Consider the following 72089-nt stretch of genomic DNA (forward strand, 5'->3'; position numbering starts at 1 on the left):
GGTGCTAGTTATAATCATGCAGCCTTTAAACATTAAATATGCGACTGAAGCCTGGGCTTTGATGAAGACTCGACGTAAGAGACTGAAACATTCAAACACTGACACTGCACACAGAATTGTCAAGTAAAGATGAGTAGGTGCACACCCCCACCCAAACCAACAGCACCCCCTTTATAAAAAAAAAAAAGATGGTGTTTTGTTTTTTCTCCACGTTTCATGGAAACCACCCTACACCATATAACACTATGTAACAAATTTTTATTTTTGTTTTGTTCCTGGGAACACAGTGTGTTTTCCTAACCTGTTATGCCTTAAATAAATAGAAAATAGCTGTTATTCCACAGAAACTTTGCTTCTGTGATCAGGACGATATTTTGAAATTTGTCTGTTTTCAATAATATTCTCGATTCGCCTTCACTACTACTGAGTAGTCTTCTAGAATATTCTTTAACTGCTAGAACTGTCCAGAATTTTCTAGAAGTTTCCAGAATTATCTAGAAATTTCAAGAAACTTTTAGAACTTTCTAGAACGTTAAAAAAAAAATTTAAATCAAAGTTTGTGCTGAATGTAGTCATTTTTCCATAGACTTTAGACATAAGCAGTTGAAATATAACACTTAGAAGCCAGGAACAAAAATTGTGTTACATAGTGTAATTTAACAGTTTCTCTGTTTTTTAAATGTTCTTTTGACAATCCAGAAGAGACACAGTCGAAAACAAAACCTGCATGTTGGAGGGAAATAAAATGGAGCAGACAGGTGAGCGCAGAAAAAGACGTATTCTGTCTTTGCATTCAGTTATTATGGCACATCATCATTAAAATAAAAACCATAAAAACATTCTCAAAAGGACAGATAATATAGAGTTTATATGTATTTACATCATCAAACGGGCTCCTGTAATACAAATAGAAACTTTTAAAAACCCTGACACTCCAGCTGCTTCAGTCCAAACATTCAGACAGTTTGTCTCTTTAGTGTCACAGTTTATGGTTCGTTCAGGACCAGAGACAGACGCCCAAACCGATCCTGGTGTGCACGTCACCACCTGGTACGCAAGGTTGGGCAGCATTACTTTGAAAGAATACATGTGGATTACATGTATGTATGTACATACAGTTGGATTACTTGTAATCTGATTACTTTTGGATTACATTTCAAAGTAATCCTACCCAACATTGCGTGGTATGGGTGCAAGTTGAAATAATTTGGGAGAAGTGTTTTTGTGAAATCATGAACAGATATGTTTGATGACACCGATTCAGTTTTGCCTTGTAAGGCTGTTTATCCCCCTGAATCTGTGGTGGCGGTACTACAGTTTTACAGAGTAACAGTGATACGATGTTTCACTGAAAACTGTGACTCTCGAGAGGAAGGAGAGAGTCAGGGTTTGGATTTTTGTTTCTTGTTATAACTTTGTTGCTCTGTTTAGTTATTGTGTTTGTTAGTTTTTCTGTTTGTTAGTTATCTTGCTGGTCTTTTTCTGCTTGGGTTTTCTCTGTCCCTTTCTCTCTTGTCTTTTCCTTTGGTGCTTGGTGATGGGCGTTTCACTCTGTCCGGGCACACACCTGTTCCTAATGTGTAGCTCACCACCTGGGTGTATTTAAAGTTTACAGGTTTCACTAGTCACTTGCCAGATCGATGCGCCTTGTGCCTTCTTTCCAGCTCTGCTCCGTGTGTATTTCCTAGTCCTGTTTGCCTCACTGTTTTTTGATCACCTGCCTGTGTACCCGACTCCACCTTTGCCTGATGTACTGCTGTTTGTTTTGGACTGCCTTTACGTGTACCGACCTCTGCCTGAAAGGACACTAAACCTTTTTGAACCACAGAGCTGCTTGTCTGAGTTTTGCATTTGCGTTCAGACGTCTTTAGCCACCAAGCCTGATAAAAAGAGAGCGAGAGAGAGCTACATACCTGATGGATTTTCATACAACGAAACAGATCAAATGTAGGCTTTATCTCCAGTTGCCTTCTGGCAAACTGTACCTGAAATTTCACGTCTTCTTTTTAAGAAAATCCTTCTTTCATCATGAAGCTGTGTAACTCACACTGCACAGTTTCTCCAATCAGCTAAGAATCCAGGAGGCCTATTACTCGGAGTGTCTTGCAGACTTCCCTCATGAGTTTTCCTTCTTTTTGAGAAGTGCCTCCTCCAGACAGATTTACCACACATTCTAATCAAATTACATTTGTTCCGCAAATTTGACTAGTTAATCGTGTGAAATTTCCGGCCACAAAATATCACGTCGACGGTGGCAAAATATTCGACCGTTTCACATTTGATGCATTACTCCGCGCCCTGACCGCGTTGCTACGCAGATGTCAATAATGGCGCTGTCAGCTGAGAGCGAGAGAAACTAGTGCAGCAACGATGATGCCGAAATGGGTGAATTTAATCTATCATACAAAAGCATTGTGGATTCTGATACAGAATTACTCGATGTTGAGGAGATGGAGAAATCTGTGGATCTGCTCACAGAATTTCCAGTTTGGCATAAAGACACTGTTGATACTGTAAGATTCGCCAACCGAATTAATTCCAGAAAAATAAACCGTGCAAACGATGAAATTGGATTAGAATAGGAACAACCCCGTTGTGTCTGAAGGTTTGCGGACATTAATGCTGGATTATGATCGCAAATATGTTTTACTGTAAAACCCAATTTGCGACTGTAAAATCCAGCATTAACGTCCGCAAATCAGACACAACGGGGTTATTCCCTAAGTACCATACTGTCTGTATTTCTTAATAATTTGTGTCGCTGAAGCCCAAGACTGTCTGTGACTTGGAAATGGAAATGTTTGTGTAACCATTCCCTAACCTGTTTCAAGAAAAAATGGCTGTAAAAGTGATTATTTATTCCTTATATTTTGAACGATGTTAGTTGTCCAATCACCTATGGCCACAGAAATTGGAGAGACTGCATAAAAATGTCTAATTCTTTTATGGTTAATGCAATAGGTTGTGTGTGTGTGTGTGTGTGTGTGTGTGTGGTTAGGGATTATGAAGCACCAGTGTGATGCCTTTCATTTCTGAAGGGTTGTTCTTGTCATAAATCCAAAGACGTTTATTGTGTTCCTTTCAAGTATTCTCGGTGTTCGTCCTTTAAACGTATGCTAGCTTTCCAGACAAGGCACGCCGGCGCCGCACAATCACGAAAAAAAAACCTTCATACCAAGGATACGTTGTACTGGGTCCTCTAATAAACCTAAAGTGAATGAATGAATTTATTCAGCACGCACAGATCCAAAAACAACAAGAAACTTACAAAGAAAGAAAAGAAAATAATCCATGTATGTATGTTTTTAACTTAATTTAAAGCATGCAATATTAGGGTGTGGACAGAGTAGAGTAACTGCAAAGAAATAATAAAAAATATAAGTGGACTACTTGGGAAAGCCCTTCTTTTGTGTTGGGTTTGACTCAGCACTATAAATGTTAGACGTCAGGGTAGAACTCAGTATTGACATCAACACTGTGCAAAACAGACTTTTGATCAGCAGTTGACATTCGACTTAATACCTCAGCTGAGAGGGAATAACTGCTTCCAGACTTCTCTTCAAACCAGCTATCCAATGCTCGCTTCCCGTCAAAGTTGGCGATTGGTGGTCCATTAACCTTCACGGTCAGAAGGTCGTTCATCTGTTCAAGGGTCAACCGGGAATGACTGTTTTTACACATCCTCTGCAGAGATCCTCTGCCTTTATCACAGCATGCCGTGGAACTGGGCAGAACCCTGACAACCTGCACAATATAATTCAGCAAAGGAAAACGTTGTTTGTACCTACAGATGTGACTGACAACCTCTCTAAATCCGCTGATACTGTGATAATCCGCTTTCAGATCCTTCCACTCTCCACCACCAGGCTCCCCCTGGCTTCAGTTTTACCCTGGGAAGCCTCCAGGCCTGCACAGGGAATAGACTCCAAATGGTTGAATATCATCTGAATTTCCTCCTCCCCATAGGCCTGCAGGTCTTCTTGGTTATGAGGCCCCAGTTGGACAGGTCTAGGACCTTGCAAGCTTTGATAAATGATCGGGCTCTGCAGGTCCCAACCTTTGAGAGAGTATGGCCTGGCTCTTGCTTGCAGATCTTTTCCTCGGATCGACTGAAACTTTGACTCAGCAACACGAAGGTTCTTCAGGGCAATGCCATTGAAACTTTCACGGAAATTTTCCTCAAACTCTTGCAAATACTCTCCAGGACAATCCGCCAACTGGCCAATCTCTTGAATGCATCCTCTATTCTGGCTTCCACCCGTGATACCAGCAAGTACTCAGCCTGGAAAGTCAAAGCTAAGCGTGAGAGAACAGCAATGATGTCTAGAAGGAAGTAGATGAGCTTTACTGACTGGTAGTCCATGAGAAACTGCACGAGGTGTGAGAGCAATGGCAGCAGCATCAGCCCTCTGTGTCTGGTGCTGATCTCCTTCAGATGGACGATTACCTCCTGATAATCTTTGATCAGCGCATTGAGAACATTGGTTCTCCTATGATCCATCGTATGGCTCTGATGTCTCCCAAGAACCTCCGTCTCCCTCTGAACAGTGTTGGAGCTGTGGACCGCAGCTCCCCCATCATGCGAGGTGAGTAACGATAGAAACTAAGCAGCTGCTTTAAATTGTTTTCAAGGTTCTCAAGGCAGGACAACTCCTTCCCACTAATGGCATCCAGCAGTTCTAAATGAGGCCGATGGATCATGATGGGAAGGCACAGAATCCAAGGAAAAGTCTTTTGGACAGAACTGTACAGATTTGCTCTCATTCCTAAAGAAATGGTTGGTACCCATCCACCCCAAGACCCACCACCAATAAGTCCTGAAAGCTGAGGCCCAAGACACCAAAGGCACGATCCATAGCCTGTAGATATCCATCCAAACTGGTCATAGCTCAGTCTCTGCATGGATAGGAACTCTGTCGTGGGTGAACCTTCGTTGGTCAGGAATTGAACATAGACTGCCACCATGTCTGAGAAAAGCTCATCATTTTGGCCATCTACAATGATGCTTAGAAAGGGTGACAGGCGCATCTTCTCTGCCAGGTCTTCTTTTAAAGCCCGACCAATGTGATGGATGAGAATCTGACAGTCTCCTTCATTCATGTACTGGTCTACTACTTTGAGCTCACACTTCTTTAAAAGCTCTGCTAGCGGACGGAGATCAGAAAAAGGACGACCCTCCAGGGCCAAGTGGTATGCAGCATTGAAAAGCAGCATCATGTTCTTGCACATCTCCTCAGTCTCTCTGGATGCATGCGAAGCTTATACAATTGCAAACACTTTTATGAAGATTGCTTTGGCTGTGGAGCTTGATGGTATGGATCTTAAAACCTGCTTGGAGCCAATGATGAAGGCTGAAGTGCGGGATGACTGGACTGTGTACTGTCGGCAGACATGGCAACCACATCTCATTGAGGGTTGGTGAGTAGCGAAGGAACCAGAACTTTTTCAGCCACTCTTGCTTGAAGCGACGAATGCGCCTGCCTCCTCCAGAAGAAAGCTTTGATGAGTCTTCTGGAGAAATCACGAGATCTGCAGCAATTGATTCATCAGCTGAGTCCACATCCTGGTCATCTTCATCCAGAACTACCTGAGTAGGGGTCAGAGGCTCCATCCCATGCAAACCCAAATACATTCAACATCAGGCAGCAGCTCATAGCACTTTGCAAAAATACCCATTTGTATGTAAGTCAAACTAATTTCACATCATAATTTGCTCAAGAATTCTGACAAAGAATAAATGAAATCAGGAGTCTCAGAAATCCAGTAGATTCAAGTAAAACAGTGGATCCTTCATTTAATAACTTACCTTGAAAGTCTTCAATTGGTCCTTGCTCAGGGTTGGGTGGAGCTTGATCCTGTTGAGGTGGGGGATGTTCTGACATTGGCCTGTTGACTGGATCTCCCTGTTCTCCTTTAAGGCGTGACAGTTCGTCCTCCAGCTCCAGAATTCCTCTTCTTTAGTTTGATACAGTTGGGGCAGAAAGAGGTCGAGGGTTCCTTGGTGGTCTGGGTCTCTGCTTCTGTGTCCTCAACCTTAAGGTTAGGAATGTTAACTTTGCTTTCAGCTAAATAAGATCCTTGCCAGTTTTGCCTGCCGTTTTACATTCCTGGGAAGATTGTTTCATTGGATGGAACCTGTTTGGAGTCACCCAGAGAGGACTCTGTAACATTTTTGAAGATGAAGTCAAGCTTCTTCTTCTTAGCAGGAGGCTGGTCATCAGCCTCTTCACTGGGTTGTTTATTTGGACTGAACTTGCCCTGCAAAACTGACTTCAGACAAGTAGGTTTCAGGTCCTTCTGAAAGCTGGTCAGGATTTCTGTTTGGTCTTATCTGGAAGAAAACAGTGATAAAAAGATGAAAGAACAATGGCAACCAGTGTGGCCACCGACCCAGAGAGTTATAAAGAATATTGCTGTGACTGAGCAAGTTGTTGGTAGTTTGATCCTGAATCCCTACACTGGTCTTGACACTTTACTCTATGTAGCTAGATAGTCATCTAACAAAGAGACCAAACACGACTCCATGGAGCTACACTTTAATCAGCACTGGAACTGAAAGGATTTGAACTGGAAGTAAGGGGGATGAACTCACGCTGTATTATTTCTGGAGTGAAGTTCGGTCGACATCGGAACTTTGAACTCAAAAAGTTGCATTGCGGGATGTGGGGGCATTTTGTTGGGAGATTGGAGATGCATCAGCTTTGGAGTGGGATAAGGGTAAAGTTCTATTTCACTGACTGATTTGGATTCAACAGCCTGACTCATCAGTGCAGTCTATTTTACAGACTCCAACCTTCACTTCCAGGCTGTCTTTTCAATCATCTAGTTAGTGCAAAACCAGGTTCTATATCATCAGGTTCATACGTCTGTGCACCACCACAATGGAGCTGAAATTAAACAATAAGTGACTTTAGCGTCTCAGCCCGCGCTCTGCATTAAGGGATGATAAAATTTTGGCTACCAAACTAACATGAGTGAACAATTACAACCAAATTAATCAGAATTTAAGTTTTTGGATGGGAGGCATTTGTAACTTATCATCTACTGTAACTAAACATGTTATCATGTAGTGGGTAACATTGGACTCACTTTTTTTTTTTTTTTTTTTTTTTAATGCAAGTTCGTCTGTTAATAAGCAGTGATCAAATTACAACACTACAACTACAATTGACAAACTTACTATTTTAATCAATCTCTTGCTTCCTTCAGGGTTTTTCTTCTCTGTGGGAAAGTTGTGGAAAGCCAAAGGTGCATTCTAGATCTTTGTGCTCAGTTACTACCATAAAAAGACTCAATTAAAAGTCAGTTTGTATTGAGAAATCTATTCAAGTTTAGAAAGTACCTCGTTAATAAATGATCAAAGTACAAGTTAACCCCACAAGTACAAGTTCAACCCTAGACCTGGGTCATCTTTTCAAGGTCCTCTCTTGAGGCCCCAGCTCCCCCGCTGTCACCTGTGGAAGCGTGGGGTCATGCATGTTGACAAACGCTTACATGCACCTCAATGAGATGCATGTGCACATGTGTTTAAGTTACACTTGAAGGCCCGATATGCTGCAGTAATGCACGTTGTACTTGCGTCAGAATAATTATGGTTTCTGGCTGAACTTTGTTGCACTGCTGGATATGCTGAGTCTTAAAACAGAGGAAAACATTACACACACCTGCTCTTAGCATGTGCAGGCATATTTTCATTTTACAGTGCATCCAGAAAGTAATTCACAGCACTTTATTTTTCCACGTTATGTTACAACCTTATTCCAAAATGGAGTAAATTCATTTTTCCCCTCACAAAACCCCATAATGACAACATGATTTTGACGACAGGTGGTGATCAACTGATGATTCCACTGGTGAGGCACCCAATTCCATCAAGTGTGTATGATTCAATTTACACCCTTTGCTCAATGCTTGGTGCACCTGTCTTTGGGCAGTTTGTCCATTCCTCTTTGCTGCACCTCTCAAGATCCATCAGGTTGGATGGGGACTGTCGGTGCACAGCCATTTTCAGATCTGTCCAGAGATGATCAATCAGATTCAACTCTGGGCTCTGGCTGGGCCGCTCAAGGACATTTCGAGTTGTCCTGAAGCCACTCCTTGATATGGTGGTTGTGTGCTTAACAGGACTGTGAAATGAAAACTGTGACATCAGAGGAAAATTTGTGGGGGGGTCTGGGTGGAGCAGCAGGGGTCACAGAAACCAAATTCATTTTGTATCTAATGATACAATACAATGATACAATGATCTTTTCTGGATGCCCCTGGACGCCTCGCTGGAGAGGTGTTCCGGGCACGTCCCACTGGGAGGAGGCCCCGGGAAGACCCAGGACACGCTGGAGGGACTACATCTCTCGGCTGGCTTGGGAACGCCTTGGGGTTCCCCCGGAGGACCTGGGGGAGGTGTGCGTGGATCGGGAGGTCTGGGCGGCTTTGCTTGAGCTGCTGCCCCCGCGACCCGACTCCGGATAAGCGGAAGACAATGGATGGATGGATGATGGATACATTTTCAGCATCTCCTGGAGGAAAAAATCTCAAAAGAAGTGCATATTTAAATGAACCTACAAGTATATTCAACCTGTCATTTGAAATGTAATGATAATGTTGAAAATACAGAATATGACATGGAAGTAGGACCTGGAATGATTTTCCTTTTAATTGTAAATCAAATTATGCATTAGCTCACGACAATTAAACTACATGAAATTCATGAAGACTGTTAAATCAGACATAAAAGACTGTGATTTGGCACTTTTCTGTTTTTAATCCTTCGTCTCCGATCATATTATATAACTCGCATGCTGATAAATGGATCAGAAAAGTCTGTACATTTACAACACAAAATAGGTAAAGAGGAAATTGTACAGTTTACCTTTGATTTGGAGGTGATGACTGAAGAAAGAAAAGCTTGTTGAGGGTCAAATTAGTCCAGAAAAAAAATTATCCAGAGACGGAGAACTTTAAAACTGTCACACACGTCATTGCACGACACGGTGTTACAGAGCAGCAGCAGCATAAATCAGGCTTTAAATTAATTAAATAAATCATCATAAATTGTAAATTTATGTAAATTTGATAGCTTAACTTTTTATATTTATTTTGATAGTACCTGTACCTGGATGTGTTGCTGTATGGGGTTAAATGATTTTAAAAAAATGTTGAAAACATTAAAAGGTTCATTCAGTAGTTCCAACCCAAAATGGCGCTATGTTCTGAGTTGACACTACTTGCCAATAAAGGCAATCTACTAACCCCCCCCCCCCCCCCCATGATGAAATCCACAGAATTCCTTAGATCTGGAGTTTTCACAACCCTGGTCATTGTCCTGCTTAAAGATGAACCGTCCCCCAGTCTGAGGTCAAGAGTGCTCTGGAGCAGGTTTTCATCCAAGATGTCTCTGTACATTGCTGCATTCATCTTTCTCTCAATCCTGACTAGTCTCCCAGTTCCTCTGGCTGAAAAACATCCCCACAGCATGATGCTGCCACCACCATGCTTCACTGTAGGGATGGTGCCTGGTTTCCTCCAAACAAAGAGTTCAATCTTTGTCTCATCAGACCAGAGAATTTTGTTTCTCATTGTCTGAGAAGCCTTCAGGTACCTTTTGGCAAACTCCGTGGGCTGCCATGTGCCTTTTACAGCGGAGTGGCTTCCGTCTGGCCACTCTACCATACAGGTGACCATCGGGTTCTTGGTCCCCCCTGACTAAGGCGCTTCTCTCTTGATTGCTCGGCTTAGAAGGGCAACCAGCTCTAGGAAGAGTCCTGATGGATTGTAACTTCTCCCACCTTCAAAGCAGCAGAAATGTTTCTGTACCCTTCCCCAGATTTGTGCCTCGAGATAATCCTGTCTCAGAGGTCTACAGACAGTTCCTTTGACTTCATCTTTGTTTTGTGCTCTGACATCTATCAACTGTGGGACCTTATACGAGGGCTGTCAATAAAGTAACGGTCCTTTTTATTTTTTTCAAAAACTATATGGATTTCATTCATATGTTTTTACGTCAGACATGCTTGAACCCTCGTGCGCATGCGTGAGTTTTTCCACGCCTGTCGGTCACGTCATTCGCCTGTGAGCACTCCTTGTGGGAGGAGTCGTCCAGCCCCTCGTCGGAATTCCTTTGTCTGAGAAGTTGCTGAGAGACTGGCGCGTTGTTTGATCAAAATTTTTTCTAAACCTGTGAGACACATCGAAGTGGACACGGTTCGAAAAATTAAGCTGGTTTTCAGTGAAAATTTTAAGGCTGATGAGAGATTTGAGGTGATTCTGTCGCTTTAAGGACTTCCCACGGTGCGAGACGTCGCTCAGCGCTCTCAGCGCCGTCGTCAGCCTGTTCAAGCTGAAAACCTCCACATTTCAGGTTCTATTGATCCAGGACATCGTGAGAGAACAGAGAAGTTTCAGAAGAAGTCGGTTTCAGCATTTTATCCGGATATTCCACTGTTAAAGGAGATTTTTTTAATGAAAGACGTGCGGACGGGTCCGCGCGTCGGGACGCAGCCGCCGCGACGCTCCGCCACAGGAAAAACACCTCTGTTGAAAGCCTTAAGGACAAGTTGGAACATGTCCTGCCTGTTAAACAATTTCTCATATACTCACTCCACTGAAAGCCATCAAAAGCCGCCTGGATTTTACAAATGATTATCAACACGGAGGTGTTTTTCCTGTGCCGCCGCACCGCGTCAGTCTCTCAGCAACTTCTCAGACAAAGGAATTCCGACGAGGGGCTGGACGACTCCTCCCACAAGGAGTGCTCACAGGCGAATGACGTCACCGACAGGCGTGGAAAAACTCACGCATGCGCACGAGGGTTCAAGCATGTCTGACGTAAAAACATATGAATGAAATCCATATAGTTTTTGAAAAAAATAAAAAGGACCTTACTTTATTGACAGCCCTCGTATGTTTATATAAGGTATATAAGGTTTATATATCCTTCCCACTGTAGCCAAGTGAAGGAGAAAGACTGTTGTGTGAAATTTAGGGAGCAGGTGAGAGAAGCACTGGTTGGAGGGGAAGCAATTTTGGACAACTGGAAAAGTACTGCAGATGTGGTGAGGGAGACAGCTAGGACAGTATTGGGTATGGCATCTGGACAGTGGAAGGAAGACAAGAAGACTTGGTGGTGGAATGAAGCGGTCCAGGAAAGCATAAGGAGAAAGAGGTTGGTGAAAAAGTTTTAGGATAGTCGGAGAGATGAAGAAAGTAGACAAGAGTACAAGGAGATGCGGCATAAGGCGAAAAGAGAAGTGGCAAAAGCGATGGAAAAGGCATATTGCGAGCTGTACAAGAAGTTGAATAGTAAAGCCCCGTTTACACATAGACGGTAAACTCTCCGAAAGCATCCGGCAGAGATTTTGCCTCCTCCGGGCTGTTTTAGGGATCAAACGCCGTAGTTAACGCCGGCGCACGGGGGCGTGGTTTGGTTCCGGCTTCACTGGGAATCGTCGAAAAAATTATTCAACATATCGAATAATTCCAGGAGCGCTCCCGGAGAAGTGGCCTGACGACGGAAACAACGCGAACAACGGCGTTTGATACTTTTTAATCGCCGTGTCATCCCGCCCTTCCTGTAGTGCCGCAGCTTACACCACGTAATTGGCGGCCGGCATTGTATCCCTAACCAACGGCGTGTAAAACAGCGATAGAGCCCACATTGGCGTCCTCAAAGGTGTTTTAACTGGCGACAGAGGCAGACAAAACGGCGGCGCTAACGGACAGTACGCTGTTCTAAACGCCACCTCCCAGTTAACAGCGTTCCAAACGGCCGATAGGCAGCGGTCAGTATAAAAACGCTAGCGCGCTGCATGCAGGCCTCTCACTCGTGGCCAGCTCCAGATATTTTGCAGAGAAGCTCCAGTATGCCTCCTAAAGTAAAACTGGCAGCGGCAAGGACTTACCAAGAGGTCTGGTTCAGAAGCAGAGGGTAGCCCTGTGGTGAAGACAAGCAACACGTTGAGGAGGGGAAACAGGAGAGAAAAGAAAAGGCTGAGAGATGATCTCCCTCCCCTGCAGTGAGCTGCTTCAGCCTATTATACTCTGGGCGGCGGTGCCTATATGCAAAAGTTCCTGGAGGAACACAGGATTTACCTGGAGAAATCCAGCGGAACACAGGGCATTATCGGTGGCAGCAGAACACCGCCATTCTCACGCGCATCTTAACCTGCGATTGTTAAGGATAGAACTGGGTATTAACCCCCATTGCCTGACGTGTGCCGGATGCTACGGCGTCAAAACTCCACTTTATTCGGCGGATTTAGCAGCATTTTATCCACGTATTTGCGGCTAGTACGGTGCACAAAATGCCGGCGAAATGCTCCGCCCCTTTCCACAGCGAAAACAGCCGGAACTACCGCGAACTTCGGTCTACGTAACCCGCCGACAAAACCGTCTATGTGTAACCTGGGCTTAAGGAAGGAGAAAAGGACTTGTACCGATTGGCCAGACAAAGGGACAGAGCTGGAAAGATGTGCAGCAGGTTACGGTGGTAAAGATGCACATGGTAATGTGCTGACAAGTGAGGAGTGTGTGCTGAGAAGGTGGAGGGAATATTTGAAGAGCTAATGAATGAAGAAAATTAGAGGGAAAAGGCTGGATGAAGTGGTGAGAGTAACTCAGGAAGTACAAGAGGTTAGTAAGGAAGAAGTGAGGGCTGCTATGAAGAGAATGAAGAGTGGAAAGGCAGTAGGTCCAGATGACATTCCAGTGGAGGCATGGAAATGTCTAGTTAGAGATGGCAGTAGTGTTTCTAACCACATTGTTTAATAAAATCTTGGAAAGTGAGAGGATGCCTGAGGAGTGGAGACAAAGTGTGCTGGTTCCTTTTCAAGAACAAGGGGGATGTGCAGAGCTGCAGTAACTACAGAGGCATAAAGTTGATCAGCCACAGCATGAAGTTATGGGAAAGAGTAGTAGAAGCTAGGCTTAAAAAATAAGTGAAGATCTGTGAGCAGCAGTATGGTTTCATGCCGAGAAAGAGCACTACAGATGCAATGTTTGCTCTGAGAATACTGTTGAAGTACAGAGAAGGCCAGAGTTACATTGAGTGTTTGTGGACTTAGAAAAAGCTTATGATAGTGTGCCAAGAGAAGAGCTGTGGTATTGTATGAGGAAGTCTGGAGTGGCAGAGAAGTATGTTAGGTAGTGCAGGACACGTACAAGAATAGTGTGACAGCGGTGAGATGCGCAGTCGGAATGACAGACTCATTCAAGGTGGAGGTGGGATTACACCAAGGATCATCAGCTCTGAGTCCTTTCTTGTTTGCAGTGGTGATGGACAGGCTGACAGATGAGATCAGACAGGAGTCCCCATGAACTATGATGTTTGCAGATGACATTGTGATGTGGTGAGAGTAGAGAGCAAGTTTGTCTAGTCTGGAGAGGTGGAGATATGCTTGCTGTGTGTGTTCTCCAGGTAACACTGGAGTTGCATCAGGAAGGGCATCCGGCGTAAAACTTGTGCCAAATATCAATGTGGATCTGGTTGTATCTGCTGTGGCGACCCCGAACACAAAACGGGAGCAGCCGAATGGACAACAACAGTGAGACCAGCTATGTTGTACGGCTTAGAAACAGTGGCACTAACAAAAAGACAGGAGGCAGAGCTGAAGATGTTGAGATAATCTTGGGAGTGACGAGAATGGACAAGATTAGGAATGAACATATCAGGGGACAGCTCAGCTGGGACAGTTTGGTGACAAAATCAGAGAGGCGAGATTGAGATTGTTTGGACATGTGCAGAGGAGGGACCCCGGTTATATAGGGAAAAGGATGCTGAGGATGGTGCCACCAGGCAGGAGGAGAAGATGGAGGCTAAAGAGGAGGTTTATGGATGTGCAGGGAGGACATGCAGGTGGTTGGTGTGACAGAGGAAGATACAGAGGACAGGGTGAGATGGAAATAATTGATCTGCTGTGGCGACCCCTAACGGGAACAGCCGAAAGACAAAGAAGAAGAAACCAAGTACGAGGTCTGTCCATAAAGTATAGGTCGTTTTTATTTTTTTCAAAAACTATATGGATTTCATTCATATGTTTTTACGTCAGACATGCTTGAACCCTCGTGCACATGCGTGAGTTTTCCACGCCTGTCGGTGACGTCATTCGTCTCTGAGCACTCCTTGTGGGAGGAGTCGTCCAGCCCTTGTCGGAATTCCTTTGTCTGAGAAGTTGCTGAGAGACTGGCGCTTTGTTGATCAAAATTTTTTCTAAACCTGTGAGACACATCGAAGTGGACACGGTTTGAAAAATTAAGCTGGTTTTCGGTTAAAATTTTAACAGCTGATGAGAGATTTTGAGGTGATTCTGTCGCTTTAAGGACTTTTCACGGTGCGAGACGTCGCGCAGCGCTCTCAGGCAGCGTCATCAGCCTGTTTCAAGCTTAAAACCTCCACATTTCAGGCTCTATTGATCCAGGACGTCGTGAGAGAACAGAGGAGTTTCAGAAGAAGTCGGTTTCAGCATTTTATCTGGATATTCCACTGTTAAAGGAGATTTTTTAATGAAAGACATGCGGGCGGATTGCAGCGTCGGCTCGCAGCCGCCGTGACGCTCCGCCACAGGAAAAACACCTCTGTTGGAAGCCTTAAGGACAAGTTAGAACATGTCCAGCTGTTAAACAATTTCTCATATACTCACCACTGAAAGCCATCAAAAGCCGCCTGGATTTTACAAATGGTTATCAACACGGAGGTGTTTTTCCTGTGCCGCCGCGCTGCGTCGGCTGCGTCCCGACGCGCGGACCGTCCGCACGTCTTTCATTAAAAAAATCTCCTTTAACAGTGGAATATCCGGATAAATGCTGAAACCGACTTCTTCTGAAACTTCTCTGTTCTCTCACGACGTCCTGGATCAGTAGAGCCTGAAATGTGGAGGTTTTAAGCTTGAAACAGGCTGATGACGCTGCCTGAGAGCGCTGCGCGACGTCTCGCACCGTGAAAAGTCCTTAAAGCGAGTCTCACCTCAAAATCTCTCATCAGCTGTTAAAACTTTTACCGAAAACCAGCTTAATTTTTCGAACCGTGTCCACTTCGATGTGTCTCACAGGTTTAGAAAAAATTTTGATCAAACAAAGCGCCAGTCTCTCAGCAACTTCTCAGCAAAGGAATCCGACGAGGGGCTGGACGACTCCTCCCACAAGGAGTGCTCACAGGCGAATGACGTCACCGACAGGCGTGGAAAAACTCACGCATGCGCACGAGGGTTCAAGCATGTCTGACGTAAAAACATATGAATGAAATCCATATAGTTTTTGAAAAAAAATAAAAAGGACCTATACTTTATGGACAGCCCTCGTATTTGAAGTCATCTACCTTTACCACCTCTACTAGCAAACCTCATTCCACCATGCTCCGTCATTCATAGGTATTGTGTCTTGCTCTTAATGCCTTTCATTCCCTTCTTTACAGGGCATATCCCCCCTCTCCAGGTTAGTTGCAATTCTATATATGCTCACTATTGTTTTATATAGCATCAAAGCACAACATACAGTAAGTCACCCGAAGGTGCTTCACAAGGGTAAGGTCTAACTTTACCAACTAACACCCCTCCAAGCAAGCACTTTGGTAACAGTGATAAGGGGAAAAAACTCCCTCTGGTGTTTCTGAGGAAAAAACTTCAAGCATACCAACTGCTTAGGCCATTAAAACAGTAACAATGATCAAATCAAGTACAACAAAGAACTTTCAAACACAAAACAAGAACAGGAAGAAAAATTCTAGATATAATCCTTCAGTAGTTGCACAAAAATCTTCCCGGATGGATATCTTTCAGTTTGGTCAAGCTGCATCCTCAGACAGTTAAATGTGTTCCACTCCACCGAAGCCATCTGTGAAAGAATCTGATGACAGCAATTCAAAGGGAAAGAGAGCAGAATCAGTCAGAACAAACAACTCACAGAACTTTCTCAGTAGTAAAATAACAGAATCAGAGAGCATGGCAGTGGGCCCTTTGCTTCAATAACAGTTCTAGAAATTAGATATGATGAGAATGAGTTCCGTTATTAGCAACAAAATTAAGATCAAGAGGGAAAAAAATAGTTCAATACGATACGAATATAGTCATACAAAAGAGAGAACATGGTGTAATCTGGATTTGAATGACTCCAGAGAATCACAGTGTTTCATGTCAGTACGCAGATTGTTCCATATAACAAGTGTACAGTAAGAGAAAGCTCTGTGGCCTGCTGACTTCTTTTTAACCTTTGGAACATGCAGTAATCCTGGCTCCTGTGACCACAGAGCACGGACCAGTATATCAGATTTAATTAGGTTGGACAGATAGGGAGGTTCTTATGCATGAAGGATTTTGTAAGTTAATAAAACCTTAAAATCTGATCTCACACACCCAGAAAGCCAATGAAGGGAGGCCACAACTGGGATAATGTGGTTGAACTTTCTCTAGAAGCAGCATTCTGAACCAATTGGAGAACTCTGATGCTGGACTGTGGCAAACCAGAAAATAGGACATTACAGTAATCCAATCTAGAATCAGATCTCTGCATCAACCACAGATCCAACAGACCGAACCTCACATTAGAGGTGATAGAAAGCAGTTTTAATCACTTCTCTAATGTGTCAGTCTAAGGACAGTGTGGGATCAAAGGTCACTAAAATTATTCACTTTATCGCTGTGATGAACAACAACTAGTCCAAGGTTAATGTGAGGTGGTCAAACGGATGCCTGTGCCTCACAGGACCAATGACCTTTATCTCCGTCTTGTCAGAATTTAAAAGTAAGAAGCTGCACACACCCAGTTTTTCACTGAACCCAGGTAATCCTCTTTTATTCCTTAAAAAAAATAAAAATCTGTGTAATTGAGGTTGGAATGGATTAGGCACACAAAAAACCCATAGAAAACAAGATTTCATATGCCATGAAGACACAAATGAAGTATTGTTTTCTGATTACGGCCTCAAAATGAAGAAATAATGCCTCATTTTTGAATGACTGGTGAAACCATATCAACATTTTTTCTAATATAAAAAACAATACCACAGTATTTTTAATTATTATTTTATTATTAAAGCAAAGTTCAGCTTCATTTGCTCTGTGGCATCAGATCATAATCACTTAAATTTGCAACAAAGACCAACTATTAAAACAAATACAAGCACAAAATATGAACATTTTTTTGGATTAAAAGGGAAAGTGAAATATGCTCAAACCAACAGTTTAAATCATCACCGTTGGGTGCAGCTCTGCAGAAGTTGATGAAAGACGAAGGCGAAAACAGCATCCAGAGTAGCAAAGACATTTTAGAGTACAAACTGCACACGCACACAGAATTAAATAACAAAAACAGAAAAAACACACAATTCAATCCACTGCTCAAAGCAGGGAAGAGACTTTAAAAAAAAAAAAAAAAAAAAAACAATCACACTGCAATTACAAAGTGAATTCATTGTTTTTTGTTGTTTTAAAACAGTTTGCAGTATAAAAATAAAGCACAGGGTTCAGCAAGAGAGGCTCAGTCAATACAGCACAGGGGCCTCAGCAAGAGAGGCTCAGTCAATTACATGTTGCACTTACAGCTGCCTCACATACTTTAGTGCAGCAGATAACAGAATATTTGCAGGGGAATTGTTCAAATCTGGTTACAAGCACCAAATTTGACTGTGGATACCTTTTGGTATATATTTTAAACAAATAACATTAGCCATTTTAATTTTCAATTGGGGGCCAAATAGGAGTCAATGAAGAATTGCACAGGGGTCAAAATTAAAAAAATGTTCCAATCATATTGAAAGCTATACCACATTATGTGTCTGATCATAACTATTCCAAAAAGGTATAGTTTGGACTATCTATGACTGGAGTTATGGGGTAAAAAAAAAAAAAAAAAAAAAAGCAAGAATGGTGACAAAGGTCAGTTTCAGTTTGTACAGGAGTCAGAAGTTAAAGTTGCTCCAGTATTGTAAAACATGATGCAAATTATTGGTTGAGTTAATAAGGTTTTTAAAAGGAATAGTTTGCACCATGTGTCATGCTTAGTTATCATGTTACGGGGTAACATATGTCACATGCCGTAGAATCCAATGGACGTTGACATTGTTTGACCTTTACCTTACAGACCAAGCATTCAACACAGTCAGAACTATTCAATTTGTTAATCCTATCAACGCAACCAATAGTTTGCACCACTTTTTACCAAAATTGGAGCAACTTTAACTTTTGACCCCTGTACAAACTGAAATTGACCTTTGTCACCATTCTTGCTGTTTTTACCCCATAACTCCATAATATTCAGTCATATAGATAGTCCAAACTATACCCTTTTGGAATCTTCAAGATCAGACAAATAATGTGGTATAGTTTTCTATATGATTGGAGCATTTCTAAATTTTGACCCCTGTGTAATTCTTCAATTGACCCCTACCTGGCTGCCTATTGAAAATGTAGGTGGCTAATGTGCTTTTACAAAAGAGTAATGTCTAAGGTGTATGCATGCCAATTTTGTTTCCAGAAACGAACAATTGTAACAGTTATCTGCTCCACTACTTAATGCTGCTTACCAAATTATAGACATACCGCTAACAGGTGCTAGTTATAATCATGCAGCCTTTAAACATTAAATATGCGACTGAAGCCTGGGCTTTGATGAAGACTCGACGTAGAGACTGAAACATTCAAACACTGACACTGCACACAGAATTGTCAAGTAAAGATGAGTAGGTGCACACCCCCACCCAAACCAACAGCACCCCCTTTATAAAAAAAAAAAAGATGGTGTTTTGTTTTTTCTCCACGTTTCATGGAAACCACCCTACACCATATAACACTATGTAACAAATTTTTATTTTTGTTTTGTTCCTGGGAACACAGTGTGTTTTCCTAACCTGTTATGCCTTAAATAAATAGAAAATAGCTGTTATTCCACAGAAACTTTGCTTCTGTGATCAGGACGATATTTTGAAATTTGTCTGTTTTCAATAATATTCTCGATTCGCCTTCACTACTACTGAGTAGTCTTCTAGAATATTCTTTAACTGCTAGAACTGTCCAGAATTTTCTAGAAGTTTCCAGAATTATCTAGAAATTTCAAGAAACTTTTAGAACTTTCTAGAACGTTAAAAAAAAAAATTTAAATCAAAGTTTGTGCTGAATGTAGTCATTTTTCCATAGACTTTAGACATAAGCAGTTGAAATATAACACTTAGAAGCCAGGAACAAAAATTGTGTTACATAGTGTAATTTAACAGTTTCTCTGTTTTTTAAATGTTCTTTTTGACAATCCAGAAGAGACACAGTCGAAAACAAAACCTGCATGTTGGAGGGAAATAAAATGGAGCAGACAGGTGAGCGCAGAAAAAGACGTATTCTGTCTTTGCATTCAGTTATTATGGCACATCATCATTAAAATAAAAACCATAAAAACATTCTCAAAAGGACAGATAATATAGAGTTTATATGTATTTACATCATCAACGGGCTCCTGTAATACAATAGAAACTTTTAAAAACCCTGACACTCCAGCTGCTTCAGTCCAAACATTCAGACAGTTTGTCTCTTTAGTGTCCACAGTTTATGGTTCGTTCAGGACCAGAGACAGACGCCCAAACCGATCCTGGTGTGCACGTCACCACCTGGTACGCAAGGTTGGGCAGCATTACTTTGAAAGAATACATGTGGATTACATGTATGTATGTACATACAGTTGGATTACTTGTAATCTGATTACTTTTGGATTACATTTCAAAGTAATCCTACCCAACATTGCGTGGTATGGGTGCAAGTTGAAATAATTTGGGAGAAGTGTTTTTGTGAAATCATGAACAGATATGTTTGATGACACCGATTCAGTTTTGCCTTGTAAGGCTGTTTATCCCCCTGAATCTGTGGTGGCGGTACTACAGTTTTACAGAGTAACAGTGATACGATGTTTCACTGAAAACTGTGACTCTCGAGAGGAAGGAGAGAGTCAGGGTTTGGATTTTTGTTTCTTGTTATAACTTTGTTGCTCTGTTTAGTTATTGTGTTTTGTTAGTTTTTCTGTTTGTTAGTTATCTTGCTGGTCTTTTTCTGCTTGGGTTTTCTCTGTCCCTTTCTCTCTTGTCTTTTCCTTTGGTGCTTGGTGATGGGCGTTTCACTCTGTCCGGGCACACACCTGTTCCTAATGTGTAGCTCACCACCTGGGTGTATTTAAAGTTTACAGGTTTCACTAGTCACTTGCCAGATCGATGCGCCTTGTGCCTTCTTTCCAGCTCTGCTCCGTGTGTATTTCCTAGTCCTGTTTGCCTCACTGTTTTTTGATCACCTGCCTGTGTACCCGACTCCACCTTTGCCTGATGTACTGCTGTTTGTTTTGGACTGCCTTTACGTGTACCGACCTCTGCCTGAAAGGACACTAAACCTTTTGAACCACAGAGCTGCTTGTCTGAGTTTTGCATTTGCGTTCAGACGTCTTTAGCCACCAAGCCTGATAAAAAGAGAGCGAGAGAGAGCTACATACCTGATGGATTTTCATACAACGAAACAGATCAAATGTAGGCTTTATCTCCAGTTGCCTTCTGGCAAACTGTACCTGAAATTTCACGTCTTCTTTTTAAGAAAATCCTTCTTTCATCATGAAGCTGTGTAACTCACACTGCACAGTTTCTCCAATCAGCTAAGAATCCAGGAGGCCTATTACTCGGAGTGTCTTGCAGACTTCCCTCATGAGTTTTCCTTCTTTTTGAGAAGTGCCTCCTCCAGACAGATTTACCACACATTCTAATCAAATTACATTTGTTCCGCAAATTTGACTAGTTAATCGTGTGAAATTTCCGGCCACAAAATATCACGTCGACGGTGGCAAAATATTCGACCGTTTCACATTTGATGCATTACTCCGCGCCCTGACCGCGTTTGCTACGCAGATGTCAATAATGGCGCTGTCAGCTGAGGAGCGAGAGAAACTAGTGCAGCAACGATGATGCCGAAATGGGTGAATTTAATCTATCATACAAAAGCATTGTGGATTCTGATACAGAATTACTCGATGTTGAGGAGATGGAGAAATCTGTGGATCTGCTCACAGAATTTCCAGTTTGGCATAAAGACACTGTTGATACTGTAAGATTCGCCAACCGAATTAATTCCAGAAAAATAAACCGTGCAAACGATGAAATTGGATTAGAATAGGAACAACCCCGTTGTGTCTGAAGGTTTGCGGACATTAATGCTGGATTATGATCGCAAATATGTTTTACTGTAAAACCCAATTTGCGACTGTAAAATCCAGCATTAACGTCCGCAAATCAGACACAACGGGGTTATTCCCTAAGTACCATACTGTCTGTATTTCTTAATAATTTGTGTCGCTGAAGCCCAAGACTGTCTGTGACTTGGAAATGGAAATGTTTGTGTAACCATTCCCTAACCTGTTTTCAAGAAAAATGGCTGTAAAAGTGATTATTTATTCCTTATATTTTGAACGATGTTAGTTTGTCCAATCACCTATGGCCACAGAAATTGGAGAGACTGCATAAAAATGTCTAATTCTTTTATGGTTAATGCAATAGGTTGTGTGTGTGTGTGTGTGTGTGTGTGTGTTGGTTATGGATTATGAAGCACCAGTGTGATGCCTTTCATTTCTGAAGGGTTGTTCTTGTCATAAATCCAAAGACGTTTATTGTGTTCCTTTCAAGTATTCTCGGTGTTCGTCCTTTAAACGTATGCTAGCTTTCCAGACAAGGCACGCCGGCGCCGCACAATCACGAAAAAAAAAACCTTCATACCAAGGATACGTTGTACTGGGTCCTCTAATAAACCTAAAGTGAATGAATGAATTTATTCAGCACGCACAGATCCAAAAACAACAAGAAACTTACAAAGAAAGAAAAGAAAATAATCCATGTATGTATGTTTTTAACTTAATTTAAAGCATGCAATATTAGGGTGTGGACAGAGTAGAGTAACTGCAAAGAAATAATAAAAAATATAAGTGGACTACTTGGGAAAGCCCTTCTTTTGTGTTGGGTTTGACTCAGCACTATAAATGTTAGACGTCAGGGTAGAACTCAGTATTGACATCAACACTGTGCAAAACAGACTTTTGATCAGCAGTTGACATTCGACTTAATACCTCAGCTGAGAGGGAATAACTGCTTCCAGACTTCTCTTCAAACCAGCTATCCAATGCTCGCTTCCCGTCAAAGTTGGCGATTGGTGGTCCATTAACCTTCACGGTCAGAAGGTCGTTCATCTGTTCAAGGGTCAACCGGGAATGACTGTTTTTACACATCCTCTGCAGAGATCCTCTGCCTTTATCACAGCATGCCGTGGACTGGGCAGAACCCTGACAACCTGCACAATATAATTCAGCAAAGGAAAACGTTGTTTGTACCTACAGATGTGACTGACAACCTCTCTAAATCCGCTGATACTGTGATAATCCGCTTTCAGATCCTTCCACTCCACCACCAGGCTCCCCCTGGCTTCAGTTTTACCCTGGGAAGCCTCCAGGCCTGCACAGGGAATAGACTCCAAATGGTTGAATATCATCTGAATTTCCTCCTCCCCATAGGCCTGCAGGTCTTCTTGGTTATGAGGCCAGTTGGACAGGTCTAGGACCTTGCAAGCTTTGATAAATGATCGGCTCTGCAGGTCCAACCTTTGAGAGAGTATGGCCTGGCTCTTGCTGCAGATCTTTTCTCGGATCGACTGAAACTTTGACTCAGCAACACGAAGGTTCTTCAGGGCAATGCCATTGAAACTTTCACGGAAATTTTCCTCAAACTCTTGCAAATACTCTCCAGGACAATCCGCCAACTGGCCAATCTCTTGAATGGCATCCTCTATTCTGGCTTCCACCCGTGATACCAGCAAGTACTCAGCCTGGAAAGTCAAAGCTAAGCGTGAGAGAACAGCAATGATGTCTAGAAGGAAGTAGATGAGCTTTACTGACTGGTAGTCCATGAGAAACTGCACGAGGGTGAGAGCAATGGCAGCAGCATCAGCCCTCTGTGTCTGGGTGCTGATCTCCTTCAGATGGACGATTACCTCCTGATAATCTTTGATCAGCGCATTGAGAACATTTGGTTCTCCTATGATCCATCGTATGGCTCTGATGTCTCCCAAGAACTCCGTCTCCTCTGACAGTGTTGGAGCTGTGGACCGCAGCTCCCCCATCATGCGAGGTGAGTAACGATAGAAACTAAGCAGCTGCTTTAAATTGTTTTCAAGGTTCTCAAGGCAGGACAACTCCTTCCCACTAATGGCATCCAGCAGTTCTAAATGAGGCCGATGGATCATGATGGGAAGGCACAGAATCCAAGGAAAAGTCTTTTGGACAGAAATGTACAGATTTGCTCTCATTCCTAAAGAAATGTTGGTACCATCCACCCCAAGACCCACCACCAATAAGTCCTGAAAGCTGAGGCCCAAGACACCAAAGGCACGATCCATAGCCTGTAGATATCCATCCAAACTGGTCATGCTCAGTCTCTGCATGGATAGGAACTCTGTCGTGGGTGAACCTTCGTTGGTCAGGAATTGAACATAGACTGCCACCATGTCTGAGAAAAGCTCATCATTTTGGCCATCTACAATGATGCTTAGAAAGGGTGACAGGCGCATCTTCTCTGCCAGGTCTTCTTTTAAAGCCCGACCAATGTGATGGATGAGAATCTGACAGTCTCCTTCATTCATGTACTGGTCTACTACTTTGAGCTCACACTTCTTTAAAAGCTCTGCTAGCGGACGGAGATCAGAAAAAGGACGACCCTCCAGGGCCAAGTGGTATGCAGCATTGAAAAGCAGCATCATGTTCTTGCACATCTCCTCAGTCTTCTCTGGATGCATGCGAAGCTTATACAATTGCAAACACTTTTTATGAAGATTGCTTTGGCTGTGGAGCTTGATGGTATGGATCTTAAACTGCTTGGAGCCAATGATGAAGGCTGAAGTGCGGGATGACTGGACTGTGTACTGTCGGCAGACATGGCACCACATCTCATTGAGGGTTGGTGAGTAGCGAAGGAACCAGAACTTTTTCAGCCACTCTTGCTTGAAGCGACGAATGCGCCTGCCTCCTCCAGAAGAAAGCTTTGATGAGTCTTCTGGAGAAATCACGAGATCTGCAGCAATTGATTCATCAGCTGAGTCCACATCCTGGTCATCTTCATCCAGAACTACCTGAGTAGGGGTCAGAGGCTCCATCCCTGCAAACCCAAATACATTCAACATCAGGCAGCAGCTCATAGCACTTTGCAAAAATACCCATTTGTAATGTAAGTCAAACTAATTTCACATCATAATTTGCTCAAGAAATTCTGACAAAGAATAAATGAAATCAGGAGTCTCAGAAATCCAGTAGATTCAAGTAAAACAGTGGATCCTTCATTTAATAACTTACCTTGAAAGTCTTCAATTGGTCCTTGCTCAGGGTTGGGTGGAGCTTGATCCTGTTGAGGTGGGGGATGTTCTGACATTGGCCTGTTGACTGGATCTCCCTGTTCTCCTTTAAGGCGTGACAGTTCGTCCTCCAGCTCCAGAATTCTCTTCTTTAGTTTGATACAGTTGGGGCAGAAAGAGGTCGAGGGTTCCTTGGTGGTCTGGGTCTCTGCTTCTGTGTCCTCAACCTTAAGGTTAGGAATGTTAACTTTGCTTTCAGCTAAATAAGATCCTTGCCCAGTTTTGCCTGCCGTTTTACATTCCTGGGAAGATTGTTTCATTGGATGGAACCTGTTGGAGTCACCCAGAGAGGACTCTGTAACATTTTTGAAGATGAAGTCAAGCTTCTTCTTCTTAGCAGGAGGCTGGTCATCAGCCTCTTCACTGGGTTGTTTATTTGGACTGAACTTGCCCTGCAAAACTGACTTCAGACAAGTAGGTTTCAGGTCCTTCTGAAAGCTGGTCAGGATTTCTGTTTGGTCTTTATCTGGAAGAAAACAGTGATAAAAAGATGAAAGAACAATGGCAACCAGTGTGGCCACCGACCCAGAGAGTTATAAAGAATATTGCTGTGACTGAGCAAGTTGTTGGTAGTTTGATCCTGAATCCCTACACTGGTCTTGACACTTTACTCTATGTAGCTAGATAGTCATCTAACAAAGAGACCAAACACGACTCCATGGAGCTACACTTTAATCAGCACTGGAACTGAAAGGATTTTGAACTGGAAGTAAGGTGGGATGAACTCACGCTGTATTATTTCTGGAGTGAAGTCGGTCGACATCGGAACTTTGAACTCAAAAAGTTGCATTGCGGGATGTGGGGGCATTTTGTTGGGAGATTGGAGATGCATCAGCTTTGGAGTGGGATAAGGGTAAAGTTCTATTTCACTGACTGATTTGGATTCAACAGCCTGACTCATCAGTGCAGTCTATTTTACAGACTCCAACCTTCACTTCCAGGCTGTCTTTTCAATCATCTAGTTAGTGCAAAAACCAGGTTCTATATCATCAGGTTCATACGTCTGTGCACCACCACAATGGAGCTGAAATTAAACAATAAGTGACTTTAGCGTCTCAGCCCGCGCTCTGCATTAAGGGATGATAAAATTTTGGCTACCAAACTAACATGAGTGAACAATTACAACCAAATTAATCAGAATTTAAGTTTTTGGATGGGAGGCATTTGTAACTTATCATCTACTGTAACTAAACATGTTATCATGTAGTGGGTAACATTGGACTCACTTTTTTTTTTTTTTTTTTTTTTTAATGCAAGTTCGTCTGTTAATAAGCAGTGATCAAATTACAACACTACAACTACAATTGACAAACTTACTATTTTAATCAATCTCTTGCTTCCTTCAGGGTTTTTCTTCTCTGTGGGAAAGTTGTGGAAAGCCAAAGGTGCATTCTAGATCTTTGTGCTCAGTTACTACCATAAAAAGACTCAATTAAAAGTCAGTTTGTATTGAGAAATCTATTCAAGTTTAGAAAGTACCTCGTTAATAAATGATCAAAGTACAAGTTAACCCCACAAGTACAAGTTCAACCCTAGACTTGGGTCATCTTTTCAAGGTCCTCTCTTGAGGCCCCAGCTCCCCCGCTGTCACCTGTGGAAGCGTGGGGTCATGCATGTTGACAAACGCTTACATGCACCTCAATGAGATGCATGTGCACATGTGTTTAAGTTACACTTGAAGGCCCGATATGCTGCAGTAATGCACGTTGTACTTGCGTCAGAATAATTATGGTTTCTGGCTGAACTTTGTTGCACTGCTGATATGCTGAGTCTTAAAACAGAGGAAAACATTACACACACCTGCTCTTAGCATGTGCAGGCATATTTTCATTTTACAGTGCATCCAGAAAGTAATTCACAGCACTTTATTTTTCCACGTTATGTTACAACCTTATTCCAAAATGGAGTAAATTCATTTTTCCCCTCACAAAACCCCATAATGACAACATGATTTTGACGACAGGTGGTGATCAACTGATGATTCCACTGGTGAGGCACCCAATTCCATCAAGTGTGTATGATTCAATTTTACACCCTTTGCTCAATGCTTGGTGCACCTGTCTTTGGGCAGTTTTGTCCATTCCTCTTTGCTGCACCTCTCAAGATCCATCAGGTTGGATGGGGACTGTCGGTGCACAGCCATTTTCAGATCTGTCCAGAGATGATCAATCAGATTCAACTCTGGGCTCTGGCTGGGCCGCTCAAGGACATTTCGAGTTGTCCTGAAGCCACTCCCTTGATATGGTGGTTGTGTGCTTAACAGGACTGTGAAATGAAAACTGTGACATCAGAGGAAAATTTGTGGGGGGGTCTGGGTGGAGCAGCAGGGGTCACAGAAACCAAATTCATTTTGTATCTAATGATACAATACAATGATACAATGATCTTTTCTGGATGCCCCCTGGACGCCTCGCTGGAGAGGTGTTCCGGGCACGTCCCACTGGGAGGAGGCCCCGGGGAAGACCCAGGACACGCTGGAGGGACTACATCTCTCGGCTGGCTTGGGAACGCCTTGGGGTTCCCCCGGAGGACCTGGGGGAGGTGTGCGTGGATCGGGAGGTCTGGGCGGCTTTGCTTGAGCTGCTGCCCCCGCGACCCGACTCCGGATAAAGCGGAAGAAAATGGATGGATGGATGATGGATACATTTTCAGCATCTCCTGGAGGAAAAAATCTCAAAAGAAGTGCATATTTAAATGAACCTACAAGTATATTCAACCTGTCATTTGAAATGTTAATGATAATGTTGAAATAACAGAATATGACATGGAAGTAGGACCTGGAATGATTTTCCTTTTAATTGTAAATCAAATTATGCATTAGCTCACGACAATTAAACTACATGAAATTCATGAAGACTGTTAAATCAGACATAAAAGACTGTGATTTGGCACTTTTCTGTTTTTAATCCTTCGTCTCCGATCATATTATATAACTCGCATGCTGATAAATGGATCAGAAAAGTCTGTACATTTACAACACAAAATAGGTAAAAGAGGAAATTGTACAGTTTACCTTTGATTTGGAGGTGATGACTGAAGAAAGAAAAGCTTGTTGAGGGCCAAATTAGTCCAGAAAAAAAATTATCCAGAGACGGAGAACTTTAAAACTGTCACACACGTCATTGCACGACACGGTGTTACAGAGCAGCAGCAGCATAAATCAGGCTTTAAATTAATTAAATAAATCATCATAAATTGTAAATTTATGTAAATTTGATAGCTTAACTTTTTATATTTATTTTGATAGTACCTGTACCTGGATGTGTTGCTGTATGTGGTTAAATGATTTTAAAAAAATGTTGAAAACATTAAAAGGTTCATTCAGTAGTTCCAACCCAAAATGGCGCTATGTTCTGAGTTGACACTACTTGCCAATAAAGGCAATCTACTAACCCCCCCCCCCCCCCCCCCCCCCCCATGATGAAATCCACAGAATTCCTTAGATCTGGAGTTTTCACAACCCTGGTCATTGTCCTGCTTAAAGATGAACCGTCCCCCAGTCTGAGGTCAAGAGTGCTCTGGAGCAGGTTTTCATCCAAGATGTCTCTGTACATTGCTGCATTCATCTTTCTCTCAATCCTGACTAGTCTCCCAGTTCCTCTGGCTGAAAAACATCCCCACAGCATGATGCTGCCACCACCATGCTTCACTGTAGGGATGGTGCCTGGTTTCCTCCAAACAAAGAGTTCAATCTTTGTCTCATCAGACCAGAGAATTTTGTTTCTCATTGTCTGAGAAGCCTTCAGGTACCTTTTGGCAAACTCCGTGGGCTGCCATGTGCCTTTTACAGCGGAGTGGCTTCCGTCTGGCCACTCTACCATACAGGTGACCATCGGGTTCTTGGTCACCCCCCTGACTAAGGCGCTTCTCTCTTGATTGCTCGGCTTAGAAGGGCAACCAGCTCTAGGAAGAGTCCTGATGGATTGTAACTTCTCCCACCTTCAAAGCAGCAGAAATGTTTCTGTACCCTTCCCCAGATTTGTGCCTCGAGATAATCCTGTCTCAGAGGTCTACAGACAGTTCCTTTGACTTCATCTTTGTTTTGTGCTCTGACATCTATCAACTGTGGGACCTTATACGAGGGCTGTCAATAAAGTAACGGTCCTTTTTATTTTTTTCAAAAACTATATGGATTTCATTCATATGTTTTTACGTCAGACATGCTTGAACCCTCGTGCGCATGCGTGAGTTTTTCCACGCCTGTCGGTCACGTCATTCGCCTGTGAGCACTCCTTGTGGGAGGAGTCGTCCAGCCCCTCGTCGGAATTCCTTTGTCTGAGAAGTTGCTGAGAGACTGGCGCGTTGTTTGATCAAAATTTTTTCTAAACCTGTGAGACACATCGAAGTGGACACGGTTCGAAAAATTAAGCTGGTTTTCAGTGAAAATTTTAAAGGCTGATGAGAGATTTTGAGGTGATTCTGTCGCTTTAAGGACTTCCCACGGTGCGAGACGTCGCTCAGCGCTCTCAGGCGCCGTCGTCAGCCTGTTCAAGCTGAAAACCTCCACATTTCAGGTTCTATTGATCCAGGACATCGTGAGAGAACAGAGAAGTTTCAGAAGAAGTCGGTTTCAGCATTTTATCCGGATATTCCACTGTTAAAGGAGATTTTTTTAATGAAAGACGTGCGGACGGGTCCGCGCGTCGGGACGCAGCCGCCGCGACGCTCCGCCACAGGAAAAACACCTCTGTTGAAAGCCTTAAGGACAAGTTGGAACATGTCCTGCCTGTTAAACAATTTCTCATATACTCACTCCACTGAAAGCCATCAAAAGCCGCCTGGATTTTACAAATGATTATCAACACGGAGGTGTTTTTCCTGTGCCGCCGCACCGCGTCAGTCTCTCAGCAACTTCTCAGACAAAGGAATTCCGACGAGGGGCTGGACGACTCCTCCCACAAGGAGTGCTCACAGGCGAATGACGTCACCGACAGGCGTGGAAAAACTCACGCATGCGCACGAGGGTTCAAGCATGTCTGACGTAAAAACATATGAATGAAATCCATATAGTTTTTGAAAAAAATAAAAAGGACCGTTACTTTATTGACAGCCCTCGTATGTTTATATAAGGTATATAAGGTTTATATATCCTTCCCACTGTAGCCAAGTGCTTGCTCACAGGGGGGTCGTTTTGACCGTTGGGGTTTTACATAATTATTGTATGGCCTTGCCTTACAATATAAAGCGCCTTGGGGCAACTGTTTGTTGTGATTTGGCGCTATATAAAAAATTGATTGATTGATTGATATGTAGATAGGTGTCTGTCTTTCCAAATCATGTCCAACCAACTGAATTTACCCCAGGTGGACTCCAATTAAGCTGCAGAAACATCTTGAGGATGATCAGTGGAAACAGGAGGCACCTGAGTTCCAATTTTGAGCTTCATGGCAAAGGCTGTGAATACTTATGTACATGTGATTTCTTATATTTTTATTTTTAAAAATTTGCAAAAATCTAAAAAACTTTGTTCACCTCGTCATTATGGGGTATTGTATTTTGAGGAAAAAATTTATTTCATCCATTTTGGAATAAGGCTGTATCATAAAATGTGGAAAAAGTGAAGCACTGTGAATACAAATATCTGATACGACTCTTGATGCAGTTAACTGCACTTATGGACCAAAAGTTGGTGCTGCAGTATTTACAGTGAGGCAAATATGTATTTGATCCACTGTAGATTCTGCAAGTTTTACCACCTTCAAACAATGGAGAGGTCTGTAATTTTTATTGAAGGTAAACTTCAACTGTAAGAGACAGAATCTAAAGAAAAAAATCTGAAAATCACATTGTATAATTTTTAAATAATTAATTTGCATTTTATTGCATGAAATAAGTATTTGATCCCCTACCAACCAGCAAGAATTCTGGCTCTCACAGACCTGTTATTTTTTTCTTTAAGAAGCCCTCCTATTCTGCCCTCTTTACCTGTATTACTTGCACCTGTTTGAAGTGGTTACCTGTATAAAAGACACCTGTCCACACACTCGATCAATCACACTCCAACCTGTCCACTATAGCCAAGACCAAAGAGCTGTCTAAGGACACCAGGGAAAATAATTGCAGGCCTGCACAAGGCTGGGATGGGCTACAGGACAATAGGCAAGCAGCTTTACTTTGCAAACCTTTACTTTTTTTTTTTTTTTTTTAAGTGAAAAGACACTTATTTGTGGAGTTAAATTTGTCTCATTAATACCTGTAAAAGCACAGAGGATGATCTACAAATAGTCCTTGATTTGCACACGTGTTTTGTGATCCACAAACACAAATTTCCGATTTGTAACTTGTGTGTTGGTTTTTACAAATAGATGTGTATTTTGAAGGTATGTCATTTTTTCCATTTGTAAAAAAAAAATCATTTTCAAAACTGAAAATTGTGTTTGAAGTGTGACTCAGCATGCTCAAACCTTCTTTTATTCTTTCTTCTTCATTACTTTAAAAATGCGATAATTTCACTTTGTAAAAATGACAGCGTTGATGTTAATGTGTTGATAAGCTGTCCAGAATTAGTCTGTTTATAAATTAAACCATGAGTGAAAGTGCCTTGCGTTTGATCTACACTGCCCCCGTGAAAGGTAAGTGAGAATTTATTTATCTTGCACATTTTAGTTAATTTTATTGTTAATTTTCTTATTTTTAATTTTTGACTACTGGGGTTTTATCTATCGTGATTCTATTGTATGTGCAGCACTCTGGAACATTTTTGTTGTTAAATGTGCTATATAAATAAAGTGGATTGGATCCTAAAATTGACCCAACGTGCAATAGATGTAAATCAGGGGAAGCCAGTCTGATACATATGTTTTGGACATGTCCTAAAATTTTTTGGAAGGATGTTCGTGAAGCACTTTCTACTGTGCTTGCAACTAAAGTAATCCCACACCCGTTACTTTTGTTTTTTGGGGTCACCCCTGAAGGACTGGGTTTACCAAGTGGAGGTCGTAGAGTTATTGCCTTTTCAACTCTCTTGGCCCGTCGTCTCATCCTCTTAAAGTGGAAGGAAGCTGCCCCACCCACCATATCACACTGGATTAAAGATGTGTTGTCTAATTTAAAACTTGAAAGAAAAAAAAAAAATCAGGTGTGTGATGAACGGTGCTGAAAAGAAATTTTATAAAGTTTGGAAGCCATTTTTGATATTTTTTGACCAACCACTGAGACAGGTTTGGGAGTAGTTTTTGTTTAATGACAGTTTTTGTTATTTTATTCTTTTTTTAAGAATGATTTTGGTTGATTATGTGCATTTATTTCTTAAGTTTCTTCTCTTTGTTTATATACAACTATGTTCCGTTAAAGTGACAGTAAGTCCACGTGTTCTTTGTTTCAGGGTGTGTTTTTTCTCTTTTTTGTGCATGTATTTTTGTATTGTATTTTTAGATTGTGAAAAGCTTAATAAATATATTAAACACCATAAAAGTTAACTTTTCAGTTAGCAGATTACTGGTTACTGAAGCTAACTTTCTGGTTAGCTGTGCCCACCACTGGGTCTGTGTCCCGTCGAGATGAGGTGTGTCGCGCTACTGCACGTGGAGATGATGTAACTCGCTCAACATGCAACTGCGCATGCGCTTTATTTTGTTTTTTTCTGTCAAAGTTTTTTTTTTTATTAATTGTATTCAGTGTATTTATAGCCTAGTAACTAAAACATTTTCTGTATTTTACGTTAGGAGCATAAATGTATGTATATGTATATTTTGCCTGTCGAAATAAGCTAACTCCAGGTTAAAAACACTTATTTTATAGTGAGTAGATTTTATACATTACTACATTTGGATGAACAATTTATACATTTACTTGCCCATCAAAATAACCGAACTTCGTCAAGTAATTTTTTCAATGCACACATATGCAGTTACGTGAGGAACCTCATCTAGACGACGCACCTCATCTCAACAGACTTATCTGTCCCCTGTTTGTTCTGGGTCCTGCTCTGCACTGTTTATCTGCATACTGTAAAATCAATCGTCTGTCACCAGAAACCTGTGTTTATTTACCTGATGCTGACAAAGTCAAAAGCCCTGACAAATAACAGCATGAAGGAATTGTTGAAATATGCAGCTGGAGCACAAAGTAGCATCATAAACTGTGAGGGTGGGAAACAATCGTAGGTGCTAATACGGTTGTGACATTTGACCCCACCTGTGTCCAGATTACGATCAATGCTCTTCTGAGAAATGCCCTGAAGTCTCTGGATGTAGTCATCACTGTACCAGACCCGCAGTCTGTCACCAGCCTGCAGCTGCTGGCAGACTCTGAAGTAGATGTTTTTCCCGTGTTGAAACGCAGTCAAGTTCCTGCTGGTCTCCTCTGATGAGAGCTGAACAAACCTGCAAGTAATAAACAACAGCATTTAAATAGAGCTTGTTGCAGGAAATCAAACCTTTCAGACACCTCACCAAAACTTGGCGTCTCCCAACAATTATAGCTAAGCAGGTTCCCCGTGATTAGAGCGAGGACAGGATGAATCCAGTCACTGAATTTGAGATTTCTGTAACCAACTCCTTATAATTTAATGCATATCCAGTTCTGAAATTTTGCATTGTGCAGGTCCACTGAAGCTCGTATTTTGAGCCAACTTAGCATCTTTCAACACGCACCATAACATAAAGTAAAGACAGACAGACCATTTAAATTCCTTGTGAAGCCTTGTTGCTAATTACAGAGTCCTGGTGACCACTGGAGGTCACTGTTGCTTATGTGGGTAAACTTTGGGAAATGTCTGACAGAGAAATACAGTACCTCATCCAGTTGGACTTTGTTTCATTGCTGCCATCAATGGATTGATATGTATTGTTGCCATTAATAATCTGGAATAATCGCAAGAGAAAATCATGAGCCAAACATTACAGGCAGATGTCATTTTATTCAGACTCAAAACACTCAAGTGAACACACTCACCATCCAGGTAAAAAGGCCAGAAGATTTATTCTTGGACACCAGTTCTCCTTCATATGGACCAAAGATGGCCCCTTTGGGAATACTTGCATCCACACAGCGAACATCAATGTCATCTCCTTCTGTACAGACCTGTAAGCCTGACGGGACAGTGAGCGCCGCCCTGTTGGCCTGTCCAAGAGCCACGTACTTATCGGGGACAAACAGCGGGAGTCCGTGAGTAGGACACTCCTTCTGGAAATAGTCCTGACACTCCTCACAGACTAGAAAACAAGCCCAGTTTACATTACATTCAGACTTCAAAGTTCAAAAACACCTGCATTAAAGAATCCCTGCCCCCCAACCCAAAATAATAAATAAAAAATAAATTATACAAAAAAATACATAAGAATATCAAGGCCAAAACAAATTAACAGCTTTTAAGACCATAAATAAACCATTCAGTTCAACGAATGACACACCTGCAAAGTGAATATGAGTCAATCCAAGTACACCTTCAGAAGTATAATTATATAACAGTGATCATCTTAAAGAGAGACTCCGACATTTTAGAACCTGGGGCCTATTTTTAGACTGTTAACTTTCACTCTGAGGGGGTGGGGGATTTAGTTTGAGCATTAAAATAGTCACAGCCTAAAGATCTATAGAACATAAATGCTGAAAACATCACAGTGAAAAACATCTTGTCACCACTGATTCGACTAAAAATATCATTTGACGTGTTGGAACGCATGGAGCAGATACAACGCCTACGTGATACGTGGAAAATCTGCACTGTGTGACATGCGCTGTTCAACACTGTGACAATGATACGACTTGTGAGAAATTAACAAACACTGACACAAAGGTCACTTAAGTGGTTTCACCCAGAGGTTGTTCGATACAAGCTTTGTGGCCATGAGTGACAGTAAAAGAAAATGTCTAAAATGATGACATATCTACTGATCTTACATACAGTGCTGCCAAAATGTTCATGTTAATGACATCAAATTACAATATATATACACACAGATAGATAGATAGATAGATAGATAGATAGATAGATAGATAGATAGATAGATAGATAGATAGATAGATAGATAGATAGATAGATAGATAGATAGATAGATAGATAGATAGATAGATAGATAGATAGATAGATAGATAGATAGATAGATAGATAGATAGATAGATAGATAGATAGATAGATAGATAGATAGATAGATAGATAGATAGATAGATAGATAGATAGATAGATAGATAGATAGATAGATAGATAGATAGATAGATAGATAGATAGATAGATAGATAGATAGATAGATAGATAGATAGATAGATAGATAGATAGATAGATAGATAGATAGATAGATAGATAGATAGATAGATAGATAGATAGATAGATAGATAGATAGATAGATAGATAGATAGATAGATAGATAGATAGATAGATAGATAGATAGATAGATAGATAGATAGATAGATAGATAGATAGATAGATAGATAGATAGATAGATAGATAGATAGATAGATAGATAGATAGATAGATAGATAGATAGATAGATAGATAGATAGATAGATAGATAGATAGATAGATAGATAGATAGATAGATAGATAGATAGATAGATAGATAGATAGATAGATAGATAGATAGATAGATAGATAGATAGATAGATAGATAGATAGATAGATAGATAGATAGATAGATAGATAGATAGATAGATAGATAGATAGATAGATAGATAGATAGATAGATAGATAGATAGATAGATAGATAGATAGATAGATAGATAGATAGATAGATAGATAGATAGATAGATAGATAGATAGATAGATAGATAGATAGATAGATAGATAGATAGATAGATAGATAGATAGATAGATAGATAGATAGATAGATAGATAGATAGATAGATAGATAGATAGATAGATAGATAGATAGATAGATAGATAGATAGATAGATAGATAGATAGATAGATAGATAGATAGATAGATAGATAGATAGATAGATAGATAGATAGATAGATAGATAGATAGATAGATAGATAGATAGATAGATAGATAGATAGATAGATAGATAGATAGATATGTACACTACACGATGCAGGATGTGCGATTAACCTGAAACTCGGTCCAAAAAAGTTCGCACAAATGAAAAATCATCTGAATATAATAAAACGTGTGCAAAACATCATAAAATGTGCGCACGGCACAATATAATAAAATGAGCGCATATTCTCTCCACATGCAAAACATTTTGCGATGACACTTCCAGGGCTCCGTAAAAATGCCTGTTTTTACAAATAAAAAAATGGAATATTTTACAAAAGCACATTTATCTGTAAGCACCAACACACGACACACGTCACATTAATGTGTTGGTTTACATAATGAATGACTGAACCAATGAGTGTTTAGCAGAGGCACATTTTACCCAGAATCCTTTGTGATCTGTCTGTGTTTATTACAAAACCTCAGAATTAGTGCATTATTCAACATTAAAAGATATATGTTATATTTTAACTTTGTACAAATGACAGAATTGACATTAATGGAGTTATTCTATCGGTATTAATGTCATTTATAAATCAAAACCATAAGTCAGCATGGCTTTATTTTCCAAAACCTCCACCTGACCGGAGCATTGTGATTGGATAGAGAGCTGGCTGTGGCTGCTCTCAGTGTGTAGTGAAGAAAAGCTTCCAGCAGGGGGCAAGATGTTCAAAGACAGAAGCGTGGGATCATTGTTTGGGTTTGTTGTAGCTTTTGATGCTACCAGAAGTGGTGTTAAAACTCAAATTCAGTTTATTAGTAGTTGCAAATGTACCAGAGACAATAATGTAATTTATCGGTTATCGGTTATCTGTAACTTCCGATACATTTTTGGGTGGTTTATCGTTTTATCTTTATCAAAGATAACTTTTCAGTTATCTGATTATCTGTTATCGAGGTACATTTTTTGTTATCTGTGCCCACCACTGGTCATAACCTATTTCAGCATCATATTCATGGTCAAACAAGATAAGATAAACTTTATTTATCCCGAAGGAAATTATTTTGCCAGAGTAAAAAAAAACAGTAAACAGTGAAGGAGTTTTTATTTATTTATTTATTTTTTTACAATAACTCCAACAAATTTATGCAAAATGACTGGACGGCGTTTGCACAAGATGTTTGACAATATTGCACATAACTGAATAACTCTGTTCATTATGTATTTATCCTACAGAAGGGAGAGGATTGCCACAGGTAGGAAAGACCTCCTGTGGTGTTCTGTGGTGCACCTCAGTGGTCTCAGTCTATGGCTACATCTGTAATGTATGTCTGCAGACACTGAAAGATCTGATCTTCCTGAGGAAGTACAGCCGGCTCTGACCTTTCTTATACACAGCATCTGTGTTTACAGTCCAGTCCAGTTTGTTGTCTATGTGGACACCCAGGTACTTGGGTAAAACGGTTTAATACATTTATTGTTCTGAAGATACTGAAAGCAAACTAGGTAATAATTAAAATATGTTCTGCTAATGGAAGCAAACAGTGCTTTATGAACAGAAAACATACTGAGCATCACAATCACGTGAGGAGGTGTGTTTTCTTGTTTGTGCGTGTTGATGCCAGGATTTATCCCTTTCCGTTGAGCCAAAAAGGAGAAAACCACAGGTTTTGACAGTACTACTACTAGAATTTTTAATGTTATTTTTATATTTGCCACCCTGGCGATTCAGAAGCAAAGTAGGCTCACCGCAACATGTACAGTGGTGTTCAGAATAATAGTAGTGCTATGTGACTAAAAAGATTAATCCAGGTTTTGAGTATATTTCTTATTGTTACATGGGAAACAAGGTACCAGTAGATTCAGTAGATTCTCACAAATCCAACAAGACCAAGCATTCATGATATGCACACTCTTAAGGCTATGAAATTGGGCTATTAGTAAAAAAAAAAAAGTAGAAAAGGGGGTGTTCACAATAATAGTAGCATCTGCTGTTGACGCTACAAACTCAAAACTATTATGATCAAACTGCTTTTTTAGCAATCCTGTGAATCACTAAACTAGTATTTAGTTGTACGAGGTCTGTTAGAAAAGTATCCGACCTTTTCATTTTTTTCAAAAACCTGGATTTGAATCACGTGTGCTTGCATGAGCCAACCTTGAACCTTCGTGCGCATGCGTGATTTTTTTTCACGCCTGTCAGTTGTGTCATTTGCTTGTAAGCAGCCTTTGTGTGAGGATGGGTGTAGTCTCTCGTTTTTTTCTTTGCAAGGAAATGGCGGAACGACTGGAGCAGCGCGACCATCAAATTTTGCCACAAACTGGGCGATAGCCAGGTGGAAACCATTTGGATTATTCAGACGGCTTTCGGTGATGATCCTATGGGCATCACACAGATTAAGGAGCGGTACAACCAGTTTAAAGACGGCTGCACAACGGTGGAGGGCGCGCCGCGCTCCGATTGGCATCAACACGCTGAAACACCTGGATCATTTCCAAAATGAACGCTGACCCAGCTATCTTAGCTAATTATAGGCCAATCTCCAACCTTCCTTTTCTCTCAAAAATTCTTGAAAGGGTAGTTGTAAAACAGCTAACTGATCATCTGCAGAGGAATGGTCTATTTGAAGAGTTTCAGTCAGGTTTTAGAATTCATCATAGTACAGAAACAGCATTAGTGAAGGTTACAAATGATCTTCTTATCGCCTCAGACAGTGGACTCATCTCTGTGCTTGTTCTGTTAGACCTCAGTGCTGCTTTTGATACTGTTGACCATAAAATTTTATTACAGAGATTAGAGCATGCCATAGGTATTAAAGGCACTGCGCTACGGTGGTTTGAATCATATTTATCTAATAGATTACAATTTGTTCATGTAAATGGGGAATCTTCTTCACAGACTAAGGTTAATTATGGAGTTCCACAAGGTTCTGTGCTAGGGCTAATTTTATTTACTTTATACATGCTTCCCTTAGGCAGTATTATTAGACGGCATTTTCATTGTTACGCAGATGATACCCAGCTTTATCTATCCATGAAGCCAAAGGACACACACCAATTAGCTAAACTGCAGGATTGTCTTACAGACATAAAGACATGGATGACCTCTAATTTCCTGCTTTTAAACTCAGATAAAACTGAAGTTATTGTACTTGGCCCCACAAATCTTAGAAACATGGTGTCTAACCAGATCCTTACTCTGGATGGCATTACCCTGACCTCTAGTAATACTGTGAGAAATCTTGGAGTCATTTTTGATCAGGATATGTCATTCAATGCGCATATTAAACAAATATGTAGGACTGCTTTTTTGCATTTACGCAATATCTCTAAAATTAGAAAGGTCTTGTCTCAGAGTGATGCTGAAAAACTAATTCATGCATTTATTTCCTCTAGGCTGGACTACTGTAATTCATTATTATCAGGTTGTCCTAAAAGTTCCCTGAAAAGCCTTCAGTTAATTCAAAATGCTGCAGCTAGAGTACTAACGGGGACTAGAAGGATAGAGCATATCTCACCCATATTGGCCTCTCTTCATTGCTTCCTGTTAATTCTAGAATAGAATTTAAAATTCTTCTTCTTACTTATAAGGTTTTGAATAATCAGGTCCCATCTTATCTTAGGGACCTCATAGTACCATATCACCCCAATAGAGCGCTTCGCTCTCAGACTGCAGGCTTACTTGTAGTTCCTAGGGTTTGTTAGAGTAGAATGGGAGGCAGAGCCTTCAGCTTTCAGGCTCCTCTCCTGTGGAACCAGCTCCCAATTCGGATCAGGGAGACAGACACCCTCTCTACTTTTAAGATTAGGCTTAAAACTTTCCTTTTTGCTAAAGCTTACAGTTAGGGCTGGATCAGGTGACCCTGAACCATCCCTTAGTTATGCTGCTATAGACTTAGACTGCTGGGGGGTTCCCATGATGCACTGAGTGTTTCTTTCTCTTTTTGGTCTGTATGCACCACTCTGCATTTAATCATTAGTGATTGATCTCTGCTCCCCTCCACAGCATGTCTTGTTCCTGGTTCTCTCCCTCAGCCCCAACCAGTCCCAGCAGAAGACTGCCCCTCCCTGAGCCTGGTTCTGCTGGAGGTTTCTTCCTGTTAAAAGGGAGTTTTTCCTTCCCACTGTTGCCAAGTGCTTGCTCACAGGGGGTCGTTTTGACAATTGGGGTTTTTACGTAATTATTGTATGGCCTTGCCTTACAATATAAAGCGCCTTGGGGCAACTGTTTGTTGTGATCTGGCGCTATATAAATAAAATTGATTGATTGATTGATTATCCGAGAAACTGCGGAAGAGGTGGACATCAGCACTTTTTCGGCACATTCCACTGTGAAAGAAGATTTTGCCATGAAAAGAGTGGCGGTGAAATTCATCAGCACGAAGCTGATGGCGCAGCAACATCGCCTCCGTGATGAAGTCTCACTGGACATGTTGTAACATGCCCAGCTCGTCAACCATTCGGAAGATTCAGACGGCTTTCGGTGGCTTTTCAGTCGTGTGAGTATCCGAGAAATTGTGGACAAGCTGGACATGTTACAACATGTCCTGTGAGACTTCATCACGGAGGCGCTGTTGCTGCGCCATCAGCTTCGTGCTGATGAATTTCGCCACCACTCTTTTCATGGCAAAATCTTCTGTCACAGTGGAATGTGCCGAAAAAGTGCTGATGTCCACCTCTTCCGCAATTTCTCGGATAATCACACGACAGTCCCGCATCACCACAGCGTCTTTGATCATCCTGGAGCTGATCAATGGGTGAGCCTTTGCCATTCTGGTTATTCTTCTATCCATTTTGATGGTTGTTTTCCATTTTCTTCCACGCGTCTCTGGTTTTTTTTTGTCCATTTTAAAGCATTGGAGATCATTGTAGATGAACAGCCTATAATTTTTTGCACCTGCGTACAAGTTTTCCCCTCTCCAATCAACTTTTTAATCAAACTACGCTGTTCTTCTGAACAATGTCTTGAACGTCCCATTTTCCTCAGGCTTTCAAAGAGAAAAGCATGTTCAACAGGTGCTGGCTTCATCCTTAAATAGGGGACACCTGATTCACACCTGTTTGTTCCATAAAATTGACGAACTGACTGACTGAATGCCACACTACTATTATTGTGAACACCCCCTTTTCTACTTTTTTTTTTTTACTAATAGACCAATTTCATAGCCTTAAGAGTGTACATATCATGAATGCTTGGTCTTGTTGGATTTGTGAGAATCTACTGAATCTACTGGTACCTTGTTTAACCTGCAACAATAAGAAATATACTCAAAACCTGGATTAATGTTTTTAGTCACATAGCACTACTATTATTCTGAACACTACTGTATTCAGCTGACGACACAGCGGGGGCTTGGATCGCTAATGTGAGTCCTGTCCCTCCAATAGCTGATAAATGGACTGCATTTATATAGTGCTTTTCCATCTGCATCAGACCCTCAAATCAATGCCTCACATTTACCACGATGTCAGGCTGCTGCCATGCAAGGCGCCCACTACACACCAGGAGCAACTAGGGGACCAAGGGCTCTTAGTGATTTTCCGGTCAAGCTGGGATTTGAACCGAGGATCCTCTGGTCTCAAGCCCAACGCTTTAACCACTAGACCATCACCTCCCCCAGATACATGAATAACGTCAATATAGGAGCGATACCACTAATGGATTGGATGGGCCCATCCCTAATTACGCCCCCTGGCTACAGAGTGTATACTGCCCACCACAACTATAGATTCCCTGTAATAATAACAATAAAATGACAGTGAGAAAATAGGCGTGACAATGATAAATGTGAGTTGCTGTTCCACACATAAACACAACATGTGTATGTGAAATAAAAACCAAGCTTACACCAGAGATCCAAAGACTGCGCACTCATGGTGGAACCATGCTTGTAGAAATCCAGGACGTCATCCTCTGCACACAGCTCTGGAAAAACCCAGACAAAAGAGAAAATATTTTACATTAACAGACCAAGCACATCTGTAAGTGACACTGTGTAAAGGCTACATTCCATTTAACTGTGACACTTCCACTCCGAAGTGGGCTGAGCTGACAGCCAATCAGAATGCGCCTTTTAAATCATGTGACACTTTTGAAAAATATCATTTAGTCAGTGATTTATTTTGGCAAATCTTGCATGTTCGAATATTGTCATCTATGAAAAACAACAATTGATCATCTTACACAATGACAAAAAAAAACACCTGCAAACTGGACAGCCACTGTTTTAACACTAATATAAATGTTTTCATCACATCCCAATGTTATACAGAGTGACAGTCACAATACACCTCCTGTATGTGAGAAAAAGGTTTATAATTCTTCTTCACCCAGCATATTATGATAATTCAGTATGACGGACATATATTTGTTTTCATTTTTTCTTAACTGGTAAGTGTACAGCACCTGAAAACAGAAAATGTAAAACAATAATATACATAAATATTATAACCAGGCATTATTTACAACAGGCATCGAGACTGGTCGCACATGCACGGTTGGTCCACTCATTGCTGGAAAAGTGCCTTTTTTGTGATGAGTGGGGCTTTGGCTCATTGTCATTTTTAATCAGGAGCATCCCTGACCGGTGGAACAACAAATACCAGCCTCGTTTACACTCCCTTTGATTATAATTTGGATTGTTTTACTGTGGCACATAAAGCACTGTGAAAGGTTCTGTACTCTAAGTCCCTGTGGCTTCTCCCCCGTTTCACACGGGGTCGCCACAGCAGATGTGTGGTGGAGCTGCACGTTTACTTGGTACAAGTTTTACACCGGATGCCCTATATATACAGACTCGTTCTCCCAAACATCAGGCACAACAGCAGGTGGAACACCCGCAGGAGCGCGCACTGGCTGGAACAAGAGTTTTAGCTGACTTGGTGTCACTGTCCTTCCTCGACATATTTTGGTAATGAAACTGAATGCGTCACAGCAGGGTTTAATTGTGCACACATGAGAGAAGTGATTCATCGTGGCCCACAATAAAATGTGATGCCGTGTTAGACTTCGTGTCAAAATTTGACAGATTCCATGTCAATTTGTAACAACACGTGACAGTATGGGCTCCAAAAACCATCACAGGAACCACTACAAACGCTGTCACGCTCTATTAAGGATCACCACTAATCAAGACGGATCAACACGCTCAGTTGCGACCTCCACGACATGAGACAACATGAGGGTGGTCCTTGACATTCGTGGAAGATTTTTTGACAGCCAAAAACATGCTCCATGAATATCACTAATCTCACGCACCTACACGCACTGTTAAGAAACATTTTCAGATGCGTTAATTCAAGTTAAGAATGTCAGGAATGTGCCAAGAATGACAATATGACATTCGTAACGCGTCTTGCCTATGTGTAAACGCACCATAATGCATCACGTGATAAATCTGTTTCCGGGTCCAAAGACCTGCAAGTTTACAATTAAAGTTACGTCTGTATGATCCTTTTATGGATCTACAGTTTAAGTTTAGTTTGTGTTCACAGTGTGCGCAAACCACCATCCCTCCCTTCTCCACCTCCAACTCTGTTAACCACATTCATCTGTTTCTAAGGTAAGAACACTTAATAAAACTTTTTTCTTTTACTTTATATATTTTATTATGCACAGTTAAAATATGCATGTCTGTTTGTTAATAAAAAAATTATTTATTACAATAAACAAGATGTTAAAATGCAAACTTCACTTTTCCCCTGAACGACATGAACAGGAAGCGGTCGCAGCTCGCAGCAACTCCCATTGAAAATAACGGAGAAACGATCTGAGCTTCTGGCATTTTTACATAAAACAAACGCAGTAACAACGTCTAAAAACCAAGTTAATATATCCAGGAGCGTTTTAGGCACAATATACAAAGAGTTTTATGCTGCGATGTTAATGCTGTTGTCCGTGTGCAACGGTTTAAGTGCAGCCTGATCAGAGCGTCTCAGTGCAGTTCTCTATGTTAATGACAGCGCGTCTTTTTTGGTTTGGAGCCGGAAGCTGAAAATCACATGATGCGTTACGTCACACTTAACAACCGGATAGGCAAGCATCTTGGTGAGAAGGCAACAGACATGGGGTAATCACAATCTGTAATCGCAATTAGGGCTGCCACAAACGACTATTTTGATAGTCGACTAGTCAACCATTATTTTTGCGATTAGTCGACTAGTCAGATCATACGTAATTTCCTAAATTAAGGCCTGCAACATTTTCCGAGAAACATCAGGGGATGAAAACATGAACATTTCCAAATCAGTGACTATTTCTTAGACTTCATTTACAGCAGTCATTCAGAAATACAAACAGTGTGGCACTTTATAGTAAATCTGTGTCAGGTAGGCAGTTCTCAAAAACTAAATGTCCATGCTGGAAGGAGACAAGTGAGGGAAGCTACCAAGACACAACTCTGGAAGAATGTGAGTGGAGAAACTGGGAATAGTGCAACATTTTTATTTTCATCTTCATTTTACATATAGTCCCAATTTTTTTCTGATTTGTGGTTGTTTCTGTTGCATTTCTGAAATTACAGAACTGCTATAAAGAAAAGTGTGAACATTTTATTATGTTTTAAAACTTTGTGGAGCAAATGCAAACACCAAACTCCTATAAAGAAGGAAAAAAAAAATACACAGATGTATACTTTGATATAAACTGAACAGAACAATGCAGGCTGATTTGGCTCCCCATATTTTTTGTAGAAATAAACCAGAATAAAATAAGAGGTAACTCTGAAATTAATAAAACATATAGCTGCAGCTTATAATAACTGTATAAAAAAGTTATTACAAATAACTTTGTTAGAAAGTCCTGCTTTCTCAGTGAGCCTCTGGAGCCCTGATCTTCAGACATTCTTGTCTACTGGAAGGCTCACCAGTTCAAACTTCCCATCTTGGCAAGTCTGGCCTCGCAACACTGCTCCAGTTGAGCATCTATTTAGTACTGCTGGACGCATCTTTCGACCAGAACGGTGGTTACTGAAGGACACAACCTTCAAGAGACATAGGTTTTTTAAATGAAACAAGAACTTGTAATTTTCATATCTATTCTGGCATTAGGACATTTCAAGTTCCAGCTACCTCTGCTTGAGTGGGGTATCTGTTCAGTGTCAATGGATGCATGTTTGTATGAAAGACTAATGTTTTGGAAAGACAACAAGAAGTTGATGTATTTCTTTACTTATTTCTTTTGCTAGTAATTGTAATTTAATTGTAATCGTTGAAATGTAATCACAATTTCATTGTAATCTGACTTTCCAACTCTAACTAATTGTAATTGCAGAATTGCAAAAAAAATTGCAATTATAATCTTACAATTTTAATGTAATGGCCTCATGTCTGATTAATACACGATAATGAATTTCTGCTAAAACGTGTTTCTGGTCAATTCCTTCAAAGCCCAAGCAGGATATTTACGGTGTTCGATTTAGCTATTTATAAATATTCATTGTATGAACATTTTAGTTGCTACACAACATTGCTGATTACTTCTGAAAAAATATAAACATTAACCAAATATAATGCACATTTTAACAAAATCAATTATATTTTATATAAAAAGTAATTATAATTTGTGCAACTATTGCTTGGAATGACAGATCATGTAGTGAATTTATGCCCGCCAATATGTTGCAAAATATGGATACTACCACCACATAAATAATATGATTTAGAGAAAATGATTAGTTTTTGTAAATGGATACTTCTTTTTTTTTAACTGCAACTCTCTTCTCCAAACAGTGAGCGCACTTTTCTTAAAATAACAAACTTTGATGGCACATATGTTGGCTTGTAGACCATGTCTCTTCCCGTAATTAAAATTAAAAAATGCAGCAAGTAAAGCAACATGTGAGCTAACTGTATGTATTGGACCCAAACATCAAAGTGACTAGTGTGGCTTTGACACGTTTAAACCACCCGTTTAGAAATTTTACATTTACAGCGGAAGTGTCCCTTTAAAAGGGGGAGGGGGGGGGGGGGATCTCTCTGCTGTAAAATTACTGCTGGCCGACAAACCAATCTGAAAATACTGTAGAAAACTGACAAACTAAAGTCACCGTAAGGTTTTCGCGTCGTCGCAGCACCAATCGAGACGAAACGGGCGTGTTTGTAAGCTGTAGGACGCTGGCAAGCTGCCTGCTGTTTTCGGAAGCCATTTTCAGTGGCCACGGTGGCGACTGACGGACCCACCTCGCGCACAGACGCAGCGGGGCGGCACGTGCTCTCCCGGCTCGTCGTCCGATCTCCCACCGGCCTCCGACCGCCCGCTCCCGGCGCTGACTCCGTCCTCACAGCCGGTGGAAAGTTTACCGAGAATTTTTTTTTTCAGTGGCCTCCCCGAGCTTTGACCACCATTTTTTTTTAAACCACAGGAAATGACATAGAACACGGAAGGATTCAAATTAAAGTTAACGTGGTTTGTCTGTTTTGTTATGTTTTGTTTTTGTTTGTTTTTTTAAACCCATCTTAAATTTAATACAACAGTAATATTTTTTCCCATAAATCCGTAAAAATCTTGTCGACTTTTTCCTTCTAGAAACAAGTAAAAACAAAAAAACAGGAATAAGAGATTGTAATTCAGTAAGATTCTCTTAAAAAATAAAACATTTGTGTTATGTATAAACCAGTAACTTGAAAAGTACTTTACATCATTATTCACAAACTCTCGATGTAAGCAATGACCCTTTTTTTAAATTAAAAATCTCATAATTATGAGATAAGGTGTCTAAATGTTTTTTGTTTTTGTTTTGTTTTGTTTTGCTTTTCCTTTTTTATCCACTGAATGAATGCACTTCTGTAATTTTTTAACAGTTCAGCTATTTTTTGGAATAATAGCAGCTCAGCTGCTACTATTCCAAAAAATTAGCTGTTCAAAAAAATGTCCCGTCCGATGTATTTCCTTTAAACCCCACGCATGTGAGACCGGAGTCATTTCCATGATTAAAAGCCTGACCGTTTATTTTTTTCACACGGTGCACAGACTAAGAGCTGCAGCCTGGATGTGCACCTGTTGGAAACTCTTTTCTGAACAGATCAAACTTCACTCTGTGATCCTCGAATGCTTTTTGAAGAGCTCCAGAAGCACAAAGGTCAACAGTAAACCGGAAGAAGAAGAAAAGGTGAAGTTAGCGCGAAAAGGTGAACAGCTGAGAAGGTTGTTGAAACAGTGGCTAACTGCTGCTAATGCTGAGATATTTGAGTTGGTAGAAACAAACAGATCGCAGAGCAGCAAGAAAAACGAATGGATTTAAAGAAGAGAAGAAACTAGTCAACGGCTGGATGCTGTTTTCAAGCTTGAAGTTCGCTGATCCAGAGCAGACATGCAGTCGTTGTTGGTGATTAAAGAAGAAATTCTCCCTGAACACCAGGAATGCAATCAGAGTGTTGACCAGGAGGACATTAAAGAAGAGAAGCTGTGGATAAGTCAGCAGCGAGAGCAGCTTCAGCAGCTGGAGGAGGCGGATCTCACCAAGTTTGATTTCACTGCCATTCCTGTGAAGAGCGAAAATGATGATGAAAAACCAGTCATCACAGCTTCATCAAAGCCGAAGTGATGAGAGCACAGAGGCTGAGCCTGTAGCTCATCTGTACACAGAACACTGACAGCAGAAGCTGATGGAGAGGACGATGGAGGACCACAACCAGCCAGCAGCTCAGGTCCAAACAGTCATTTACAACCAGTGGCAGGAGTTCAGACAGTTCTGGAACTGAGACTGATGACAGTTATGACAAAAGCTCTAAATATGGAAAAGCATCTGGTCACATCAACAGCTCAGAGCAACAAAAGGAGCGGCAAGCAAGAAGAAAACCATTTAGCTGTTCTGATCGGCGAAAAAGAGAAACAGAAGGACACTCTGAAGCCACAAAGGACAAACCATACAGGACAACTCTCCTGTGGAAGTACTCAGCTGGATAATCCACCAGATCAGCCTAGTTCTGATCCTGGACTCCAGCAACAACAGCATCAATGGGCCAAAAGAAACAAACGAAACTACACCACAGTAAATTGGACCATTGAAGAGAAGAAAAAGATCTTTCACTGCTTCACTTACTCAAGGCATAAGAAGTGGGGCAGGAGGAAAAAAATCAGTATTTGAGGAGAGGATAAAAGAAGCAGATTTACCAACAGAAAAGAAAGAAGCCACCACAACTGCAAAACTACAATCGATTGCCTCTCAAATCACAAAATATCTGACAGCAGAGGAAATACAAAAATAAGGAAGAAGCCCAAAAAGAAGCGATAAAGGATCATCAGGAAGGAAAACAACTTGAGTTTGAAAGGAGCAAGTGGAAGAGGGAGGAAGAGTGGGTACTGCTGTGGGCAATGGAATATGCAAAAATAAAATACACCAACAGCCAGAGAGAAAGATGTGGAGAATGGCAAAGAATATTCCACCACCACTGCCCATGTAAGAAAAACATCCCAAGAAAGCAACTCACCACCCAAACACACAACTTTATCGCACAGAAACATTTCTCGGATGCAGAAATACAAGTGATACAACAGGAGGTTGAGCAAATGATCAGAGACAGCATCTGCCCTCTGACACAACCCATTGGACCACCAACAAATGACTGTCCTCAGAAAACATACATCCAACAAAAAACACCAGACCAAGCAAGCCTCTCACACCAAAGAAAAAGTAGGAGTTTCAGGGAGACAGCCTCTCACCACTTTTTTTTATGCTTAATCATAGACTTGCTCAGCAAGATCCTGAAGGAGCATGACATCGGGTATGACTTAAGTAGAGGCAGAGGAAGGAAAAACTTGTGAACCACCTGCTGTTCACGGATGATTTGAAAATCGATGCCAACACAGAAAAGGGACTCAGTCAGCTCGTGGAAACTGTCCATAAGTTCTCAAAGACATTGGTATGGAATTTGGACTGGATAAATGTTCAAAATGCACAGTCAAAAAAGGTAAAAAAGACAAAAACCGAAAACATACAGTTGGATGAAGGGAGCTACATTGAAGATCTGGCCGTAGACTCCACATACAAATACTTGGGAATTGAACAAAATACTACAATTGAACACAAGCAAATGAGAATGAAAACAACACAAGAATACCTAAACCGCTTAAAAAAGATCTGCAAAACAGAGTTGACACCAAAGAACAAGATCACAGCCATAAACCAGTTGCAATACAAGTGGTGACCTATGGGTTTGGCATCGTAGACTGGCCACAGCGTGAGCTTAATAAGTTGGACATGAAAACCAGGAAATAGTTGCAGATTTCTTTGACGCATTGCAATCATGTCATATGCGTTGAACAAGTGACCATTCAATGTGCAGATTGTTTATCTAGAATGTCAGACTGGTTGGCTGGGGTCATGATTGACTAATCGCAGATGTGTACTTTTGATTAATGGTTCAGCCTTGAAGAAGAGCATTGTAACTGGATTCAAGGACTGGGTATTGTTATGGAAAGCTTAGGAGACTGAGGGCTCAAGAACCATAACAGTTTTCATATCAATGTTAGACCAGACTTTGTGTCTTTCCATTGTTTTGAGATATCATCACCCCTATATGCTGTATGTAACGATATTCAATAAAAGGAGAGGCAAATGGGTGGGACCTTTAGGACGGACGACAGTTCTTTCTGAAGGAGCTTCTCGTTTGTCCTCTCCTGTACAGGATAAAGAAATTCAGTGTCTCTTGCGTGATCATTCCTGTGTGTGAACTTTTCAAGTCTAACTCTGAAAAACTCTGACATCTTGGTCCTTCGAGCCGGATGCCAACAGACCGGAAACTCGTCGGCCCATGACGGAGAACGCCCGTGGAAGTCTGCGGCCGCAGTGCGGGAAATCAGTTCCTGCAGACCCTTTCTGGATGACAGGTCTCCTCCCTAATGGGTCAACGCCTACCGGGGTGAAGGCATACGGACTGCAGCAGTGACAGAGTGTGATCACGGGTGAGACTGTTTTTCTTTACGTGCACGTGAGCACGTGTGGCTGGACCATCGCAGAGAAAAAACGTGCACGTGAGCACGTGTGGCTGGACCATCGCAGAGAAAAAACGTGCACGTGAACGCATGTGGCTGGGACCATCGCTGCAGAGAAAAAAAACCCCGTAATGTCTTTCTTGGTTCGTCTCTTGGCTTAAACACTGTAAGGTGTAAGGCTAAGGCCTGGCTGTAAAGCGTTAAATTTTACTATCTAAGAAAAAAAGAGAAAAGTCAGGTGACGCAGCGGTTAAAGACCATCTGGTACGGAGCCACGTGCACGCGCGCTGCATCTCCCACTGTATCAGACACTAATGTGGCTGTTGGCTCCAGACTGAGCCGCAGCGGTTAAAATTGGCAATCAATAAAGCAAGAAGACAACTTTCGGGTGCGGAACAACGCGTAAAAAAAAAAACTGTACAGTGCCCTTCGGCGGGCGAACCGTAAAATTCTGATATATAAATATATCAATTCTGATATAAAAACTGGTTGGAGCAGAAGCGTGATAACAGCTGAAGCGCAGCGGTGTGAATGTGTTTGAATGTGTGTGTTTTTATGACTGAGGACGTACACAACTGAAGCATGGGGGCCTGTCACCAGTTTTAACCCACTGGCAGAAACGAAGCCCTGTCTGAAGTAGGTTGTAAGCGTTCTATACGCACCACACCTGTTTGTGAAGCTACGAGTCTGGAAAGAAGCCCTAGGCAAGGTCACCCACCTCTCAGAGGTCGAAGTGGTGACACTTTTCAGACTGATCGGTGACCCGTTTAGATCTCCCTATGAGATAACCCCACGAACAGCTAAAATGGGTAACCGCTGTTCTCACAGCCAACATGACACACAGTCAAACGATGTTAGGTACATGAAGACCAAAGATCCAGCATCACCTGAACACGTAAAAATGTGGAGAGAGACAGTTAATTTCTCGGGGAAATTACAGTTAAATTCCACAACAAAGTAATTTGACACCATTAAAGAGAACACCAGTGATTTTACAAAGAGGAATTTGAGACGTGGAATGAAAAATACACCAGACCATGCTTTTGTACCAAACACAGTAGTTCTTAAACCTGCTGGAGCAGTCATAATGATGTGTGAGGAACAACTGTATTTTGTAGGAAAGGGCAAAGGTCAGCACCGCAGAGCGGCCAGAGGTAAAGCCTATGAGCGTGAGATAAAGAGGAATTTGACATGTTGGAAGTGTGGAAAGAAGGGACACTTTGCGTGTGAATGTACACACTCGCAAAGATAAGGAGTTCTCCGTTTTCAACATGAATTTTGTTTATGTACATAAGGTTGCAGAACTTTTTTTTTCTAGCAGATTATAGTTGTCAGTTTTTCCTTACTTTTGTTCTGTTGTCGCTATACAGACAGATTATGTATAATTATTGTGATAAAACTGTCAAGGTCACAGTTGTTGGCGCTCCAACATTTTAAAGTGTGGAGTTAAGAAACTGAGAAATAAGTGCACATTAATCAATTTTGTACATGTGTATAACTGTGAGTTGGTGTCCAGGGTAAAAGTAACCCCCAGTCTCAATTCTCTTTTGTTCCCCTTCCCCTTGGCCCTACCCCTACCCCTACGCCTTTAAAACAAGGGGTAAGGTGAAGGGGTATGCCTCTAGCCCTATGAATTGAGACACCCCTCCGCCTTAGGAGGAAAAAAACTGCCGGTGTCAAACTGCTGTCTTCACTTTTTGTTAACATGGCAACCGAAATGCAACTTGTTGCAGTAGCCTGTTTGCTCTTTTTATTTTCTTGCCTTTCTGTGTAAATGCAAAGAAATAGTCGCAGATTTCTTTGACGCATTGCAATCATGTCATGTTAATTAATTTAATTAATTTGTAATTTATAACAACAATAATAATTAATAATTATTAATAATTAATTGATTGGTAATTTATTAATGTTAATGATACTAATTAATCAATAATAATAATTAATATTCTTTGATTAATCATTAATTGATTGATTAGTAATTAATGAATTAGTAATTAAAATAATTTATGATAATTTATTAATTTATATAGCACCAAATCATGACTAATCGCCTCAAGGCGCTTCACAAACATCATTTAAAAGCAGAATAAAATTAAATAAGATTAAAACACAATAAAAAAAAAAATTAAAACATAAGTAAAAGAAGTAAAATAATAAAAATAAAAAAGACACAATCATAAAATACTAATGATAAAACAGGAAAACTGTTTATTTATTTAAAATAAATCAACACGAAATATATCAGTCTGTCTGCAATGAATGTATACATTATACAAGTTTCACTTTTTGAATGGAATTACTGAAAGAAATCAACTTTTTCATGATATTCTAATTATATGACCAGCACCTGTATGTACACTCAACAAAAATATAAACACAACACTTTTGGTTTTGCTCCCATTTTATATGAGATGAACTCAAAGATCTAAAACTTTTTCCACATACACAATATCACCATTTCCCTCAAATATTGTTCACAAACCAGTCTAAATCTGTGATAGTGAGCACTTCTCCTTTGCTGAGATAATCCATCCCACCTCACAGGTGTGCCATATCAAGATGCTGATTAGACACCATGATTAGTGCACAGGTGTGCCTTAGACTGCCCACAATAAAAGGCCACTCTGAAAGGTGCAGTTTTATCACACAGCACAATGCCACAGATGTCGCAAGATTTGAGGGATCGTGCACTTGGCATGCTGACAGCAGAAATGTCAACCAGAGCTGTTGCTCGTGTATTGAATGTTCATTTCTCTACCATAAGCCGTTTCCAAAGGCGTTTCAGAGAATTTGGCAGTACATCCAACCAGCCTCACAACCGCAGACCACGTGTAACCACACCAGCCCAGGACCTCCACATCCAGCATGTTCACCTCCAAGATCGTCTGAGACCAGCCACTCAGACAGCTGCTGAAACAATCGGTTTGCATAACCAAAGAATTTCTGCACAAACTGTCAGAAACCGTCTCAGGGAAGCTCATCTGCATGCTCGTCGTCCTCATCGGGGTCTCGACCTGACTCCAGTTTGTCGTCGTAACCAACTTGAGTGGGCAAATGCTCACATTCGCTGGCGTTTGGCACGTTGGAGAGGTGTTCTCTTCATGGATGAATCCCGGTTCACACTGTCCAGGGCAGATGGCAGACAGCGTGTGTGGCGTCGTGTGGGTGAGCGGTTTTCTGATGTCAGTGTTGTGGATCGAGTGGCCCATGGTGGCGGTGGGGTTATGGTATGGGCAGGCGTCTGTTATGGACGAAGAACACAGGTGCATTTTATTGATGGCATTTTGAATGCACAGAGATACCGTGACGAGATCCTGAGGCCCATTGTTGTGCCATACATCCAAGAACATCACCTCATGTTGCAGCAGGATAATACACGGCCCCATGTTGCAAGGATCTGTACACAATTCTTGGAAGGTGAAAATGTCCCAGTTCTTGCATGGCCGGCATACTCACCGGACATGTCACCCATTGAGCATGTTTGGGATGCTCTGGACCGGCGTATACGACAGCGTGTACCAGTTCCTGCCAATATCCAGCAACTTCGCACGGCCATTGAAGAGGAGTGGACCAACATTCCACAGGCCACAATTGACAACCTGATCAACTCTATGCGAAGGAGATGTGTTGCACTGCATGAGGCAAATGGTGGTCACACCAGATACTGACTGGTATCCCCCCCCAATAAAACAAAACTGCACCTTTCAGAGTGGCCTTTTATTGTGGACAGTCTAAGGTACACCTGTGCACTAATCATGGTGTCTAATCAGCATCTTGATATGGCACACCTGTGAGATGGGATGGATTATCTCAGCAAAGGAGAAGTGCTCTGTTGTGTGGGCCGCCAGAAGAGGAGGTACTGCTGGCCCACCACCAGAGGGCGCCCTGTCTGGAGTGCGGGCTCCAGGCACCAGAGGGCGCAGCCGCCTCACAGGAGCAGCCAGGGTGACAGCTGTCACGCATCACCTGCAACAGCTGTTACCAATCATCTGATTGGCAGGAGTATATCAGCAGGACGACGTCTCCACCTCTTTGCCGAGATATCGTTCTACCTGGAAGGTAACGTACCTCAGCTGTCTGCTTGACAATATCCTTTTGACTTTTGTGCATTATCTTTTGGACTGTTTTTCCAACGAGAGGTGGAGGTAGCTTTCCTGCCGTGCTGATTCCTGGGTGCAAACGCATCCTCATTCACTTGCTTTTTGTTCCTCGCCAGCAGTACCAGATCCGACACGCGGAGGCAGTGGCCACCTGGGAGTTCGGGACTTGGCGGCTCCAGTATTCCCGGGGTCTGGTGGCGGAGGAAATCGTGTGGTTCCGGTTCTGCTTTGGACAGGCGTCTCCTATCTTCGAGCCTGCCCACACGACACCTTGTGAATTGACTATTGTCTATTGTTGCAATCTGTTGTATTTGTTGTGCACATTCACAACAGTAAAGTGTTGTTATTTGACCTATTCCATTGTCCGTTCATTTGCGCCCCCTGTTGTGGGTCCGTGTACCTACACTTTCCCAACAGTGCTCACTATCACAGATTTAGACTGGTTTGTGAACAATATTTGAGGGAAATGGTGATATTGTGTATGTGGAAAAGGTTTTAGATCTTTGAGTTCATCTCATACAAAATGGGAGCAAAACCAAAAGTGTTGCGTTTATATTTTTGTTGAGTGTATGTTATGGGCTGCATCTAGTTCTGTTAACCTTATATTTCTTTTTCAAATTCTCCCATTTTTTGCATCCAGCCCTATTTTCTTTAGAAATTTCCTTGACAAATAATAGCAGTCTATTAGGACGTCAGGTTATGTGTTGCACATATACATGTGCGTCTGTATATATTTTCCAACTTATTTCCATTGATGAAACTTCTCCTCATTTTCTGCCTGAAAGCTTATTAGGAGTCGAGTGTGTTTAGGGCTCCCTGTTTGTTTACAAAATACACACGTTACAGACCTTGAAATCCAACAGCAGGGGTTGATATTATGCAAAGATTTATGATGTACAAATTTATTTATTATTTATTATGTACAAATTAACATGCTTATCCTTTATCATGATTTTCTCTATTGTGAGATATAAAAGTGTCTTATTGTAGCGTTCGTGTGTATGTGCATTATAACGCCTCTGCGCACAAGTGACGTTACGATATTCTTCAGAACGACAATATCTGCTACATGCATCCAGCAGCATACACGTTGCTGTCATAGACAACTGCCTGTAAAGTTTTTTGGCAAGTTACAACTTTCTAAACAGTGTAATTTGTAATGAAAGCCGCTTCATTTTTGCGGCTCTTTCGGCGCCATGTTTCCTTTTTCAGAGAGAGCAGTAAGCTCCTCCTACCCCTCCAAACGGAGTGTGCATCCAGATTCACTCCAAACGGAGGGGTTTGTAGCCCTTCGCCTACCCCTCTGCCTCGCTACTAAAAGAGAATTGAGACACTCCTCTGTCTCTCGTGCCCACGCAAAACGGAGGGGTAAGGGGAAGGGCCAAGGGGTAGAATTGAGACTCAGCCATAGAGTATTTTGAGGGAGAATTCTGAAATAGATCTGTTGATGAAATAGAACTTTTCAGCTTGGTTTGATGATAACTCAAAGACAATATATACTATTGTCTTCCTACTTCCCATATCGAATGATCATGTAACTGGGATGAAGTGGTTAAAATGTGGTTGATTTTTGTACACTGGATAAGGTGTAAAAGTTGATTGGTTTCGCCTACTTAACGGATTTTAAGCAAAGCTGATCAACATTATATTCCATTAATGATTGGTTTATTGTTGTGTGATATATTCTTTGTGTGTTGTTGTTTTGAAATTTGTGTGAGGTGATTCTTTTCTGTCTGAAAAAAAAAATAGAGAGAAGAAAATTCAGATTGACTGCTTCAATTGAACATTGCAGTATTTGGCTAATCTTGCCTCAGTAATCATGAATGAGCTACTGTGGAACTGACCACTTAAATCAATGAGTTCCAACGGGTATTCATAAACTCGTCTGGAAACAGGCTCATCTAGGCAATAACGACTTTGGGTTATAAAACATTTCTATGAATCAGTTCCCCAGTATACGAGGTCTGTCAATAAAGTATAGGTCCTTTTTATTTTTTTCAAAAACTATATGGATTTCATTCATATATGTTTTTACGTCAGACATGCTTGAACCCTCGTGCGCATGCGTGAGTTTTTCCACGCCTGTCGGTGACGTCATTCGCCTGTGAGCACTCCTTGTGGGAGGAGTCGTCCAGCCCCCTCGTCGGAATTCCTTTGTCTGAGAAGTTGCTGAGAGACTGGCGCTTTGTTTGATCAAAATTTTTTCTAAACCTGTGAGGCACATCGAAGTGGACATGGTTCAAAAAATTAAGCTGGTTTTTGGTGAAAATTTTAACGGCTGATGAGAGATTTTGAGGCGATACTGTCGCTTTAAGGACTTCCCACGGAGCGGGACATCACGCAGCGCTCCCAGGCGCCGTCGTCAGCCTGTTTCAAGCTGAAAACCTCCACATTTCAAGCTCTATTGATCCAGGACGTCGTGAGAGAACAGAGAAGTTTCAGAAGAAGTCGGTTTCAGCATTTTATCCGGATATTCCACTGTTAAAGGAGATTTTTTTCATGAAAGACGTGCTCAGCAGCTTCTCAGACAAAGGAATTCCGACGAGGGGCTGGACGACTCCTCCCACAAGGAGTGCTCACAGACGAATGACGTCACCGACAGGCGTGGAAAAACTCACGCATGCGCACGAGGGTTCAAGTATGTCTGACGTAAAAACATATGAATGAAATCCATATAGTTTTTGAAAAAAATAAAAAGGACCTATACTTTGACAGACCTCGTACATATTAAATACTGCTAAAAGATTGAAAAATTTTGATTGAGTGGTCCACTAATTTTTTGATGGCACATAACAGACAGAAGGGAGCAGTGGTTGTGGTAGATTCTCTGAGGGCTATTAATATACTGATTGTGAGACTGTGATTGCATACCCGGTTCTTGACCTCCGGGTCCTAAACAACCTGACAGAAGGTTGGTGAAAGAAAAAAAAAAAGTCTCCTATCAGTTCACTGTACTTAATAGTTCTGTTGAGGTCTACGGGTCTACATGTGTGTATAATATGTTGTGTGTAATGTAACACAGGTCTTCTTTGGACCTGTGGATGTTTTTGGGTTATTTGAGAAGAGTTGGGTTATTTTTGCTTGTTGTAAGCAGTCAATCAATCAATCAATTTTTTTAATATAGCGACAAATCACAACAAACAGTTGCCCCAAGGCGCTTTATATTGTAAGGCAAGGCCATACAATAATTATGTAAAACCCCAACGGTCAAAACGACCCCCTGTGAGCAAGCACTTGGCTACAGTGGGAAGGAAAAACTCCCTTTTAACAGGAAGAAACCTCCAGCAGAACCAGGCTCAGGGAGGGGCAGTCTTCTGCTGGGACTGGTTGGGGCTGAGGGAGAGAACCAGGAAAAAGACATGCTGTGGAGGGGAGCAGAAATCGATCACTAATGATTAAATGCAGAGTGGTGCATACAGAGCAAAAAGAGAAAGAAACAATGCATCATGGGAACCCCCCAGCAGTCTACGTCTATAGCAGCATAACTAAGGGATGGTTCAGGGTCACCTGATCCAGCCCTAACTATAAGCTTTAGCAAAAAGGAAAGTTTTAAGCCTAATCTTAAAAGTAGAGAGGGTGTCTGTCTCCCTGATCTGAATTGGGAGCTGGTTCCACAGGAGAGGAGCCTGAAAGCTGAAGGCTCTGCCTCCCATTCTACTCTTACAAACCCTAGGAACTACAAGTAAGCCTGCAGTCTGAGAGCGAAGCGCTCTATTGGGGTGATATGGTACTACGAGGTCCCTAAGATAAGATGGGACCTGATTATTTAAAACCTTATAAGTAAGAAGAAGAATTTTAAATTCTATTCTAGAATTAACAGGAAGCCAATGAAGAGAGGCCAATATGGGTGAGATATGCTCTCTCCTTCTAGTCCCCGTCAGTACTCTAGCTGCAGCATTTTGAATTAACTGAAGGCTTTTTAGGGAACTTTTAGGACAACCTGATAATAATGAATTACAATAGTCCAGCCTAGAGGAAATAAATGCATGAATTAGTTTTTCAGCATCACTGAGACAAGACCTTTCTAATTTTAGAGATATTGCGTAAATGCAAAAAAGCAGTCCTACATATTTGTTTAATATGTGCTTTGAATGACATATCCTGATCAAAAATGACTCCAAGATTTCTCACAGTATTACTAGAGCTCAGGGTAATGCCATGAGGAGGTGGCACTGGGGTACTACTACTACAGAACATTTGGAAATAAATGCAAAAACACATTGTGCTAATCATCCTCAAAGTGCAGGTTTAGTGGGAAGAACAAATGGAACAATTAAAAGTGAGCTCAGGGAAATGCATTGTGGAAGAAAAAAAAAATAAATAACATGGGTTTATTGTTTTTTTAATTAGGTGAAATTGTACATGCATATAACACCCAACTCATGACTAGCTGCTAGCAAACTAGCGACTGGCCTTAAGCCATTCAAAATTTTGTATGGCAGGCCCTACAGAATACCAGATTTACAGAAGATAGCTGGGCCTGATAGTGAGGATGAGGAATTAGTTGATTACATGAGACGAATATTGTCCCATAAGAATGTTATACATTCTAACACGATACCAGATGCTCCTATTTCTGTGCAGGACCCTGAGAATCAGATCCAGATCAGCAACTGGGTGCTGATAAAGACTATTAAGAGGAAGAAGTGATAATCTCCAAGGTGGGAAGGTCCATTCCAAATGCTGCTGACCACCCCCACTGCAGTGAAAATTGCAGAAAGGTCATCTTGGGTGCATCTATCCCACCGTAAAAGACAAAGATACCTGAAAGATCCCGAACAAGACAAGGGGAGCGACGTGTAACAGTGTCGGCTGATGGCCTATAGGCCCAGTAATGGCTGGAAATGCATCACAACAGAGACAGAGAGTGACCAGGAGTGAACAAAGACAAAGACCAGAGGTTGAAGCAGGTGCCAGGGTTCTGAAGCAGACGAGTAACCAGTTGTGACCGAGGGAAGGCCTGTCAACTTGAACCAGGATAAGAAGCAGACGTACTACAAGCTTGAAGTAAGAGCACTGACATGACCAGACCAGGAGAAAAGAAGCAGGCGAAACTGCATCTTTGAGAACAGGAGACAATCCTGTTCTATTCCTGTGCACCTGTGTTTAAAGAAAACGTCAAGAACAGGGCACAGGACAGAGTACATGACACATTATTTTAATTCCACTTGCAACATGCTTTACACATACTGATGATAGTACAGATTTATGCACTACAGCTGAAGGGAACTAACATAAAAAGAGTTCCGGATTCCCTCGGTCCCTTGCTGAACAGAACTGAGACTGAACTGTCACCTTCACCCCTAGCCCAGACAAACTGAACCTTTTGAACTGTCACCAAAGAAAGAAGACATCTTCAAAACCAGAACTGTTGTCTCTCCCTCTCTCCCTGCCCCTGGGGATGAAAAAAAGAAAAAGAGAGAGAGAGAGACAGAGAGTGTGACGTCGGTTGGCCCCTAGCGGTCAAACCCCCAATGAGACAGAAGCAGAGAGAGGCCGAGGCAACTTGATGTGGTCCACAACTTTAATTTTCTTACTTTATCACTACCCTTCCAAAAAGAACAAAGAAAATCATGCATAAAGTACAAATACCCAGAGAGGTGGTGGGAATAGTCTCTCCCCAACTGCCACTCCAGAATGATCTCTCAGGCGCCTTTTATCTGGTTTGACTAATCGGGTTAAACCATTAAAATCTAAAAAGGTAAGAGCTAACCAACTAGCTCCTAACACCTATCAAAACCCTCCATACCTTTAACCAACCCAAAACCCATATAAAATCCCACCATCTCTAAACCTAAACCCCCCAAAACCACCTATTTACTAAAATTCATACACCAATAAACCCCCTTAAACACATCTCCCCCCATGACTCCCCTGCCTTGGTCTATCCCAGAACCTTTATCATAGCAACAGTTTCCAGTGGGACCTCTTTGCCGCCTGGACACAAGACATGAGGTAAGGAAGACAAATTACAACTACACACCTCAATACTCAATCCTACATACATCAAGGTGCTTCCTAACTAAAGTAACTGTACAGCTATAAAATCACTAAGTAACAAATTAGCTATTTGTTACACTTCCCCCCTCCTCTCAAAGGCCATTATCACTCTTCTACCAGTCTTGAAAGGCAATCCGCCACAATGTTAGTCTTCCCTGGTTTGTATTGAACCATAAAGTCATAAGGTTGCAAGGCAAGATACCACCCGGCAATACGAGCATTTGCCTCCCTCATCCTATGCAGCCATTGCAGCGCCCGATGATCCGTCTCCAAGACAAAGTGACGCCCCAACAGATAATGCAAAGAATCAATGGCCCACTTCATTGCCAAACACTCTTTCTCCACCGCCGAGTACCTCGTTTCCCGGTCCAACAACCGCCGACTCAGGAACACGACCGGTCGTCTTTCACCATCCTTTTCCTGCAGGAGCACTGCCCCCAATCCCACCCCTGACGCATCAGTCTGGAGGATAAAGGGCCGGCCAAAATCCGGGGTTTGAAGCACAGGTCGAGTACCTATGGCCTCCTTCAAAGCCTTAAACGCTTGATCACAGTCCTCTGTCCAACAAACTTTATTTGGGGCAGAGTTCTTAGTCAAATCATTGAGGACCTTCGTTCGCTCAGCAAACTGGGGGATAAACTTTCTGTACCATCCCACCAGTCCGATAAACCCCCTCACTTTCTTCTTTGTAGTAGGCACCGGAAAGGAGTAAATAGCCTCCATCTTCTGGACCTGTGGTCTAATTTTCCCAAAGCCAATAGTGTACCCCAGGTACTCCACTTCCTTATGTGCCACCGCACACTTACGAGGGTTAATAGTCAATCCGGCAGCCCGAATTCTCTGACACACCGCCCGGAGATGTTGAAGATGTTCCTCCCAAGACTGACTATACACTACAACATCATCCAGGTACGCTGCCGCAAAATCAGTCACATCCCGAAGTACATGATCCATGAGCCTCTGAAACGTGGCTGGCGCCCCTTGTAACCCAAAGGGCATCACCCGAAACTGATACAAGCCAACAGGTGTTTTAAAAGCTGTTAATTCTCGTGCTTCAGGCGCCAACGCAAGTAGCCCTTTGACAAATCCAAAGTTGTAATAAAGGAGGCACTCCCCACTCGTTCCAGCAGATCATCAATACGTGGCATTGGGTAAGGGTCAAAGTTCGAAATTGAATTCAAATATCTGAAATCAATACAAAATCGAAGAGAACCATCCTTCTTTGGCACAAGCACCACAGGACTACACCATTCACTGTTAGAAACCTCAATAATTCCAAGCTCCAACATCAATTGAATTTCCTTTTTTAATTCCATAACCAACCGCTCAGGAATTCAATTGCTCCTCTGTCTCACTGGAGCATCCTTCTTGAGCCGGATATGATGTTGCACTAGAGAGGTAAAACCAGGAGTCTCCTTAAAGAGCTCTGGATCCAGAAGAGAGCACATATCACCCTGCTGAGAGGGAGAAAGATGCGACAAGTCAATGGAAACCGGCTCAGTGGCTGGAACTGGAAAAAACTTCTCCGTCACCTCATCATCCTTCACCCCACGAACCAACAGCTGCTGGGAAGGTTCCTGACGCACCATGAACTGTTTCAGTAGATTAACATGAAAAAGTTGATAGTTTTTAAGTCTCTCTGGCATATAAAGTTCATAAGTCACCTCCCCAACACGCCGTATAACCTCATACGGCCCCTGCCACTTTGCCAATAATTTATTGTCACTAGTCGGTAAAAGCAACAGTACCTTTTGGCCTGGTGTTAAGGTCCCTCCCGATCCCTCGCCTTCTTATCATACCAGGTCTTCTGTGCCCTTTGTGCCTCCTTAAGATTCTCCTGTGCCAAAGTTGCCATTGCCTCGATCCTCTTCCTCATCTTCAACACATATGCCACAATGTTCTCTCCATCTGCTTCCTTCCGCTCCCAATGCTCCTTCAACAGATCTAAAGGTCCTCTCACCTGGCGTCCATACAGCAATTCAAACGGTGAGAAACCAGTAGATGCCTGGGGGACCTCCCAGTAAGCAAAGAGCAGATATGGCAACCACTGGTCCCAATCCTTGCCTGTAGAGGAGACAAACCTGCGCAACATATTTTTAAGCGTCTGGTTATACCGCTCCACTAAACCATCCGTTTGAGGGTGATATGGAGTGGTCCGAATACCCCTGACCCCTAACAATTGATATACATGTCGAAGAAGTTTCGACAAAAAATTAGTGCCACAGTCAGTAAGTATCTCCTTAACCACCCCCACCCTAGAAAACAGCTGCACCAAACAATTGGCAACCTGTTTAGCCTTAATAGATCTAAGAGGAAAGGCCTCTGGGTAGCGTGTAGCATAATCCGACATGACCAAAATGTACCGGTTGCCCGCTGCACTCCTCTCCAAGGGGCCTACAATGTCCATGCCAATTCTCTCAAAAGGCGTACCTATAATCGGTAAAGGGTGCAGAGGGGCCTGAGCTACCCTCTTTCCTGCTGTTAACTGGCACACCTCACAGGAACTACAAAATTTGGAGACCTGTGAGTACATTCCTGGCCAAGCGAACCGACTCCCAATCCGCCGAAGTGTTTTCTGAAATGCCATATGGCCTGCCCAAGGAATTGAGTGCCCGAGCTCCATAACTTGTTCTCTAAACTCTTGTGGCAAAGCTAAGACATCCACTTTACCTCTCACTTGATAGAGAAGACCGTTTTTAATTACATAACGTTCCTCATCTAAAATACTTTTTCCCCACTTCAGCACCTTCCTGCTCTTTAACTTTATCAAACCAGGGCTTAAGGGTAAGGTCCTGTTTCTGCAAAGTCCCTATGTCTAAAGGGATATCCCATTCCCCTAGACTAAGGGGTTTAACCAGTGCCTCCCTCTGAGACCCAGCAAACTTCTCCCTCCTCCTTTGAGACTTAGACTTCCTTGTCTTTCCTGGTTGAACCTCCAATTCCTCATCACAAAACGGTAACTCCTCAAAATCTCCCCTTACTAACTGAGCTCTGGTAAAAACATTACACCGCTCAGCTGATTCAAAGGTACCCTGTCCCCCCAGCTCCAAAACAAGTTCTCCCCCCGCTTCCGGCTTACCCTGATTAGCCTGAACTAGCAAATCAGGAAGAGTTGGAATATCATTGCCCAGAATGACAGGAAAAGGTAGGTTTTTTGCTAAAGCAACAGAAACCAAATAAGTCTGTCCCCCTACGGTTAAATAAACCTCTGACATAGGGTACCTATGCTCATCTCCATGTATACAAACTAAAGGGGCTTCCTCGGTACACTGACCTTCAAACGGAACCAAACCAGCCAAAACCACAGTCTGAAAACACCCGGAGTCTAACAATGCCTCCACACGCTGGCCATTTACCAACACTGGCGTCGTATGCCCCTTCCTACACTCAGTCTGGACCAATGCCGGCCTCGGCACAGAACAAAGCAAAGAATACTTAGATTTCAAAGTTGGGCAATAGCGCTGTATATGACCAAGCTTATCACAATTATAACATCTGACCTCCTGCGGTGCCATTCTAGAAGATTTTTTACCAGAATGAGACTGTGGGTTTACCTGGAAAGGCTTATTACCCTGACCTAAACCAAAACCCCTATCACCCCCAAAGGACTTACTTGGCAAGGTCCGGCCTAGTTCCCAGCCAAAGAAGGTAGCTCTGGGCCCTTTACGAGCAGCTGTAAAGACCTCTGCTAGCCGCGCCGCTTCTTCAGCAGTGGTAGGGTCATGCTCCCGAATCCACACCTCCAACTCCAGATTGACCATACGAAGGAACTGTTCCATGATGAGGGTTTCGGATATGGCATAAACAGTAGATTTTTCTGGCTGAATCCATCTGTAAAACAGTTCCTTAAGCCTCACATACAGTTCTCGCGGCGTCTCCTCTGTCTCCATCTTCAAGGAACGGAAGCGACGTCGGTACGTCTCTGCTGTAATCTCATATTTTGCTAAGATAGCTTTCTTCACCTTATCATAGTCTTCCGTATCTGCAAAATCCATTAACACATAGGCATTACGGGCTTTGCCTGTAAGGAGCGGAACCAATCGAAAAGCCCACTCCTTCACTGGCCACCTGCACACCTGAGCCATTCTCTCAAAAGTAGTGAGAAAATGCTCCACATTGTCTTCAGGGGCTAACGATAACAACTTTGGTTCCTGCTGCGGCCTGTGGTAGCTACCATTATCTACCCCATCAACCCCTACAGCCTCTGCTGGCACTCCCACTAATTCCTCTTCTTGATATGCAGATTGCTCTGACTGCACTGTTAACAGCTGCTGCTGAACTTGTTGGACCTGCTGCTGCATGGACGACCAACACTGCTCCTGCAAAGACCAGTCTTTGTCCCTCTCCCGGTCTCTTGCTGTCTGGGACTCGGCCAGTATCTTAACCAGGTCCATCAGTTCCTCCAGTCTATCTCGACCCCTCGACGTTGCCCCCTCATTATAGGCTTCGGCCGATTCACTGTCATCTTCTGAGCCTCGCTTTCCCCCTTTTCTCCTTCCCATCCTGTCTCACCAAGGCACAAATCACTTCTGACACCAAATGTGACGTCGGTTGGCCCCTAGCGGTCAAACCCCCAATGTTAAAATCTAAAAAGGTAAGAGCTAACCAACTAGCTCCTAACACCTATCAAAACCCTCCATACCTTTAACCAACCCAAAACCCATTTAAAATCCCACCATCTCTAAACCTAAACCCCCCAAAACCACCTATTTACTAAAATTCATACACCAATAAACCCCCTTAAACACATCTCCCCCCATGACTCCCCTGCCTTGGTCTATCCCAGAACCTTTATCATAGCAACAGTTTCCAGTGGGACCTCTTTGCCGCCTGGACACAAGACATGAGGTAAGGAAGACAAATTACAACTACACACCTCAATACTCAATCCTACATACATCAAGGTGCTTCCTAACTAAAGTAACTGTACAGCTATAAAATCACTAAGTAACAAATTAGCTATTTGTTACAGAGAGAGAGGTATAGCAACAGGTTGTTCAAAATACTGTTTTAGCTATGGAGAGATTTGCTGCCAGAAATGATGATTTTGACAATTATTGCTGTGATTGTGGCGTTTACTGTGTGGTGGTATGAAAAAAATATATGAACCACGTTACAATTCAGACCAGAAGGAAGGGATACATTTATTCAAATTTGGTGACAAGTATCTTTACTAACTATATGCATGTGTCTTCTCAAAAACAGCAGAAAAACTTTGCAATAACAGATTATTGGACAACCCAACCTGCTTAATGATAGTCAATATAGGTTAAGATGCAATAGAAGTGATTAATAAACATATAGAGTTTGTGGAGTTCCTCAGGGTTCTGTGTTGGCACCAAAGTTATAAGTTATGCATATTGTATATCAATGATTTATGTAAAGTCTCAGATCTGTTTAGTTCAGGAGATAATTCGTAACAATTAATAGATGATCTGGGATCAAAGATGATAAAGTTGAAGAGTTGGTTCAGTTCAATATGAACAAACTAGGGGTGTGGGAAAAAAATCGATTCACATCCGAATCGCGATTCTTATTTATTATGATTCTGAATCGATCCAAAAATGTCCAAGAATCGATTTTTAAAAAAAAGCATTTTTTAAAACATTTTCTTGCTTACTTGCTGCGTGTACTGTTTGTCAGGCAATGGCTTCCGTACTACAGCGTCCCCATGAGGGGGTTGGTCCGGCGTGCTTCAAACACTCGTGAGCTGCAGAGTTCAGTGGCTATAGCTTAGCATGGTGGACGAAGAGCTAATTCAGGCAGCACCGTCTTTACTGAAGGCAAATGTTTGGGCGCATTTTGGATTTTATTATTTTCTGCCTAAGAAGGAGCTTGATATGACTTATGCAGTGTGCAAAATCTGCAAAATCAAAGTCAAGTACTTCGGAAACACTTCAACTCTGCAAGCCCACATGCTACGCTATGACCCGGAGCTAAAAGGAGCAGAGCAGCGGTCTCTGCCGACTACTGACCAGCGCTTTGCTAAACTGCCAGCCAACTCCGAACGCGCAAAGCAGATAAGTAAATTTACATCTAGAATCACTTGATTAACCTTGTAAAGCTGCATTTTCTTAAAAATAAACATTTTTAAGTAATATAACTATTTCTTAGAGCTCTTTGAATTGAAAATCAATTCTGAATCGAATCGTCATCCCAAGAATCGGAATCGAATTGAATCATGAGTTGTTGAACGATTCACATCCCTAGAACAAACTGTCACTAAGTTGGGCTAAAAAAAAAAATAATAATAATAATGTTATTTGGAAACTATAAAAAGGATGAACAAATAAAGTTAAACATACAGGGAGTAGATGTAGAACCTGTCAGAGAGAACAAGTCGTTAGGGATGGTCATTGATGTCAGGATCAACTAGACAGCACATATCCAACATAGTCAAGAGAAAGCACTACATACTCTGTGTTGCACACTGATTGCGCCGTATAGGGCAATAACTACAACGCTGCAGCACAACCATTATTCAACCTTAGAGAGAGAAAACAAAAGAAAGAGAATTAAGAATAATTCATAATACAGGCTATCGGGATCATACCAATCCACTGTTTATTAAATCAAAGATTTTAAAACTCCATGACATGATTTAATTTAAGACTGTTCGATTGATGTATAAAGTAAAACATAAGCAAGTACCTTTCAGAATTCAAGGATATTTTATGCAAAGAGAAGGAATATATAAGAGAAGGAATACAAATCCCTTGATTTGTATCAGTTTAAAGTTGCGGGCGCAAGGACGACCAGGAAATGCTTCTATGTCTCTGTTTGTGGCCTAAACAACTGGAATAAGCTACCTGAGAAACTCCAGTGATGTCCAAATATCAATCAGTTTAAATATTTATACAAAGAAATGGTGTTCTACGGATATGTATCTGATGGAAACCACTGAATTGACTTACTATGTGTTATGATTCCTCTTGCTTGATCAATGGCTCAACGGATGATTTCCACCACAGCTGATGGCTTATTGCTGGACCATTACTATGTTGCGTTATTGCTATCGGAGACTGAATTATGTCACCCCGTCCCGACAGGGAAAACTGGTGGTTAAGTACACTGTTTGTAAGTTTTTGATATTTCTACAATGATAATGTTAGACGTGTAGATATTAAATTCGATAAACAGGGGGGAAGAATGACAGGGTTTTTCTCTATATTGTCAATGTATGTATTATCAATTATTATTGATTATTAATTATTATTAATGTCTTCACTTTGATGTACTCTCTGTAATCATGTCTTTGATTTCTGTTCTCTATTTTTCACATATATGTATATGCATGTGTGAAAGTTCATGTACCATTATTCCTTCAAATAATTACTTAGTGTCAAAAGCAATCATATGCGTTGAACAAGTGAACATTCAATGTGCAGATTGTTTATCTAGAATGTCACACTGGTTGGCTGGGGTCATGATTGACTAATCGCAGATGTGTACTTTTGATTAATGGTTCAGCCTTGAAGAAGAGCATTGTAACTGGATTCAAGGACTGGATATTGTTATGGAAAGCTTAGGAGACTGAGGGCTCAAGAACCATAACAGTTTTCATATCAATGTAAGACCAGACTTTGTCTTTCCATTGTTTTGAGATATCGTCACCCCTATATGCTGTATGTAATGATTTTCAATAAAAAAGAGAGGCAAATGGGCGGGACCTTTAGGACGGACGACAGTTCTTTCTGAAGGAGCTTCTTGTTTGTCCTCTCCTGTACAGGATAAAGAAATTCAGTGTCTCTTGCGTGATCATTCCTGTGTGTGTAAACTTTTCAGGTCTAACTCTGTAAAACTCTGACAGACAGAATGTATCTCCCTCGCAGAGAAGGTGGTCTAGTTCTCGCTGAAATCAACCAGGCCTACAGAGCATCGATAATAAGTATTGGACAGTACTTGAAGAGCTCTGAAGATGAAATCATGAAAAAGGTCACATAACACCAAGAGAAGACCTTATCCAAACAGACCTCAGTCACCAAACTGGCGAAAAACTTTGGTGGTGAACTTCTACAAGAGAGAGAAAGCAACAATCTGATGCCTGCAACAAAGCTCGCAAGACATACAAGAGAACAATACAACAATAGAGAAGGCAAACTATGAGTGGAAAGATGGAAACAACACAAAAGGGCCAGAAGATTTCAAGAAGAACTCGAAAAGGAATACATTGACAAAGTTGGATCAATGCAGTAGCTAAAAAATGGAGAACTTGGTTTTGATGGAGAAAGAATTCTGATTGGAGCACAAGATCAGGGACTACTAACAAATGGCTTCAAAAAAAATGGCAGGGATCTCAGAAAATGACAAATGCCGATTCTGTCATACAGCTGTTGAGACTGTAAACCATCTAACATCAACATGCCGGATCCTTATGGCAGACGGACATTATACATCCCGACACAACAAGATCTGTCAATATCTCCACTGGAAAGTATGCAAGGAACTGGAGATGGAAGTCAAAGAAAATGTCTGGGAGCATGAGCCAGCACCAGTCTCATCCAACGGAAAAGTGACTGTCTTCTATGACAAAGAGATCCCAGCAGGAAGACATATTGAAGGAGGTGCAATCAAACCTGATATTGTCATCTGGAACAAGCAAGAAAAAATGGCCAAAATCATCGATGTGACAGTCCCCAATGACTATGGCCTAAATCGAGCAGAAAGGGGAAAGATCTTGAAATACCAAGACCTGAAAAATGACCTACGAACAACGTGGTCATTGAAAGACATCAATAGCATCCTAGTTGTAGTGGAGGCAACAGGCCTGATGAAGAAGAACCTGAAGAAATAGCTTGAGGCAATCCCCGGTCACCCAAGTGCACATGAGGTGCAGTTGTCTGCAATTAAGGGAATGATCACCATCTTGAAGAGAGCCCTTGGATACAATGCCAGCTCTGGTTAGCGTAACTATAGAACCTAGGGTGCAACTGTAGACCCTCCACTGCAATCGGGACGCACTATTGCCTGCCTCGTCAGGCCTCGTAAGATCAGATATCATAGTTCAGAGTCCTTTGTATGCCCCCCCCCCCCCCCCAACCAAAAAAAATTGCCAGTACTCACAAGCCTACTTTAACATCCCTTGTTTATTGTTTCAGCATTCTGAAGAGGCAGCGAGACAGAGGGAAGTACTTCATTTAGTCATATTTGGGTCAGTTTGGGTCTGTCATTGGAGTAAGTTTGGGTAAATCATCGCACCCCCTGTGCCTGGATGTGTTGATGTATGTGGTTAAATGACTTTTTAAAAATGTTGAAAACATTAAAGGTTCATTCAGTAGTTCAGCGCAGTTAGAACCAAAATGGCGCCATGTTTTGAGTTAATGCCACTCTTTCAATTAAGGCACACTATGTGATACAGGTGATACAATGGGACTACCACAATGTTTAGTTGAGATTGTACTGATTTTGAGCATAATCTGATTAATTCATGATATACAGTGGGGCAAAAAGTATTTAGTCAGTCCCTGATTGTGCAAGTTCTCCTACTTAGAAAGATGAGAGAGGTGTGTAATTTTCAAAATAGTAGAGAAGCTGTTGGGAAAGTGTAGTGACACGGACCCACAACAGGGGGCGTAAATGAACGGACAATGGATGAGCCAAAAAGATAACAATTTAATGTTGTGAAAGTGCACAATGAAATACAGACAATCACAGGTTTTGACTTCAGTCAATATACAAAGGTGACGTGTGGGCAGGCTCAAGGATAGAAGACGTCTGTCCAGAGAAGAGCCAGGCCCCACACGATTTCCACTGCCAATGGATCTGAAGCACACCGGAGCCGCCAAGTCCTGAGTCCCCAGGTGGCCACCGTCTCCAGCTGTCAGATCTGGTACTGCTGGCAGGAGGCAGAAACAGTTAATGGTGGGTGGGTGTGCCCACACCCAGTAAAACAATCAGCAGCAGTCTCTCTGTTAATGGGTGGGAAAAAGACCTCCACCTCCGAAACAGGAACAATATACGTGCAGAGCCTGAATGAACTACTTATCAGGTTTGGTGTGAGGAGTGAAGAGCATCGACTCCTCCACAATCCACAAACCCAGCTCCCAGCTGCGAGTAGTCAAACAGGTACGCCTGCAAAAATATTCAGGAAAACAAAATGTGCGTTCAGCACCAAAAACGGCTGAGAGTTTTACCTGAGGTAAGACGATATCTCGGCAGCGAGGTGGAGTTGCTGCCCGGCTTTTATGGAGATGGTGGTGATGAGTGACAGCTGGTGTAGATGATGAGTGACAGCTGTCACTCCCTGTTGCTCCTACGAGGCGGTTGTGCCCCCTCATGACTGAAGCCTGCACTTCAGGCAGGGCGCCCTCTGATGGTGGGCCAGCAGTACCTCCTCTTCAGCGGCCCACACAACAGAAGCTTGAATCTTCGACTGGACTGGGTTGCTTGACGCGAGGACGTTTCACTTCAAATTGCAGAAGCTTCCTCAGCTAAAATTCTTGCTCTGGTGGTCTGACTTCTGTCTTGACTCTTGTAGAAAAGAATAATCAAGAAGTCACAAAAGCTGGAGTTTTAAACGTAACAGACCCCTCCTACCGAGAGGCAGACTGCTATAGGCTAGTGACTAAACAATAGCTCTAATTAGCACCTATTGTGCTCTAGTTAGCACCCTCCTAATGACAGGGCAGCTGTCCCTCCTAATGATGGGATGGACCCTCTCATGATGGCTCCCTTGACGACTCTGCTGATGACGTGAATGACTCATTACCATGAACAAAAGACTGAAATTGCTTTGACCTGAGTACCCCATTGTAATCAGGGGATAAAGCGTGTCTCAGACACCCTCCCCGGTTAAGGCTGGGCTTCAAACATTTCACAAAGAATGCCTCCTTGACCCCTCTCTCAAACCATTTCTTCTCTCTGGCTAATATTTTAACTTCCTTGTCCTCAAACGTGTGGTTAGTGTCTTTAAGGTGGAGATGAACTGCAGACTGAGGTCCACTGGCACCCTCTGCGGTGCTGGTATAGCCTTTTGTGTAAAGGTTGCTTAGTCTCACCTATGTAGTGTTCGTTACAGTTTTCCTGACATCTGATAGAATACACTACATTGCTGTTTGTAACTAGGGATCCTGTCCTTAGGGTGAACTCATTTCTGTCTCAAGGTGTTAACCGGTTTAAAGTAAACTGGGATTTTGTGCTGTCTGAAGATCCTCTGTAGTTTTTGTCCTACTCCTGCTAAATAAGGGAGAGACACTCCTCTTCTTCTTATCTCCGTCTCCTGTCTATCTGGTCTCTTAGTTCTCTGGGACTTCTGCACTTTGTCCAGGGACCATCGTGGGTACCCATATACTGTGAGGGCTTTCCGGACAAGTTGTTGTTCTTTAGCCCTTCCCTCTGCAGTTGTGGGTACCTGTAGGACTCTGTGTTGAAGCTGTTGTGTGGGCCGCTGAAGAGGAGGTACTACTGGCCCACCACCACCAGATGGCGCCCTGCTTGAAGTGCGGGCTTCAAGCACGAGAGGGCGTCATAGCAACCGGGAGTGACAGCTGTTACTCGTCATCAGCATCAGCTGTCACTCATCCACATCATCACCACCACCTTAAAGGCCGGACTGCAACTCCACCTCCCCGCCGAGAAATCAACTACCAATCAGGTAATTTTCTCTGCTGACTCAAAACATTGAGTAATAATCTGAACTTCTTTGCAGCCGTTTTCCTGTGGTGTGTCCTTATCTGTGGGATTGGCGTTTGGTGTGATCAGCGACTGCTTCGCTTCACACCCCATCCAGATAAGTGGTTAGACAGGAGCTGCACGAGTGTGTGATTGGAGGTGGAGGTTCTCCCTCCTAACTGAATACAGACTGTGGGATTACTGAGTCTGCGACCTCACACTCATCAGGACTGTCTCTGTTCTCTGCCAGCAGTACCGGGTCTGACTGCTGAAGACAGCGGCCACCTGGGGCGCAGGGCTTGGCGGCTCCGGTGTTCTTCAGCTCCGTTGGCAGTGGAAGCTGTGTGGATCCGGCTCTTCTCTCGCCAGGCGTCTTCTATCGTCGAGCCTGCCCACACATCACCTGGTGTATGATTGACAGTCACTATATTGTTATCGTCTGTACGTCGTTGTGTGATTCAGAACATTAAATTGTTACTTTTGGCTTATCCATTGTCCGTTCATTTACGCCCCCTGTTGTGGGTCCGTGTCACGACACTTTCACAACAGAAGCGTCCTGATCACCCTGAGCTTGTGTTCAAGGGGGTGGTTTGACAACCACCTGGACAACTGAGAGCCTACACAAAAAAATTTTCAACATAGGTACACTTCGACTGTGAGAAAATAATATAGCACCTTCAACTGCACCACAGACGAAAATAGTTAAATGTGGTCTATTAAACATTAGATCTCTCTCTTCTAAGTCCCTGTTAGTAAATGATATAATAATTGATCAACATATTGATTTATTCTGCCTTACAGAAACCTGGTTACAGCAGGATGAATATGTTAGTTTAAATGAGTCAACACCCCTGAGTCACACTAACTGCCAGAACGCTCGTTGCACGGGCCGAGGCAGAGGACTAGCAGCAATCTTCCACTCCAGCTTATTAATTAATCAAAAACCCAGACAGAGCTTTAATTCATTTGAAAGCTTGACTCTTAGTCTTGTCCATCCAAATTGGAAGTCCCAAAAACCAGTTTTATTTGTTATCTATCGTCCACCTGGTCATTACTGTGAGTTTCTCTGTGAATTTTCTGACCTTTTGTCTGACTTAGTGCTTAGCTCAGATAAGATAATTATAGTGGGCGATTTTAACATCCACACAGATGCTGAGAATGACAGCCTCAACACTGCATTTAATCTATTATTAG

General features: G+C 42.0%; 1 protein-coding gene and 1 pseudogene across 1 annotated transcript; both read right to left on the reverse strand.

Moving 5' to 3' along the window:
- Positions 1–3401: 3401 nt before the first annotated feature.
- Positions 3402–15353, reverse strand: LOC117515459 (annotated as a pseudogene).
- Positions 15354–21938: 6585 nt separating this feature from the next.
- Positions 21939–45598, reverse strand: LOC117515283 (zinc finger protein 862-like). Its single transcript, XM_034175770.1, is given in 8 exon segments — positions 21939–22262; positions 22265–24136; positions 24331–24855; positions 32526–32713; positions 33126–33193; positions 33285–33544; positions 41101–41178; positions 45432–45598. Coding segments are annotated over 7 exon segments (3228 nt in total). The 5' UTR covers positions 41129–41178; positions 45432–45598; the 3' UTR covers positions 21939–21975.
- Positions 45599–72089: the final 26491 nt, after the last annotated feature.

Source organism: Thalassophryne amazonica, chromosome 8 (assembly GCF_902500255.1).
Source record: "Thalassophryne amazonica chromosome 8, fThaAma1.1, whole genome shotgun sequence".
Taxonomy (NCBI): Eukaryota; Metazoa; Chordata; class Actinopteri; order Batrachoidiformes; family Batrachoididae; genus Thalassophryne; species Thalassophryne amazonica.